We start from the raw sequence: 70,084 nt of genomic DNA on the forward strand, positions 1-70,084 counted from the left end.
AAGAAAGAGGGAGAGAAAAAAGAGGAAAGAGAAAGGGGAGAGAAAAAGTGAAAGAGAAAGAGGGAGAGACAGGAAGGGAAGAAGAGTGAAAGGAGAGAAAGTGAAAAGAAAGAAAAAGAGACAAAAAGGTGGGAAGGAGAAGAGTGAAAGAGAAAGGGGAAAAAAGAAAGGAAGGGAAGAAGAGTGAAAGAAAGAGGGAGAGAAAAAAGAGGAAAGAGAAAGGGGAGAGAAAAAGTGAAAGAGAGAAAGAGGGAGAGACAGGAAGGGAAGAGCGAAAGGAGAGAAAGTGAAAGAATGAAAGAGAGGGAGAGAGGGAGAGACAAAGACAAAGGAGGAGGAAAGGAGAAGAGAGCGAAAGAGAGAGCAAAAGAGAAAAAGAGAGGGAAGGAGAGAAATAGACAGATGACAAAATAATTCTGATACCACCAAGCAAAAGTCAAAAGGATATTTGGGGGGGGGGGAAACCCCACAAAAGAACATCGCAACCCCCAGATGGAGCCCAGCCCGCTCCCTTAAAAAAAAAGAGACAAAACAGCGACTTTTACACATACACAAAAAAAAAAAACACCCCCAAATTGCCAGGTTTTATTATCTTCCCCCCCCCCGCTCCCTGCCCCCCCCAAAAAAAACCCACTTAAAAAGTCCTCGTTTTCTGCCGGAGGAGGTGAAGACGGTTTCAAAACGGAAGGACGCTTTTATTTCGTTCCTGGAGTTTTTGGTCCTTCTCCATCTCCCCCCTCCCAACGGATTTTGGAAAAAAGGGGGGTGGGAGACGAGGAGGAGGAAGGCTGTGAGAGGGGAGGGGGCTGCGATGGGGAGGGAGGGGGCCGGGAAATCACCTGGAATTGGGGGGGGGGGGAACCATTCGGCTGCTGGACCAAGCGAACGCAAGAATAAAATGCTTTTTATTGGAAGCCAACACAAGAGAAAGTCAGGCCTGGGGAGGGCAGTGGGGGGGGGAGAGCTCCCCAGCACTCCTCCTCCCCCTCCCCAAAAATGAAGCCCCCCCCCCTCCCCACTCCAAGTTTTCCTTGGGAGAAGCACCACTTGGAGATCACGGCAGTTCACAGGTTTATTTACATCCCGAAAAAAAATTGCTTGATCTGGTTTGTGGATTTTGGCCTCCTTCCCTTCGTCGCTGCTGGTGCCGCCCCACAGCTTGGGGGGGGGGGGTGAGGGGGCACAGCAATGGTGGAGCAACACCCCCCCACCCCGAGGACCCATCGCTGGGGGGGGGGAACAACATCCCTCCGCAGCCTCGTCCGTCCGTCCTCCGGCGGTTTGTGTTCGCCTGGCCGGATCTGATTCGATCTGGGGGGCCGGGGGGGGGGCGCGTGGCTGGGCAGTCCCTTGCCCCGAAGGGCGGCTTTGAGGGGGTGGGTGAGGAGATGGCGCAGAGGTGGGTCCCCGCCATCGGGACACCCCACCCCCCCCCACGGCCACCGCCCCCCCCCCACCGCTCAGTCGCTGTCTGAGCCGACAGCCGAGGATCCTTTCCGCTTTCGCTTGGTGGGTTTCGGTTTGGCGTCTTCCTCTTCCTGGAGGGAGGGGGAAAGAAAAGGAGAGGGGGGGGAATAAACCTAGATGGAAGGGGAGAGGGTGTCTCTGTGGGCGTGTCACTTTGCAGCCCCCCCCCTCCCCAAAATCTCAGCTTCACAAGGAGAAGAACGACAGGGCAAATTGGATAGGACAATCTCCTCTCCTGCTGTCTTGTCTATTGATTTGTCTTCTAATCCTTCTTTCTTTCTTTCTTCCTTTCCTACCTGCCTACCTTCCCTCCTTCTATCCCTCCATCTCTTCTCTATTCCTTCCTTCCTTCTTTCTTTTCTTCCCTCTCCCTTCCTTTCTTCCTTCCTCCTTCCCTCCCTCTATTCCTTCTTTCCTTTCTTCCTTTCCTACCTACCTCTTCCCTCCTTCTGTCCCTCCATCTCTTCTCTCTTCCTTCCTTCCTTCTTTCCTTTCCCCTCCACTATTTCCTTGCCTCCTTCACTTTCATTATCAACCCTGTTTTCTCCTTCCTTCCTTTCCTTTCTTCCCTCTCCCTTCATTCCTCCTTCCTTCTCTCTTCCTTCCTTCTTTCCTTTCCCCTCCACTACTTCCTTGCCTCCTTCACTTTCATTATCAACCGTTTTCTCCTTCCTTCCTTTCCTTTCTTCCCTCTCCCTTCCTTCCTCCTTCCTTCTCTCTTCCTTCCTTCCTTCTTTCCTTTCCCCTCCACTACTTCCTTGCCTCCTTCACTTTCATTACCAACCCTGTTTTCTCCTTCCTTCCTTTCCTTTCTTCCCTCTCCCTTCCTTCCTTCCTCCTTCCTTCTCTCTTCCTTTCTTCTTTCCTTTCCCCTCCGTTACTTCCTTGCCTCCTTCACTTTCATTACCAACCCTGTTTTCTCCTTCCTTCCTTTCCTTTCTTCCCTCTCCCTTTCTTCCTTCCTCCTTCCTTCTCTCTTCCTTCCTTTCCTTTCCCCTCCGTTACTTCCTTGCCTCCTTCACTTTCATTACCAACCCTGTTTTCTCCTTCCTTCCTTTCCTTTCTTCCCTCTCCCTTCCTTCCTTCCTCCTTCCTTCTGTCCATCTCTTCTCCCTCCCTTCCCTTCCCATCCTTCTATTCCTTCCTTTCCTCCTCCCCCTCTTTTCCAAGGGTCTTTTGAGTTCCCAGCACCAAAGGCTGAAGCCCTTCCCGTTTCCTTCTCCCCCCCCCATCGCCTCCCCACCAGCCCCTCCTCCCTGCTCTCTTCAGGTAGGGGCTGTGCCCCTGCTGCCCCCACCCCACCCCACGTGCCCCCCCCACTCACCGAGGCGCTGCTGGAGGCCGACTCCTCCTCGTTGTTGGGGGGCTGCTGGGCCGCGTTCTTCCGGCTGCGGGGGCTGGAGAGGGCCGCCTTCCGTCGGCTCTTGGGAAGCTTGCTGGACGAGTCTTCGTACTCCTCGGCCAGGGAGAAGAGGTCGCTGAACCTTTTGGGGGTGAAAGGGGGGGGGGAAAGGAGAGAGAAAAGGGTCGTGGGGGTGAGGCCTTCCCCAGAGTTTCTGCCCCCCACCCACCCACCCAAAAAACCCCTCCGGCTCTTACTCACTTCATTTTGTGGGCTTCGTCACAGCTGCACTGGACGTGCTGCAAAGACTGAAGGATTGGGGGCTGGCTGAAAACTGGAAGGAAAAAAGGGGGGGGGTCGTGAGAAGGGAGGGGGGCTTAGAATGTGGTCCTTGGGGGAAAGTTGGGGGGGTCATTAAAAAAAATGGGGGGTTATTGGAAGAGCAACTAGGACGACGGAGGGCCTGGAGACGAAAACAGGCGAAGAAAGAAAAGTTGCAGGATTTGAGTCTAGAGAAGAGAAGGGGATTAAGGGGGGAGGTGATGGGGGGGGGTCCCAATATTTTGGGGTGGGGGGGCTGCCCCAAAGAGGAGTGGGGGGGTGGGGTCAACCTGTCCTCCAAAGAAGAAGAAGAAGAAGAAGGGGGTCAAACTATTATTCTCTCTTGTCTTCTGGTTCTGAAGACGGAAGAAGGAGAAGGAGAAGGAGGAACGGATGGAAACGCATCAAGGAGAGAAAACCGGTTTAGAGAATAAGGAGGAGTTTCCTGACAGGGAGGACGATTTCACCAGTGGAACTGCCCGCCACCGGAAGTTGTGGGCGCTCCATCACTGGAGATTTGGACAAGCCGCTTGTCTGAAACGGTAGAGGGGTCCTTCTGCTTGAGGAGAAGGATGGACTAGAAGACCTCCAAGGTCCCTTCCAACTATGCTTTTTTTTTTTGGTTATTTTATTCTTGTCATTCTGCTATTCCTTTTCTTTCCTTCCTTCCCTTCCAAGCTTCCTTCCTTCCCTCCTTCTTACTTCCTTCCCATCCACCTATTTATCTATTTAGTCTCCTTCCTTCATTCCTTCCTCCCTCCCTCCCTCCCCATCCACCTATTTATCTTATCGAACCATCTTCCTTCCTTCCTTCCCTCCCTTCCTTCCTTCTTCCCTTCCTTCCTTTCCCTCCTTCCTTCTTCCCTCCCTCCCTCTCTTCCTCCTTCCCTCCTTCCCTCCTTTCCCTCCTTCCTTCCTTCCCTCCCTCCCTTCCTTCTTCCCTTCCTTCCTTTCCCTCCTTCCTTCTTCCCTCCCTCCCTCCTTCTCTTCCTCCTTCCCTCCTTCCTTCCTTTCCCTCCTTCCTTCTTCCCTCCCTCCCTCTCTTCCTCCTTCCCTCCTTTCCCTCCTTCCTTCCTTCCCTCCCTCCCTCCTTCCTTTCCCTGCTTTCTTCCTTCCTTCCCTCCTTCCTTCCTTCCTTCCCTCCCTCCTTCTCTTCCTCCTTCCCTCTTCCTTCCTTCTCTTCCTCCTACCCTCCTTCCTTCCTTCCCCTGCTTCCTTCCCTCCCTCCCTCCCTTCCCCATCACTGGAGGCTTTTAAGAGGAGACTGGGCATCCTTTTGTCTGAAATGTTATTGCAGTGGGGTTGGACTAGAAGACCTCCAAGGCCCCTTCCAACTCTATTCTGGTTTGAGTATCGATTGGAGAGGCATTGGGGTGTCCCTGCCATGAACCCCTCTTTTTTCCAGGGGGGGGGAAAGGGTAGGATTGCAGAAACCCCCTCCCCCCCAGAACAGCATCTGCCCCCCCCAAAACCCCAAAGCCTGTACGTGCCCCCCCTCCCCCCCCCAGCCACAACCTACAGCTCTGCTTGGTGTTGGTCAGATTCAGGCGGAGGTTATCCAGATGTTCCAGGATCTGCTCCAAGGTCAGCTGGGCAAGTTTGCTGCTGGAGCTGCGGAGGCTGAGAGCAGAGGGAGAGGAGGGGGGGGTGGTTAGGGGCACCTGGGAAGCGCCTCCCCACCCCCCCACCCCTTTTTAAACTGATCCCTGCCAAGGGTTAAAAAGTTTTGGCATTCCCCCCCCCCTCTTCTTTGCATCCCTCCTCCCCCCCTTCCTGGCTTTCTGGATTCTTGTTTAGAGAGAGAGAGAGATGTGATTTTAGGAAAGAAAAAGAAAAATTGGAAAGGAATAAAAAGCAGGAGAAGTTTGGGGGGGGGAAAAGAAAAAAGAAAAGCAAGGGAACAAAATAGTAAGCAAAAAAGGGGGCAAACCCCCCCCCCAAGATTAAATATACATAGATGATGAGAGGGGCTGGGAGGATAGGTATAGACAGATAAAGATGATCGATGATAGATAACAGATAGAAAGGAAGGTGGAAAGAAAGAAGAAAAAAAGAAGGAAGGAAAGGAAAGGAAAGGAGGGAGGGAGGAAGAAAAAAGAGAAGGAAAAAACAAAAGAAAGAAAGAAAAAGAAAGAGGGAGGGAGGGCGAGAAGGAAGGAAGGAAGGAAGGGGAAGAGGAGGAAAAGGAAAAGGGAAAGGGAAAAAGTTATAAAATTGCTTCTAATAGTAAGTAAGTGACAATACTAGAAAGAAAAAGAGAAGAGAAAAAAAGGCAATTTTTGCCCCACTGGAAAATAAACATTTACCAGTAGAGGTCCCTGCTGCTCTTTAAAAACTTTAAATCTTTAAAAATTAAAAAAAATAGATAGATGATATAGATAGATGACATACATACATACAGAGAGAGATGAGATGAGATAGAGATAGACAGATAGATGATGGTAGATAGAGTGATATAGATATATAAAGATATATAAATAAATTTAAAAATGCCAGATTCTAAGTTTAAAATTTTATTGATAGAGATAGATAGATGATAGAGATCTAGATGGATAGATGATAGATAGAAACGATAGATAGAAATGATAGATAGATAGATAGATGATAGATAGATAGATAGATAGATAGATAGATAGATAGATAGATAGATAGATAGATAGATAGTAGGTAGGTAGATGATAGAGTAATACAGATATATAAAGATATATAAATAAATTTTAAAATGCCAGATTCTAAGTTTAAAATGTTATTAATAGAGATAGATAGCTAAGTAGAAATAATGGATGGATGGATGGATGGATGGATGGATAGAGTGATATAGATATATAAAGATATATAAATAAATTTTAAAATGCCAGATTCTAAGTTTAAAATTTTATTGATAGAGATAGATAGATGATAGAGATCTAGATGGATAGATGATAGATAGAAATGATAGAAATGATAGAAATGATAGATAGATAGATAGATAGATAGATAGATAGATAGATAGATAGATAGATAGATAGATAGATAGATAGTAGGTAGGTAGATGATAGAGTAATATAGATATATAAAGATATATAAATAAATTTAAAAATGCCAGATTCTAATTTAAAATGTTATTAATAGAGATAGATAGCTAAGTAGAAATAATGGATGGATGGATGGATGGATGGATAGAGTGATATAGATATATAAAGATATATAAATAAATTTTAAAATGCCAGATTCTAAGTTTAAAATTTTATTGATAGAGATAGATGATAGAGATCTAGATGGATAGATGATAGATAGAAATGATATAGATAGATAGATAGATAGATAGATAGATAGATAGATAGATAGATAGATAGTAGGTAGGTAGATGATAGAGTAATATAGATATATAAAGATATATAAATAAATTAAAAAATGCCAGATTCTAAGTTTCAAATGTTATTGATAGAGAATGATAAGATGATAGAGAGATATTATAAGATATCTCTATTACAATACTAGAGACAGAGATATATAATTAAATTTTAAACGGCCTCGGCCTCTTCCCCGCCATCTCACCTCTGGCGTTTCCGGGGGAGGCTGTTATTCTTGATCAGGAGGGATTTGATGTGCTCAATCAGGTGATTCTCGTGTTTGATGCACCAGTGCCGGAGGATGCTGGTGGTGAACTGGTCATCCGGGTGACACGGCCGGCTCAGCACCATTTTCACCATTTCTTCCGTCGGCCTGCGGCAAAAGCAAAAGCTTTAATGAGAGTTTCCAGCCCCTCCCCCCCAAGGAGACAAGCAAAGGGGGATGGATTGGTGGTTGGGGGGGGAGAAGGTAAAAAAAAATGTTGGCAATTTGGACTTCAACTCCCAGAATCCCCCCAACCCAGGAAGGGAGGGAGGGGGAGGGAGAGGGAGGGAGGGAGGGAGAGAGAGAGAGAGAGAGAAAGAAAGAAAGAAAAAGAAAGAAAGAAAGAAAGACAGAAAGACAGACGGACTATAGTAAGTCGAACACTAGTTAGACAAGAAAAAAGTCTCAATTCCGCTAGGAAAAAAACAGATTATTTGCCCATTTCTCTCCAGCTGCAGGAAGAAATAGCACCAAACAAATCATTTTAAATACGTACTTTTCCCTTCTCAGTTGCAAAAGTAAGCAGGACAGAGCCTCGGGGTGTTCTGTAAAGGCAAAAAAAAAAAAGCAATTTTTTATTTAGCAAAAAGCAATTTTTTTCCCTTAATTTTTAATCCATGCACAGCCCTATCCAGGCCAAGTCAAAGCCGTGGAAATATTTTTATTTTTTTCTGGCTTCTTGAAAGCGAATGAATAAAAATAAAATAAATAAACCTGCATACAGAAAAAAAAAAAAAACAGGTCAGGAAAGAGAAACTGAATTTAAATCCTCGAGAGGTTCACTTTGTCTACACACACGCAGGAGGTCCTCGCCTTACGACCGTAACCGAGCTTGGGGTGACGGTCGCAAGTCGAGGAAGGAAGGCATCAAACAACTGGATTTTGCAACGTTTTTTAAAAAAATTGCAAACGCCACCATCATTAAGCCAATCCGATTTCCCCCCAATGCGTATTATTATTATTATTATTATTATTATTATTATTATTATTATTATTATTATTTTGGCAGAAATCGGAAGCCAACACTAGAAACTGTCCAAAAAAAAAAGGTTGCAAATTTAAATATATTTTTTCCCCCTCCCCTTTGCTGGGCTGGAGATTGGCGGCCCCCGGGCATCCGTAAGGGAGCTCACCTTTGTATTTGAGGTGCTGAAGGATGGGGATGATGGTTTCTAGGGGAATGTTGTGCGCCAGAAAAAGCTGCCAGGTGCAATATTGCTCAAAGGTTTCCCACTCCAAGCTCTGAACTGGAGGGAGAAAAGGGGGGGGGGAAAAAGAAACAGAAAGGAAGCCGAGTTGATAAAGACACAATTCAACACAAAACACCATAATCCCCACCTCCCGTGTGCTGACCCCGGCACCCGACAGGATCTTGGCCCCACCCTTCCTGGGCCAAGGAAGGACTGCAGAGGATTCTGGGAGTTGAAATCCAAACGGGTGACATCAATCTCATCCTTGGCCGAGATCGCTCCCGCCGGCCACTTGGGAAAAAAAGCCAATGCCGTTCCGGATAGCCGCGATTCAACTCACTCAGAATATTAAGGACCGAATCTTTCCGGAACATCACTAAATTCCCCATCATGACGTGACACACCAGTTCCTGGAGCTGAAAGAAAGAAAGAAAAAGAAAGGAAGGAAGGGGGAGAGAGAGAGAGAGAGAGAGAGAGAGAGAGAGAGAGAGAGAGAAAGAAAGAAAGAAAGAAAGAAAGAAAGAAAGAAAGAAAGAAAGAAAGAAAGAGAAAGAAAAAGAAAGGAAGGAAGGAAGGAAGGAAGGAAGGAAAAAGAAAGGAAGGAAGGAAGGAGAAAGAAAGAAAAGAAAGAAAGGAAGGAAGGAATAGAAAGAAGGAAGGAAAGAACGAAAGGAAGGAAGGAAGGAAGGAAGGAAAGGAGAAAGAAAGAAAGAAAGGAGAAAGAAAGAAAGAAAGAAGAAAGAAAGAGGAAGGAAGGAAGGAAGGAAGGAAGGAAGGAAGGAAGGAAAGGAAGGAAGGAAGGAGAAAGAAAAAGGAAGGAAGGAAAGAAGGAAGGAAGAAGAAAGAAAGAAAGAGAGAAAGAAAGAAAGAAAATGCACCAAGGGTGACAAAGAAGCCAAGCCAGGATGGGTTTTGTAGTGTTTAAATCAACAGCCTGGTTCTCCGCCCCTTGGCTTCGTTGTCCCTGCCCGGTTTGGGATGAAGGTCTCCTCTTTGGGGGAGCAGGGGGTCTCCCTCTCTTCTTTTCTGGTTGTGGGTCTGTGTGGATCTTACCTGCGCCGAGTCGATGACGGCGACAATCATGTTTAACAGCTCCCCACTTCGGAGGGTCTCGTCGGGGAACTGGGAGGGAAGAGAAGGGAAAGGAGGGAGAATGAGAGCGGAGACCACCAAGGCTCTTGATGGGGGGAAGGAAATAAGAAATAAATCTTCCATTGTAGAAAAATTCTGTATTTTGGGGGGCAGGGAGGGAGGGAGGGGGGACAGGGTGCTGTTCCCTGGTTTTGGAGACCAAAGGATGTTTTATTTTCTTAAGAGGAGGAGGAGGAAGAGGAAGGAGGAGATGAAGGAAGAAGAGGAGGAAGGCAAAAAATGGAGGAGGGGGAAGAAGATGGCCAGGGAAAGCAAGAGGAAGGGAGGGAGGGGCAGGAGGACAAGGACTATGAGGAGGAGGAGGAAGGAAAGAAGAAGGAGGAAGAGGAGGAAGAAAGAAGGAAAAGGAGATGGAAGAAGGGAGGAAGGAGGAGGAGAAAAGAAAAGGAGGGAGGAGGAGGAGAAAGGAAAGGAAGGGAGGAAGAGGGAAGAAAGAATGAAAAGAAAGGAGAAGGAAGGAAGGAAGGAAGGAGGAGGAGGAAGAGGGACGGAAGAAGGAAAAGGAGATGGAAGAAGGAAGAAAGAAGGAGGAGGAGAAGAAAAGAAGAAGAAGAAGAGGAGGAGGGGAGGAGGAGGAGGAGAAAAGAAGAAGAAGGAGAAAGGAAAGAAGGGGAAGGAAGAGGGAAGGAAGAAGGAAAAGAAGGAGGAAGAAAGAAAGAAAGAAAGAAAGAAAGAAAGAAAGAAGACCCCCACCCAACAGCCTTCCCCTGCCTCCCTTCCAAAGAAGGGCGTCCCTCTCGCCCTCCTTGGAGTATGTGCGTCTGTGTGTGTACGGGGGGGGGGGGGTGTCCTCACCTCCGTGTAGATGGAAGGCGTGAGGTAGCAGAGGAGCCGGATGTCGTCCTCCTGGCAGGCCTTCATGTCCATCATCAGGCAGGTGTGGAGGTCGCCCAGTTGGGTCGCCTGAGCGAAGGACTCGTACAGGTTCATCTTCCCGGCGGCCGCTTTGCTAAAGTGGGGGGGGGGGGTGGGGAGTGGGAGTTTGACTCGCGGACCCTCGCTCTCCCTTGCTTCGGAGGGCAAGGGTCCCCCCCCCAACCCACCCTTCCCCCCCCCCGTAGCCCCCTCACCTGGCTTTTAAGTAGTAGAGAAGGTGGTACCCAATCTTGGGCTGCTTCTGATACAGCTCCGAGAGGAGATCCAGCAGGACCGAGAAGCTGCTATTGTCCTCCTGCATCTGGCAGAGGTTCCTGAAAACGGGGGACGGGACGGGGGGACGGGGGGGAGAGAGTTAAGCAGCAGGCGCGGGGTCACACACGCGTGGAAACCCCGGGGTCACACGGACGTCCTCCCGCAAGGTTCGGACACGGAAGGGAGGGAGGAGGACGGGAGGAACAGAGAGGGTTCAGGACAGGGAGAGACGCTTTTGGGGTAGGGGTTCAGTGGCCTAGAAACCAGGAGACGGTGAGCTCTAGTTCTGCCTTAGGCGCGAAAAGCTGGCTGGGGGACTCTGGGTCGATCACCAGGAGACGGGGAGCTCTAGTCCCGTCTTAGCCATGAAAGCCAGCAGGGACTCAGAACCAATCACTAGGAGACTGGGAGTTCTAGTCCTGCGTTAGGCATGAAAGCCAGCTGGGTGACTTTGGGCCAATTACTAGGAGACTGGGAGTTCTAGTCCCGCCTTAGCCATGAAAGCCAGCTGGGTGACTTTGGGCCAGTTACTAGGAGACTGGGAATTCTAGTCCTGCGTTAGGCATGAAAGCCAGCTGGGTGACTTTGGGCCAATTACTAGGATACTGGGAGTTCTAGTCCTGCGTTAGGCACGAAAGCCAGCTGGGTGACTTTGGGCCAATCCTTCTCCCTCAGCCCAGCCCAGCCCAGCCCACCTCACAGGGCTGTTGTTGTGGGGAAAATAGGAGGAGGGAGGTGTGTTTGGATCTGTTCACCGCCTTGAGTTACTTATAAAGTACAGGATAACAATGAAGGAAGGAACAGGAGACCTACCTAAATATTAAGTAAAGCGGCTTTCCTACAGATTCTTCCAGAGACCTGTGCAAAAATATATAAAAAAAGAGAGAAACGCTAAATTCGCACATGCCACGGAACCATCTTTCAATCTGTGTGGGGTTTTTGGACTAAACAAGCCAGGTTTCCTCTTGGCTTATTCTCACAAAAATCAACAGCACGAGCGGCAAGACAGAGGATCGATTATCCCGCACGAGCATAGACGGAGGATCGACTGTCCCGTATGAGCAGATAGAGGATCGACTATCCCGTACGAGCAAATAGACGGAGGATCGACTATCCCGTACGAGCAAATAGACGGAGGATCGACTATCCCGTACAAGCAAATAAGACGGAGGATCGACTGTCCCGTATGAGCAGATAGAGGATCTACTGTCCCGTATTAGCAGATAGAGGATCGAATATCCCGTACGAGCAAATAGACGGAGGATCTACTATCCCGTACGAGCAAATAGATGGAGGATCGACTATCCCATACGAGCAAAGACGGAGGATCGACTGTCCCGTATGAGCAGATAGAGGATCGAATATCCCGTACAAGCAAATAGACGGAGGATCGACTATCCCGTACGAGCAAATAGATGGAGGATCGACTATCCCGTACGAGCAAATAGACGGAGGATCGACTGTCCCGTATGAGCAAATAGACGGAGAATCGACTATCCCGTACGAGCAAATAGATTGGAGGATCGACTGTCCCTTATGAGAAGACAGAAGATCGACTATTCCATACAAACAGTTAGACGGAGGATCAACTATTCCGTTCCCCGTGCGCTTACTCTTCTGTGATTTCTTCGGGCAAAACCTCCCCGCGGAAATGAGCTTTGAACAGCTCCTGTAAGCAGGACGCCAGAACCGAGAGCTGCTCCTGATCAAAATCCTCCTGGAAAAGAGAGTGTGACAACGACAGTGAGCGTGCGAAGAGATTCAAGAATCCGGGACGGGAGGGAAGAACGGTGTCGCATGATTGGGAAACGCACCACGAAAGGAACATCCTAGGCCATAAGGCAGGGAGATTTACTTCGAGGTCGGCTTGCGCTGCGTTTCTCTAAGGCTGGGGCTGATGCGGGGGCCTCCGGCCTCAAATTCACACCCACACACAAAATCCATGCAAATCCAGAAACCAGCTGTTTACCTCCAAGACTTGATCCACAATTTCCTGCATGGCTTCACACTGCGCTTCGGTATCGCTGCAGCCCGAGGGGGGGGGGGGGAGAAAAGAAGGAAATTCAAATTAAAGAGAGGAAAAGACATAGGTTGTGTGGCTGTTTGTGTGTGAGTGTGTGTGTGTGTGTGAGTGAGAGACAGTGTTATATATAAGGTATGAAAAAAGCATTTATTACAAGTCTCTTAACTAGGGAAAATTACAGCCAGCAGCTTGGCGATCCAAGGGCCAGCCATAGCAGGAATCCTGGTTTCACGGCAGGAATCTTGGTTTCATAGCAGGAATCCTGATTTCTCAGCAGGAATCCTGGTTTCCACTGCAGGAATCCTGGTTTCTCGGCAGGAAACCTGATTTCACTGCAGGAATCCTGGTTTCCACACCAAGAATCCTGGTTTCCACTGCAGGAATCCTGATTTCACTGCAGGAATCCTGGTTTCCACAACAAGAATCCTGGTTTCCACTGCAGGAATCCTGATTTCACTGCAGGAATCCTGATTTCACTGCAGGAATCCTGGTTTCCACAACAAGAATCCTGGTTTCACTGCAGGAATCCTGGTTTCCACAGCAGGAATCCTGGTTTCTCAGCAGGAATCCTGGTTTCACTGCAGGAATCCTGGTTTCCACTGCAGGAATCCTGATTTTACTGCAGGCATCCTAGTTTCACGGCAGGAATCCTGGTTTCCACAACAGGAATCCTGGTTTCCACTGCAGGAATCCTGATTTCACTGCAGGAATCCTGGTTTCCACTGCAGGAATCCTGATTTCACTGCAGGAATCCTGGTTTCTACAGCAGGAATCCTGGTTTCCACAGCAGGAATCCTGATTTCACTGCAGGAATCCTGATTTCACTGCAGGAATCCTGGTTTCCACAACAAGAATCCTGGTTTCCACTGCAGGAATCCTGGTTTCACTTCAGGAATCCTGGTTTCCACAGCAGGAATCCTGGTTTCTCGGCAGGAATCCTGGTTTCTCAGCAGGAATCCTGGTTTCCACAGCAGGAATCCTGGTTTAATCAAGCTTCCCCTGTCTCCCCCCCTTCCCCAGATTCTCATTCTGCAGAGCCTTTGCAAAACAAGTCTATTAAACCGTTCTTAGTCATGACAAGCTGAATTAATGGAGGCGCTGGGTCAAAAGGCCCCCACATACCCCCACCCTTCCAAAAACAGGGAAAGTTGCAAAACTCCAGGCTGGATTCCAGAGAGAGAGAGAGGTGGGGGGGGGGGAAATTGAGGTTTGCAAGGAATTGTGCGTAGGATGAGACCAGAGGCCAGCCTGTGGGAGGTAGGGGGGGACAACAGACCCCTTGCAACGCCCCCCCCCCCCATTACAGCCCTTCCAGCGCGGTGGTGAAATCCAGAGGGACTGACAAAAGGGTGTGTAAAAGGAATCTCAGCCTTGGCCCGTGGCTGGATGGGCTGTAAATCCAGTTGTTAAAAAAGACGCAAGTTTTGTGTGTCTCCCAAGGGGGCTTGGAATGGAGACTCCCGCCTCGTGCTGGCTTGGCTCAGCTCTGCGGCCCAGTGTGGTTATCTCCCCCCCACTCCCTTTTCCCCTTTTGCAAAAGGTTTCGCAACACACCCACGCAAACGCAACCGAGTCTCTTCCCAAGAGGCCTCCAACCGATCGGTTGCAAGCGCTAAGCTAAAGGTTGGTCCTGAAAAGCATCCGGAGAAGAACTCGGGAAGAACCAGAGTGGGGGAGGGACCCGAGAGGTCCTCTAGTCCAACCCCCTGCTCAAACAGCTGTACCCTTTCAGACAAATGGAGGAATTGGGGGGAGGGGGGAGGAGGGATACCCACCTCCCCTTCTGTAAGAGCAGGATTTTATCTTTGAGGGACTCGTCCAGCTGCTCCAGGAAAGGGGTGATGTCCACCACGGCTTCTTTGATGGGGTGGAAACGGAATTCCCTCTTCTTTCCTGCGAGGGAAAACGGTCTGCGGTCAACGCTCGGGCAAAAACCTGCTTTGGCTGATAAAACCATGATTTGCAAAAGATCCTTCCTGCCCTGCCACCGCCAGGAACCTCCCTGAGTGATTCTTTCTTTCTTTCTTTCTTTCTTTCTTTCTTTCTTTCTTTCTTTCTTTCTTTCTTTCTTTTTCTTTCTTTTTCTTTTCTTTCTTTCTTTTTTTTCCTTTGTTTTCTTCCATCCTCCCTTCCTTCCTTCCATCAGCCATCTCTATCTATCCTCTCTGTATATCTATCTATCATATATTTCTATCTCTATCTGTCTATCCATTATTTATCTACCTATTTTCTATCTATATCTATCTTCTCTATCTCTCATCTCTATCCATTATCTATCCTCTCATCTATCTCTATCTCTCTATCTCTCTCTCTATCTTTCTCTCCTATCTATCTATCTATCTATCTATCTATCTATCTATCTATCTATCTATCTATCTATCTATCTATCCTCTCTCATCTATCTATATCTAGCTATCAAGCTATCATATATCTCTATCCATTATCTATCTATCTATCTATCTATCTATCTATCTATCTATCTATCTATCTATCTATCTATCTATCTATCCTCTCTCATCTATCTATATCTAGCTATCAAGCTATCATATATCTCTATCCATTATCTATCTATCTATCTATCTATCTATCTATCTATCTATCTATCTATCTTCATCTATCTTTCTCTGTTTATCTATCATTATCTATCTCTATCTATCCATATCTATCTTCTCTATCTCTCTCATCTATCTATCCATTATCTATCGTCTCTCATCTATCTCTTTCTCATCTATCTACCTACCTACATACATACATACATACCTTCTATATATCTATCTTCTCTCTCTCATCTATCTATCCATTATCTCTATATCTTCTCTCTCATCTATCTTCTCTCTCTCTCTCATCTATCTACAGTATCTATCTTCTCTCTCTTATCTATCTACTCTCTCATCTGTCTCTGTCTATCTATCTATCTATGTATCTCTCTCTCTCTCTCTCTCTCTCTCTCTCCACCCATCTGTTGTCTATCTTACCTCTCATTCTTCTCTATCATCTCTCTCTATCATCTGTCTCTGTCTGTCTGTCTTATCTCTCTCTAATATTTCTCTATTCTCTACCTTCTCTCTCTCTCTCTCTCATTCATTCACACACACATACAACCATGATCTATTGGGCAAGCTGGAGAAAACCCGCCCGCCCCCATCTACCCCACCTTTGCTGTTGACATCTTCCTCATCGTCGCTGAAGGCAGCTTCGGCGTGGTCGTAGCAGCCGTCGTCTCGGTCGGACATGTGGTTGTCCATCTCTGCGGCCGTTGGTTCCTCGACTTTGACTGGGGGTGGGGGGGTGGGAGAGGGGGCACAAGAGAGAAGCAGATGGGCGGAAGGGAAGCAAACGGTTCCAGCAGGAACTTCATTTCCCATGATCCCCTGAGAGCCGTGGTGGCCAGCCTGATACTGACGGTCCTTGATTCGGATTGATTTGAATAAGGAGAATGAAAGCCAGAGGCCGAGGGATGAGCTCCCCGAAAGATCTCCTGCTGGGATTATCTGGACGGCGATGAGTACCCCTCCCCACTGCTCCGTCCATCTTACCTTCGACCGGCGGGGAAGGAGAACTGCAAAATTCTGGAAACTTCTCTCTAAGCATAGCCCGGAGTTCCCGGTCCAGCTTCGGATTATCGAAAAGGGGAGCCAAGTGTCTGTGGGGGAAGGAAGTGGAGGGGACATTGACATCTCGAAGAATCAAAAAAAACCAATGTTTTCATTGACCCTCAACGTGTTTGTGGCAGGAGGTTCTGAGGGCCAGGAGATCTCGATATAACCCAGCTGGTGTCTCCTCTTGGGACTCCGCTTCCCATCCTCCACAGCCAGGGATGGATGGCAGCTTTAGAGGGCACCGCTGGGCGAAACCGGTCTCAAAATTGCGTTTTCAGTCCATGCTGCAATTCTCGCTCTCTCTCTTTTTTGGGGAGGGGGGAAGGTTGTCTGTTTATTTGGGGAGGCCGAGAAGGGTCTCCAGCCACGAGGGTGGGGTCTTTCCAACCTCGAGGGGGAAAGTGTGCAGGCCCAACTCACCACCGCCCAGTGGTGAAATCCTCCGGGGTGGAGCGCATGAATGCACATGGGCAGCGCGCATCAAATGCACGCTTCACATGGAGAAAGGAGTTGTTTGAAGGTAAGTAGAAGAGCTGTGCCGCATGATTTAGATTCGCTAAAAAAAACAGGATTTCCTGCTTTTTAGCGAATACAAACCGCGCAGCACAGCTGATCTTTGGAAATCCGAACCGGTAGCTTTTTTTTTTTTTTTTTTTTTTAAACTACAGGTTTGGCCGAACTGGTAGCTTTTATTACAAGCGGTTCGCTCAAACCGGTGCGAACCGGTAGCATTTCACCACCCACCAAAACCAAGGGTCTTACGCCAAGACTCGCTTCTCCACGATGTGGGTGAGGGAGTTGAAGACGCCTTGACGGACGTGAGCCTCCAAAGCAGGGTAAAAATTCGGAATGATCTGGATAAAGAATAAATGGGGAGGGGGGCGGCTACGGGTGAGAAAAGGGGCCGCGGGCTGCCCAGCACACGGAGCCATCTTGGAGGGGGTGGGGGGGGGGGATGAGAAGGTCTTACCCGACACATGAAGTCCAGTAGGGTAGCCGTGATGGCCGGATGGGGTTTCATGGAATGATACATGACGAAGATGGCAGGCTCTGTTAATTCAAGCAAAAAAAAAAAAAAATTGTGGGGAATTGAGCAAGAAACCACAACTTTGCACACGGCCTGTTCGAATCCCTTCAGGCCCACCCAACTGTGGCTTAGACCTCCAGTTACGACCTCCGCGGAGCCCCCAAATTCCTGCAGGCTAAGTGAGACATGGGTTCAGGGAGCTCTGCCCCGTTTTACAACGTTTCTGGGCCACCGTGGTTGAGTCGATCCCCCGCGGCGGTTAAAAGTCAAGAATCGCAGCCGTTAAGTCAATCCGGCTTCCCGCCACTGGGTTGGCTCGCCAGAACGGTCGCAAAAGGGGGAGCCCGGGACCGTCGTTAAATGGGAGTTCAGCCGCCAAGCATATCCGAATTTTGATCAGGGGACCGCAACGGTCGTTAAGGGTGAACATTTTAATCGGCTTTTTTTTTTTTCCTCCCAGTGCCATTGTAACTTCCAAACGGTCACTAAACGGACAGTCGTAAGTCAAGGACTAGCTTGTAAACTCCGCTGAGGAACCGGAGACCGGAATAAGGGATGTTAAGGCCGACGTTTCTTTGTCTAAAGTCTTGGACGAATCCCCAATTTAGAAGAAGGCAAGACCCCTCCCCTCCCCCAAGTACCAGAAAAGATGGTCCCCCCTACCGATATTCATGATGCTGTCCTTATCGGGGTTGAAGAACAGCCAGTCGTAAAACAGGGCGAGTTTGGCGTTGGAAGCGGCCACGTTGGACTGGAAGAGAAGAAAAGGAGGAAGGATTTGAAGCTATTCCCCAATGCAGGGAGGTTCCCTGTTATGCCTCTGTGTGAGTCCTTGTTCTGGCTCTTTTCCAATCCGTTTTTGACCTGGGCAAGCCCATCCCTGCTCTCCCCTCTTTTGGGGTCGGGCCGGACTGGGCCCCGAATTGCCAAACAAGCCTCCCCTCCCCAGAACACAAGACTCATACAGAACCTCCCAGGGTGGATAAAAATCCAAGGAGAGGAGCAACCTGGAACTGAGGAGGAATTAATGTCCTGATGGTGAAGACAATTAACCAGTGGAACTGCCCGCCACCGGAAGTTTGGGGGGGGGGCTTTACCGTGCAGGTGGTGAGCAGCCAGCCGATGATGGCCCACCGTGGGAGGATGTCGGAGCTGAGCACCTCGTTGGACGGGTGGACCACCCCGCAGATGTAACGGATGAGGTCGCAACGCAAGGATTGGCTGTCCGGGGTAGAGAGATACTGGCGCTGGAACCAGTCTTGGTACCGCTTCTGCTGACCCAAACGCACCTGGGGGTGGGGAGGAGAAGAGCTGCCTCGGATCGGAACCTGGCTTGACGGAAGACCCAGGAACCTCTTGCGGGAAGACGGGTAGTCCTCCACTTATGACCAGATAGATAGATGAGAGAGAGAGAGATGACAGACAGACAGATATATAAAGAGAAACGATACAGAGAGAGAGAGACGGTATATATAGATGAAAAATAAGTAGATAGATAGATGAGAGAGAGAGAGAGAGATGATAGATAGATAAAGGTTATATATATATATAGATGATACCTATATCTATAGAGATAGATAGATAGATAGATAGATAGATAGATAGATAGATAGATAGATAGATAGATAGATAGATAGATAGATGGATGATAAATAGATATTTTATTTCAAATTTATATACCGCACCTTCTCCCGAGGGACTCAGGGCAGTGTACAGCCAGATAAAAACATACAATACAAACATTAAAAACACTTAAAAAGATAAATATTAATTTGGCCCCAATTTAAAATAACAAGCCAATTAAAAATATTTAAAAAATATGTTAGATAGATAGAGATAGAGATAGAGATAGATAGAGATATATAGATATATATAGAGAGATACATAGAGAGAGAGAGAGACAGGAGGAGAGAGATGATAAATAGATAAATAGAAGTTATATACTGTAGATAGATGATAGATGATACATATATAAATAGATATAGCTACAGTTAGCTACAGTAGATGATAGATAGAGATGATAAATAGATAAATATATATATATATGATACCTAGAGAGAGAGAGAGAGAGAGATAATAGAGGTAGATATATATATATATATAGAGAGAGAGAGAGAGAGAGAGAGAGAGAGAGAGATGATAGATAAATAGAAGTTATATAGATAGATGATGATAGATGATATAGATATAGCTACAGATAGATACAGTAGATAGAGAGAGAGATGATAAATAGAGATGATATATATAGATGATAGATGATACATACATATAGATTGAGAGATAAGATGAGAGAGCGAGGATAGATTTTTTCTCCTTCTCCCTCTCCCCTCCCCCCCCCCAACGGTTCTTAAGTGAATCCCTGCAAATAAACCCAGAAAAAAATAAAAATAAAAACCAGACATGATACCCGGGAGGTCATGAAAAGCAACTTGGTCTCCATATCCGGGGTGAGGCGACAAGCCAGAAATTTCCGGGACGTCCTGGACTGCAGAAGCTGCAACATCCCTGGGGGGCGAGGGGGGGGGAGTTAAAAAAATAAAAAAAAAAAACACGACAAAGAGAAGTGAAAATTGGACAAGGAAGGACCCCCAAATCTTAAGACCACCGCTAAGGGGAATGGCTGGGCTTCCCTATCCAATTTTCAAAAATTACAGAAGAACGCGGGTGATCCTCGACTTACGACCGCAACGGAGCCCCAAATTTCTGTTCGTTAAGCGAGACATTTCAATAAGAGAAATTTAGAACCTTTCTTGCCATGGTTGATAACAATTCTTTTTTTTTCAGTGCCGTCGTAACTTCGGGCGGTTGCTAAACGAACGGGGAGAGGCCGAGACCGAACTAAGCATTCTGGGAGTTGCAGTTCCATTCCCGCCGGAAAGACGGAACTGAGAGGTTATGCCCCACCCATCCCTTAGTTTAGGATCTCCTGCCTATGCGGGGGGCTGGACTAGAAGACCTCCGAGATCCCTTCCGACTCTTTGTTATTATTTTATTCTATTTTTTTTCCCGACCCCGTGGTTCAAGATAAGAATTCAAGAAATGAGGGCTGCAAGACTCCGACCCCCACCGCGGAAACAACCGGGACGTCACCAGCTCTGTCGTTAACTTGGAACGGTCCCTAAGCGAGGAACTGAACTCGGAAAAGGGCGAGAGCCCACTCCTGGTGACTTCACCTACCTGTGAATTGAGGACTCAAGGCCTGGGGATTATGGATTATGTCCTTCCAAAGCTGCTCGAATTCCGGAATCCGTGCAACGCTTTGCAAGAGCCGCACCAGATCTCGGCCGACCATGAAGCAATCCATAAACTTGGCAGGGAGGAAGAGAAAATGCCAAAACCAAACATATAAAATCAAATTTCCTTTTCTGGCCCGTCCAAAGATCAATCCCGCGTGCCAAGCCTGGCGCTTCTCCTCTCCCCACCGCCGCAATGCCCTCCCTCCCGTTGGCATGCCAAGCCTCCCTTTGAAGATCAAAAGCCCCCCCCCTCCCGAAGGCCAACGGGGGTCCCTCGGGGCAGCTCAGTCGATAAACAAGACATCAATTCTGAGGTGCCAGTGGGGGGGGGAGGGAGGGAGGGAGGGGGGAGAGGTTCAAGGCTCTGGGCTTGGTTTCGGCCACGGCCGCCTGCTCCAGCTGAAAATTTCATCCTTCTGGGGGTTTGCTCTGTCTCTCCGCCGCCCCCCCCCCAAAGTGATTGGATGCCCCTGAATGAGAGACAGTAAAGGAGAGAGGCTCCCAGGCTGGGAGAGAGGGGGTGTGGGGGGGGGAAGAGAACCCCCAGAATTCCCCAGCCAGCAGTGCATGCCCTTCTTTCCTTCCTTCTTCCCTCCTCTCCCCTCTCCCTTCCCTTTCTTCCTTCCTTCCCTCCCTCCTTTCCTTCTTTCCTCCCTCTCTTCCCCCTTCCCCTTCCCTCTGCTCCTTCATTCTTTTGCTTCCCGTCACGTCCCTTCATTTTGTCTGTCTGTATATCTCTCTGCCTATCATCCACCCACCCACCCAACATCCATCCATCCACCTGCCTGCCTATCATCCATCCATCATCTATCTATCTATCTATCTATCTATCTATCTATCTATCTATCTATCTACCTACCTACCTACCTACCTACCTACCTACCTACCTACCTACCTACCATCTATCTGTGTCTGTCTGCCTGCCTGCCTGCCTATCATCCATCCATCTATCTATCTATCCATCTATCTATCTATTCATCTATCTGCCTATCATCTACCTACCTATCATCCATCCATCCATCCATCCATCTACCTATCTACCTACCTACCATCCATCTATCTGTGTCTGTCTGCCTATCATCCATCCATCTATCCATCTATCTGCCTATCATCTATCTACCTACCTATCATCTACCTATCTATCATCCATCTATCCATCCACCTGCCTGCCTATCATCCATTCATCTATCTATCTATCTATCATCCATCTATCCATCCACCTGCCTGCCTATCATCCATTCATCTATCTATCTATCTATCTATACATCCATCCATCCATCCACCTGCCTATCATCCATCCATCCATCCATCCATCATCTATTCTCTCTCAATCAATCAATCAAATTTATTGGCTGCCCATCTTACTGCAGGGCAACGCTGGGCAGCTTATAAAATTAAAAAATAAAACTATATAAATAAGACTACCCCACGATTATAAAAAGACCCTTCCTTCCCTCCCTTCCTTCCTTTCCTTCCTTCCTTCCTTCTCTATTCCTTCCTTCCTCTCTCTCTCTCTCCCTTCCTTCTTCCCTTCCCTTCCCTTCCCATTTCTGATCTTCAGAATGGGCCCTTGGCCTCTTTCCACCCAATTTCTGGAGCTTAAGGCCAAAAGTCCCAACTGAAAGATGGAAGCCACCCAAGCTGGGACTGCTTCCTTGTGGAAGGGGAGCGGATTTGGGAAGAAGAAGAAGAAGGGGAGGGGGGCCACCGGATTCGGCTTCTCAACCAGCCAGTCCCAAGATGGCAAGCAGGCGTCCCTGGATCTCCTCACCCGGTCTCGGAGCAACGAAACGCAGAAGTCCACCTCTTTCTGACGGAGGGCCTGCAGGGAAGGCGAGCCGTGGTGGTCGACGATGAGACGGAGATAGGTGTACACCGACATGGCGATCAGCAACGCATTTTTGAGCACCCACTCCCTAGAGGGAAGGACCGAGAGGGGGTTGGCCTGATGACCACACAGGACCCCAAACATCCTTGCCGGGGAAAGCTGGGACTTCATCCCTAGTAACTCCCTCCCTCCCTCCCTCCCTTCCATCCATTCATATCTCTCTCTATTTCCTTCCTTCCTTCCTTCCCGTCCCTCCCATCCTGCCTTCCATTTTTATCTCTATTATCTCTCTATCCATCTCTCTATCAACTATCCTAACTTTTCTTTACTTGCATACTTCTCTCCTTCCCTTTCTTCCTTTACTTGTCTCTTCCCTTCTTCCTTTCCCTGTAGCTCCCTCCCTCCCTTCCATCCATCCATTCTATATCTATCTATCTACCTACCTATCTATCTACCTATCTTGTTTTCCTTACTTACATACTTCCCTTTCTTCCTTTCGTTGTTCTTCCTTTCCTTTCCTTTTTCCCTTCCCTTCCCTTCTTCATCCATTTACCTTTCCTTTCTGCTCATCCATTTACCTTTCCTTTCTTCCTTTCCTTTCCTAACCCTTCCCTTCCTTTTTCCTTTCCTTTCCTTCCCTTCCCTTTCTCTCTCTTCCTTTCCTTTCCTTTCTTTTCCTTTCCTTTCCTAACCCTTCCCTTTTTTCCTTTCTTTCCCTTCCCTTTCTCTCTCTTCCTTTCCTTTCCTTTCCTCCTTTCCTTTCATTTCCCTTCCCTTCCCTTCTTCATCCATTTACCTTCCCTTCCCTTCCTCTACCACATTTTCCAAAGAAGTGTTCACTTTGTTTTCCTAAGAGAAAATTTCCAGGGTACCTTTTACATCCCACACTAAAATTAGCCAATGGAAACAGCCATCCTCCTGATAAAAAAAATTTTTTTTTTTGCAGCTGCTCATCAGTCGAAATGCCCTCCTTCTGCCAGCTGGCACTAGATGGCATCGTGGGCTTATAGCTGGGGAACCTAGCTTATCCTCGGGGGGGGGGGAGTAAACAGCGGAAGGATCTTAACGGCCCCCCCTCCCTCACTGCTTAAATCACCAGATTGCATTGCCCCAGCAACAAACCATTTCCCAAACAGAAATGGCTTCTACAGGTTAAAAAAAAATAAAAAATAAATTCTAAACAGCCTTTAGAGCACCAGTTTCCAGGAAAAGGGTTTCAAGGACAGACCCACAGTTTAAATTTTAGCTCTTTCTCTCCGCTATACGGGCAGAGAATTAAAAAATTACACACAGGTATCCATCCTGGGCTGGAACCGATCCCAGCCGCAGGTTATCGCGGGGTTAATTTGGAAAAAAAGGATCTCTGCTAATGAGGAGATCCAGGCAGGATAAGGACAGGTCAAAAAACTAGAAAAATAAAAACACGTCAGGAAACGAAGGATTTGAGCCGGTTAAAACCGGGCAGGAGGAAACAAAATTGAAAAAAACACACACACAACTGATCACGCCAGGAAAACAAGATTTGGCCAGTTCCAAGTCTTTGGAAAATCTTGGTGGGTTTTTGTGAGGCTGGTTATTCTGACCAGGTGACCGAGCCTCACCTCTGTTCCGTCAATATGTCGAGGATGTTTTCCGCCAGCCAGATGTTCTTGGAGGTGACGTCTCCCCCTGCCAGCAGAGGGGGGGAAAGAAAAAAGGTGAGAAAGCTTTGGCCGCTAAACGAATCTTTGTTAAGTCAAGGACTTACAGGAAAATCGGATTTCAAAGCCGCCCCAGGTGGGGATGTTTGAGAAGAAGCAAGGCGAACAGGCAAGGATCAAGTCAGTTTCACCTCTTTGCTGAGTGAATCCGACAGCTGGCCAATCATTGCTTGTTGGATTAAAACTTTCTGGTCAGACTATCTGGAAACGGGGCAGCGTATAAACTGAATAAAATATTATTATTTTCTCTGGCTTTGGCTGTATTTGAAAATCTCCCAGTGTGCCCAGTTCATTATTTCTCTTTAGTTTAGTTAAGAGAAATAATTTCCCCGCCGCTATCGAAGGGAGTCCAGCTTTGAGAAGAAGCAAGTCGAACAGGCAAGGATCAAGTCAGTTTCACCTCTTTGCTGGGTGAATCCGACAGCAGCCAATCATTGCTCGCTTGATTTTTTTAAAGAAAAGTTTGGACAGCCTTGCTGAGAACTTCGCAGCACATAAACTGAATAAAATATTATTATTTTCTCTGGGCTTTTGCTGTGGCTTTTGAAAATCTCCCAGTGTGCCCAGTTTATCATTTCTCTTTAGTTAGTTAAGGGAAATAATTTCCCCACCGCTGCCAACAGGAAATCCGGATTTCACGCAGCTTTGAGAAGAAGCAAGGCGAACAGGCAAGGATCAAGTCAGTTTCACCTCTCTAGGGCGACATTTCAGGACAAAAGTTTCCCCTCAAGACACCCACCTGCAATCTGTTTCATGAACGTCATGCAATTCCCGTCGATGCCGATAACCCCATTCCTCACCATCTCGCGCAGCAGCCAAACCAGCTAAAGGAAAGAGAAATCACTCGACCGTCTGGCTCTCTGGACAGACTGCGTGCCTAGTTACAGCACCGTGTCGACGCCCGGTCGCACCTCCAGAGACCTTGGCCAAAACTAGACCATGTTCTGAAACTAAAACCGCAGCGCAGAAAAGATATATATATATATATATTTTAAGTTGGGTTTTGGGTCACAAAAGCGGGGGTGGGAATCGTCTCGCGGGACCGCGCTAGAGATCCCAAACGCCTGGTTCTCCTTTCCCAATTTTGCCAGGCCCGTTTGCAATCTCCTTCCTTAAACCTGAGCCCGTTCTTTCCCACGATTAACGCCAGTTGTTGGTGGAAAGTGAGGGACGTCACAAAAAAGGGACATCCTGTTGTGGCCCGCCAAAGGATCTGGCAGCAGATTCGGACAGTGAGGAGGTTGGTGGGGAACATGGGCCAGCCCTGGAGCCTGGGGAGGGCTCTGAGGAGGGCTCTGCGTCAGAGGCAGAGAGGGGGCCAGGGCCGTCTGACAGTTATCCGCTGCCTTCGGAGTCAGACATCAGTGAGGCTGAAGAACAGCCTGTTCCCAGAGCTGCCAGGAGAAGGGAACAGCTAAAGAACAAGGGGCGACTCAGGAGTAAAGCCACAAGCGGACAGTGAATGGCCCCTCCCAGAGGGAATAAAAGAGGAGCGAAAGAGGAGTGGAGTTTGCAGGAGAAATTTAGTTCATTCCTGCATTCTTGTCAAGTATTGTGGAGTCTGAAAAAGATATCGGCCTGGCCACTCGCCAAGCCTGATAAAGGTCGGTAATGGTGAACTATCTTGAAAGACTGTGGGAGAGGAAGGACTTTGCTGGAGAGGAATTCACCGTCAATTAAATAAAAGGGGTTTATTGGGACGAGGACTCGGTTTCGTGCTGCTGGGGGGAAGCCTAGCTCAGAAGACATCGACCGAAGGCCGTTCTTTTGTTAGCACCTGGGTTCAGATGACCACAAGGGCCTCTGAGCTGTTCCTGGGGTCCAAAAAAAAATCACTTCTGGGCTTAATTTTCCCCCCACCCCTTCACACACAGAGAGAGAAACACCCAGCTTTTAAGGGCACAGAGAAACGCGCAACCCCGCTTCCCACCTGGGTGCGACAGGCGTCTTGCAGTTTGAGGTATTTCTCCATGAGGATCTGGTTCATCTTGCTCAGTATGCTGGTCAACCCGTCTCGGCTCACCAAGGCCAGGTCTCGGTAACACTGCGGCACGCGGGGAGACGGGGGAGAGAGAAAAACGAAAGGGGAGAAACGTTGTTCCAGCAGCCGAACGCAAAGGAGCAAGTGGGGTCTTTTGAGACGGCTCAACAGTGGTGAGGATTAGCAGGAAGGGGGATGGAGAGGAGGAGAGGGAGGAGGAAGGGGAAAGGGAGAGGAAGAGGAGGAAGAGGGGGAGAAGAGGAAGAGGAGGAGGAGGAGGAGGAGGAAGAGGGAGAGGAGGAGGAAGAGAGGGAGAGGAAGAAGAGGAAGAGAGGAAGAAGAATGGGAGAAGAGGAGGAGGAGGAGAGGGAGAGGAGGAGGAGGAGGAGGAAGAGGAGGAGAAGAGGAAGAGGAGGAGGAAGAGGAGGAAGAAAGGGAGAGGGAGAGGAGGAAGAGAGGGAGAGGAAGAAGAGGAAGAGGAAGAGGAGGAAGAGAGGGAGAGGAGGAAGAGGGGGAGAAGAGGAAGAGGAGGAGGGGAAGAGGAGGGGGAAGGGAGGAAGAGGGGGAGGAGAGGGAGGAGGAAGAGAGGGAGAGGGAGAGGGAGAGGAGGAAGAGGGGAGGAGAAGAGGAAGAGGAGGAGGTGTCATAACTTTAAACAATCACTAAATAAATGGTTATAAATCCAGGATTACGTATTGGTTGGGAAAGGGGGAGGGAGAGGAGGGAGGGATGGCTGGAGAGATGGAGGGAGGGATACTTAAGCGCTTTTATATTAGTATAGAAGATGACAGATTGACAGCTGTCAATATGCAGGAGACAGGACGGGTATGCCTCCTTAAAGCTGTACATAAACTGATAAGATTGACAGCTGTCAATATCCAGGAAGACAGAGCCTGAAAATTTGGGGCCTGAGGGCGTAGAAGTGAGTGACAGCCCTTGCTTTGGCTCTGACGCCAGCGAAATATTAGCATGCAGAAAAGAAAGAATATATATATATATATATATATATATATATATATATATATATATATATATATATATATATTCTTTCTTTTCTGCATGCTAATATTTCGCTGGCGTCAGAGCCAGCGAAATATGAAATATATATATATATATATATATATATAAAAACCCGGCTGGCTGGCTTGCGTCTCCATAAATGCTAATTTGTGTCACTAAATGTCACTCCACGCCGGAAAAAAAAACGCCAGGTTGAGCCATCCGCCTTCCCTTTCAAGAGGTTAACGAGCTTCTGGAAGAAGCTTTTGATTAAATTCCTGCCCTGCAGAGCTCCGGTGGCCACCAGGAAAGAGCCGAGCCTCGGCCTCCGGAAATGTTAAAAGCCCAGCTTCGAATTTTAAACCGGTCCAGCAGAGCAAGGCGCTCGTCCCTTTGAACTGCCGAAGGTTCAAGCGGCTTCTTTGACCGCTGAAAGAAGGCGGGAAAAAATGGGGGGAGGCAGAGGATAGACAGATAGGGAGAAGGGGGGGGGGGAGAAGCCCTATGCCCCATCCCAGACTTGTTGGTCTGAGATATAATGGTGATGGGAAACTTGTAATGCTCCCAAAGGAGGAACAGAGAAACGGGTGTTATTCCTAGACAAATTTGTAATGGTTCCAAAGGAGGAACAGAGAAACGGGTGTTACTCCTAGACAAACTTGCAATTCTCCCAAAAAAGAAATGGAGAAATGTGTGTCAATCCTAGACAAATTTGCAATTCCCCCAAAGGAGGAATGGAGAAACGGGTGTTACTCCTAGACAAACTTGCAATCCTTCCAAAGGAGGAATGGAGAAACAGGTGTCAATCCTAGACAAATTTGCAATGCTTCCAAAGGAGAAACGGAGAAACGTGTGTCAATCCTAGACAAATTTGCAATTCTCCCAAAGGAGGAATGGAGAAACGGGTGTTACTCCTAGACAAAATTTGCAATTCTCCCAAAAGAGAAACGGAGAAACGTGTGTCAATCCTAGACAAATTTGCAATTCTCCCAAAGGAGGAATGGAGAAACGGGTGTTATTCCTAGACAAACCAGAACGAAAGTTCTTGTTACCTTCTGGGCTTGAGCGGGCTCCGTCAGGATCATGGTGAAAAGACCCAGGCAGACTTCCTCGTGCTGGGGGGCACCTTTGCACACCTGGCGGAGCAAGAAAGGAAGGTATCACCAGTTGCTACGGGGTGGGAGGGAAGGAGGAAAAAGGCACAGAAACTCCGTTCCCACCAGTTTCATTTCTGGTGAAATCCTGGACCTCCAGAGAAGACCCAGGTTGGAGGAAGGAGATCCGAAGCGAAGGAGCTTAAAGAAACTCACGTGGGCGTTTAAGGCGTCGTTGGCTTCCCTCTCCGAGAGCCCACCGGTCAGAGAGGTCACCGTCCCCATGCATCTTTCCAGCTTCTGAAAGGGAAAGAAGGAAAACATGGGGCCAAAGCTCCTGAAGATGTTCGTCTCATGGACCAAGAAGTCAAGGCCCCAACAGCTCCTCTGGGGGAGGAGGAGATCAGGAACCCGGTGATGTGGGGGTGGGGGGAGGTCGGTCAGTCCAGGAGGGCTTGCCAGGTCAAAGAGGAGATGCTTGGGGCTGTTGAGAAGGTAAAGGCTTCCCTGGTGACATCTCAAGGCTTCCGCCCTTCAGAAGCTCCAACAGCCTTGAGAAAGAAAGACGAGCTGGATGCCAAGGGAAAGCTCCATCTCCGGGAGACTCCAAGGCCTAGTCAACATCGAGAAGAATTTCAGGGGCAGCAAAATAAACCTTTTGGGGTTGGTTGGTTTTTTTTCTTTTCTGCCTTACCCCTTTCTTGGTTTTCTGTCTTTCTTTCCTTCCTTTCGCTATCTTTCTCACTTCCCATCCTTCTTTTTTCTTTCATTCTTTCTTTCTCCCTCCCACCCTTTCTTCTTTTGTTCTATCTTTCTCACTTCCGATCCGATATCTATCTATCTCAGATCTATTTATATCTATCGCTATCTATCTCCCTCTCTGTATCTCTCTTCATCATTATCTATCTATCTATCTATCTATCTATCTATCTATCTATCTATCTATCTATCTATCTATCTAATCTATATTGATCTATCTTCTCTATCATTATCTGTATCTATCATCTATATCTATCACTGATCTATTTATAGCTATCTCTGATCTATTTATAGCTATCTATCGCTATCTATCTCCTCTCTATGTCTCTCTCTTCTCTATCATTATCTATCTATCTATCTATCTATCTATCTATCTATCTATCTATCTATCTATCTATCTATCTATCTAATCATCTATATTGATCTATCTATCTATTGATCAAGGTTGACTCAGCCTTCCATCCTTCTGAGGTGGGTAAAATGAGGACCCAAAATTGTTCGGGGCAAGAGGCTGACTCTGTAAACTGCTTAGAGAGGGCCGTAAAGCACTGCGAAGTGAATAGAATAGAACAGAATAATTGAGAATAGAATAGCATAGAATAGAATAGAATAGAATAGAATAGAATAGAATAGAATAGAATAGAATAGAATAGAATAGAATAGAAAACAGAGTAGAGTAGAGTAGAGTAGAGTAGAGTAGAGTAGAATAGAATAGAATAGAATAGAATAGAATAGAATAGAATAGAATAGAATAGAATAGAATAGAATAGAATAGAATAGAATAGAATAGAATAGAATAGAATAGAATAGAATAGAATAGAATAGAATAGAATAGAATAGAATAGAATTCTTTCTTGGCCAAGTGTGATTGGACACACAAGGAATTTGTCTTTGGTGCATACGCTCTCCGTATACATAAAAAGACAAGATACAGTCGTCAGGAATCACAAGGCACAACACTTAATGATAGTCGTAGGGAACAAATAAGCAATCAAATCATATTAGGAAACAGTCAATATAAATCGTAAGGATACCAGCAACAAGGTTACAGTCATACAGTCCTAAGTGGGAGGAGATGGGTGATAGGAACGATGAGATGATTAATAGTAGTGCAGACTTAGTGAATAGTTTGACAGTGTTGTGGGAATTATTTGTTTAGCAACTGTCCTTGTGTCTCGTTGTTCTGGTGTGCAGTGCTCCATAGCCTCGTTTTGAGGGTAGGAGTTGAAACAGTTTATGTCCAGGATGCAAGGAGTCTGTAGATATTTTCCCAGCCCTCATTTTGACTTGTGCAGGATACAGGTCCTCCGTGGAAGGCAGGATGGTGGCCTTCAAAGCGCTATTAAGTATTAAGTACTTCTAAGTCTGAGTGCTATTGCTCAAAATGTCTCACTTAGCAACATCAATTTGGGGCTCCGTTGTGATAAGTGGAGGACTAGCTGCCTAGTATCGTAGATATATTCAAAAAATAAATTTCCTCTGTGGATTAAGAGGAAGATTTATTTTTTATTTTTTTTTGGCAAAGAAAGGTTTTTTTTTTAAGACAGGCTCATAAAAATCAGCATCGGCTTTCCAGGTTTCCAAAGCAGGATCAAAACAACACCCCCAGGGACACTGACACACACACACAATGCGTGACACAAACACAATCACAGCCACAAGTGAAGGGAGGGGCTGGCAACAGCTGCTCCTTTCCTCCTGCCAAAAGAGGCTTTCTTTGGTGGCTCATCAGCAGACAGACCATCGCTCAATGGGGGGTGTGTGTGTGTGTGTGTAAGGGTGTGTTTGCGTGTTTTGTGTGTGTAGGAGGAGGTGGAGGTGGAGGCAGCCCTTCAAAACCCCAGGCAAACTTCTGGAGGAAGTTTCTGAGCCTCTTTCAACCATCACCTTCATCGGACAAGGAAAGGAAGGAGGAGGAGGAGGAGGAGGAGGAGGGGAAGAAAAGGAAGGGAGGAAGGGAGGAAAGAAAGAAACAGAAGAGGAAAATGGAGGGGAGAAGGAGATGAATGAGATGATGGTGAGAGCAGGAGGGAGAAGGGAGGAGAGGGGGAAGAAGGGAGGGGGAAGAGGAAAGAGGAGGAAGAGGAAGAAGAGAAAGAAAAGGAGGAGGAAAAAGAGGAGGAGGAGGAGGAGGAGGAGGAGGAGGAGGAGGAGGAGGAGGAGGAGGAGGAGGAGGAGGAGAAGAAGAAGAAGAAGAAGAAGATAATGATGAAGATTTCAGAGGATATTTCCAACTGCTTGGCCAGTTGGTTGGTTGGTTGGCAGGCAGGCAGACACTGACAGAATCACGGAAGGGACCCTGGAGGCCATCTAGTCCAGCCCCCTGCTCGAGCAGGAGTAGCCCCCCCCATCCCGGGCCAGGGGCTGTCCAGCCTCTTCTGAAAGGCCTCCAGGGATGGAGCAGCCCACAAGAAGAGGAGGAAGAGGAGGAGGAGGAGAAGAAGAGGAGAAGAAAAAGAGGAGAAGAAGAGGAGGAGGATGGAGAAGGAATAACCACCATGGCAAACCAAAGCCCCCCCCCCTGCAGACCCGGCTCCAAAACCCTGGAGGAGGCCAAGCAGAAGCCCCTTCCTCATTGCTCCCCCCCACCCCACCCCCCAAAAGAAACACCCACCTCTTCCAACTCATCCTTGGCATCCAGGCTGGTGTAGATCAGCAGCTTCCCTCCTCCTCCTCCTCCTCCTCCTCCTCCTCCTGCAGCCCCCCCAGCTGCAGTCGCCGGGACCCCTTTGCCCTTCTCCATTTTTTTTCAAGGGGAGGGGGCTTAGAGAGGGTGGGCGACCCCCCCCTTCCTGCCCCTCAGCAAGCCTGCCTCTGCCCTCTCCCCCCCAAAAAAGGAGGGAGGGGGGAGGGCTAGGAAGGGGAGGGGGGGTCCAAGAAACAGGGGAGCCCCCCCCACTCACACACACCCCAGCCTTTTTTGGGTGGGTGGGGGACAAAAAGCACCCCCTGGAGGGGGGGGTCAATGGGGGGGTGCAGAGAAGAGGGGGGGCTACCCTAATCCCCCCTCCCCATATGGACACTCCTATTGGGGAGGGGGGGCTTCAGCCTGGGAGGGGGGGCAATAAGAGAGGGCTCCCTATTTGGGGAGGGGGCTCCAGCTATTATGGGGAGGGGGGGTCTCTCTATATTGTGTTTAACCACTGAATATTATTGTTATTATTTTGGGAGGGAGGGGGGGGTCTTTCCAGCAGGGTCTGATGGGGCAAGGAGGGGGGAGGGGCTGTCCTGCTCCTAAGGGGCGGGGCTTAAGGGCTGGGGGCTCCAGGGGCGGGGCTTCCGCCCCAGGGGGCGGGGCTTGAGAGGCGAGGAGCCTCTCTAGGGAGGCGCTGCTCCCCTTTTTCTCGAGGGGGGGATTGAAAAGGCTGGGGGGGGCTGCAGGAAAGAAGGGGGGGCTCTACGCCTGTGGGGGGGGGCTAGAAGGGAGGTGGGAGCGTGCGCCGCCTCGCCCCCCACCCAGCGGCACAAGACCGGAAGTCGGAGCTGGGGGACGAGCGAGTGTGTGAGGGAGCGGGCGAAAGGAAACAGCCCGGCCGGAAGTGCCCGCCTTTCTTTTTTCTCCTCCCCCCCCTCCTCCCATGCGCCTAACTCCTCCGGCCTATCGCCGCTGGAGGACGGCGGTGAGTGACAGGCGGCCTCCCGGCGGGCCAATGAGGGAAAGGCGGGGCGGGGCCAAAAAAAAAAAAAAAGGGGGAAGGGATGTGAAATTCCTCCCTCGGAGGAGGACGTTAGACTTAGGAAACGTGAAGAGGGACAGCCCTCCTTGTCGGGAAGTCGCTTCCGGGTTCAGTTTTTTTTTTTGGCTCTCTCTATACCATTTCATTCTTGAAGTCGACTTTATACTGGAATAGATCAGACTGCCTTGTGAGGGTGGTATGCGGTATCCACCACGGATAACAATATAGTAACAAGAATAACAATAGTGAAACCCGTCCCCTAGCTGGCCTACGAACGAGCATGGAGTTTTTCTTCACTTTTCGTAGCTCTGTGGAGCCTCCCCACTTTTTTCTCTCGCGCGCATGCGCCTTAGACCCCATGTTTCTCGGGGTTTTTTTTATTTGCGCTCGCCTCACCAGAGCTCACCCAACCGCGCATGCGCTGTTCTTTCCTTTACAGTTCCCATCCTCTGAGGCGCAGTTATTCCGCAATAAGAACCCCGCATTTGAATTGCCCCGCCTTCTGCACCTCTGCCCCCCCTCCCTTCCCCTAAAAACCCTGCCCTGGTGGCCTCAGACTAGGTGCACGTTCCCACGACCCCAATGAAAGCTGCAAGCAGAACACGTGTTCTTGCCATTGATGCAGAGGAAGGGAGGCAAATATTTAATAATAATTCCCGATATTAATGATTAATCCAGTTCATACTCTGCTCACTGCATCAATGACGCTGAGGGGTTTGCAATAAAATTTATCAATATTGGATATGTGTGTGTATGTATATATGCAAATGTATGTATGTATATGTACCTATACATACATACACACATACATATATACACATACATGTGTGTGTATATATGTAGATACATTGATATATATGTATATGTATGTGTGCGTGTAATATATGTATACATATGTGTGTATACATATATACATTGTGTGTATATGTATTTATTTATTATTGAATTTCTATACCGCCCTATGTATGTATATATAGATCGATTGATATATGTATATATGTATATACACACATACATAGATCGATTGATATATGTATATATGTATATACACACATACATATATACACATATACGTGTATATATGTAGATACATTGATGTATATGTATATGTATGTGTGCGTGTAATATATGTATACATATGTGTGTATACATATATACATTGTGTGTATATGTATGTGTATATATAGATCGATTGATATATGTATATATGTATATACACACATACATATATACACATATACATTGTGTACATATGTAGATACATTGATATATAAGTATATGTATGTGTGCGTGTAATATATGTATACATATGTGTGTATACATATATACATTGTGTGTATATGTATGTGTATATATAGATCGATTGATATATGTATATATGTATTAATGCAAATATGTATATATACCATATATACACACACACATACACATGTATACATATGTGTGTATATATACTTGTATAGATGTATAGATCAGTTCACACCCCCACTGGCAGTTAAAAAGAAGAAACAGCTGCGATCACACATTGCTCCTAGAAGCACGAAGCCGAAGACACCAGCCTGAAGATGACGAATGAGACTTCGTCGAAACGTCGCCAAGACACTTCCAATTTTACGCGGGAGAAAACCCGAATAACCAAAGACCTACATATATGTAAGTATATATAGATTTATACACACATACATACACATACACATGTGTGTGTGTATATATATATATATTTATATATATATATACACACAGAGAGAGATAAGGAGAATCCAAGACCTCGGTGCCTTCCGCTGTGCCCTTAAAACTTTCTTTTTTCAGCAAGCCGGGCTGGCTTAACAAATTTTTTAAATAATTTTAAATTGGTTTGTCATTTTAAATTTGGGGCCAAACAGATATATATTCTTTTAACTGTTTTTCATGTTTGTATTGTATTGTATGTTTTTATTTGGCTGTACACCGCCCTGAGTCCCCAGGGAGAAGGGCCGTCTATAAATTCAAAATAAAATAAATAAAATAAAATAAATATATGTAGATTGATATATATGTATATGTATGTATACATGTAATATATGTTTGTGTGTATATACATGTATACATTGTATAGAAGTATATGTATGTATATGTATAGATCAATTGATGTATATATATATATATATGCATGTATGCATGTAATATATGTATGTGTGTGTATATACATATATACAATGGGGACTCGTATTTACGACGGTCGCTGTGTCCCCCCCGGGAGTCACGATATTCCTCTTTCGCAATGTTCCGACAAGCCCAGTCAATGGGGAAGCTGGATTCGCTTAACGACCAGTGTGTTAAGTGTGACTAACTTAATAACGGCAGCGATTCGCTTCCCAACTGTGGCAAACAAGATCGTTAAATGGGGCGAAACTCACTTAACGGTCTCGCTTAACAACCGAAATTTTGGGCTCCGTTGTGGTCGTAACTTGGAGGGCCATCCGTATTATTACTCTTGCTATTTTTTTAGCTTTTTTTTTTTAAGTAATTTTAAAGTATTAAACTTTTGACTTTTAAAAACAAAATAAAGAAAAATACAACAAAAACAGAAACTCATTAAAAACCCAGAACAAACATAACATTACATCATATATTATTTTACAGCTTTCTGTAATTGCTGTTTTCTTAGCTTTTAATCTTCCTTTTTTTTTTTTTTTCCTGCTGTCTGTTTTATCTCTGATAGCCTTGGAAGTCAGTTTTTTTAAAAAAAAGAACATTTATTTTCTTGAAAAGGGCATTTAGATTTATGTTTTCAAATGAGCAAACGTGTTTTAGGAAATGCTTGAAGAAGAACAAAAAAAAAGAAAAAAGAAACTTGAAAGTAATTATTCCCACCGAGAAATGAAACCAAGTCAAAACAGGCTGTTTTTGGGCTGAAAAATATATATTATATTCCTGAAAAACAAATAATTTCAAAACATTTCCAGAAGGGATACTATGTCCTTTTAATTCCAGCCAAACCAAAGTATCTCGTGACGATTTGAAGGCTCGTAAAATTATGGTGCCTTCAGAGAATATGTCAGAAGACAATGATTAACCTTTGTCGCCTAAAAATAAAGCCACAAATATCTATCCTAGCTTCTTTTTGTCTTTTTCTTTTAAGCGTGATTTGTAGCCATTCAAAAATACTGCGGAAGGTTTGCATACACCAGGGAAATAAATTTTCTTCTCGGAGAGGCTAAAGTAATGCAATTGTGAACAGTCCGGAGGAAATGAAAAAAAAAAAAAAAAAAGAACATTTAATTATCCTTTTTTCTCGGGTGCAAAACAGCCATCCTTCTTTTTTTTTTAACAAAAACAAAACAGGACACTGTAAATGTATTTTTTAAAAAAGCAAAGGACATTTTTTTTCTGCCTTTTTCTCAAGCTGAATTCTCGCTTTTTCAAACACTCGGATCAGAGGTGGTATTTTGCCGGTTCGTACCGGTTCGGTACGAACCGGCAAATACCGGTATCAGTAGCCCTCCCGGATATAATGCCGTCCTATTTAACCATGTTTTTGAGGACAGGCGTATGCACGGAAGACCCCATGTGTGAGCAAAGTGCATGTATGGAAGCCCGGGTGCATACATGGAACAGTGGTGAGTTGTTCCTGGTTTGGTCCGGTTCTATAGAACCGGTAATAAAAACCAATGGGAGACTCCGCCCACCCGCCCCAACGTCATCATGGATGATCTGCGCGCTCCCGTTGCGAACCGGTAGTAAAGGTAAGTGGAATCCACTCCGGCGCGGAAGGAATGCGCACGCACGCACGAATCAAGTGTGCGTGGCGAACCAGTGGTTCAGATCCCAACATGATTTGCACATGCAGTGCTCACGGACAAATTAGGTCTGAGACGGTGGATTTGGGACTTCGTGTAGTGGCCCGTCAGTGGCCTGTGCGGATTGTAGCTGATTCCGACAGCGAGGAGGCTGGTGTGGTGCTGCGCCAGCAGCCTGTGCAGCTGGCACTCGAGTCGGACAGTGAGGAGGCTGGAGAAGATGTGGTGCCAGAGGCGGGGATTCAGCCAGGGCCTTCAGAAGCTCCCATAAGTGAAGAGGAAGAAGAGGAGGAGCCTCTTCTCGATGCACGGGCGCGCAGAGCTGCCAAAAGGCAGGAATGGCTCCTTAGAGGAGGTCTCTTCGAGAGTAAGGCTTGGGGCTAATTGGCCACTCCCTTAGCCTATTTAAGGAGGAACACCGACTGAAGCAATTTGCAGGAAACAACTTCGTTCACTCTCCTTCGCGTCTTGATCTTAGTTCTCTGCAAATTGCTTCTGGGCTTTCTGCCAACCCTAGTAAGATTACGATTATTTATTCTTTGGAGTCTTGTAGGCTGTTAAGAAAATTAATTAACAGCCTTTGTTTGAAAAAGACTGATTTAATTTAGTAAACTAAGGTTTGTACAGACTTCGTGTGTGCTGCGTTCTTTGGGTCCGTACCTGGGACAGAACACTTCCCTTCCAGATTTGTGATATGTTGGTTTAAAGAAAAGAAAGAATGAACCAAGTTTTAAAATCAGCTGAATTAGAGGTGTGTCTCAGCGGGGAGGGATTTTTAAGGGAGCCCAGAAGGCACCGCCGTGAAACAGGAGGGAGGGACGGAAGGATGGACGGAAAGATGGACACACAAAGCTGTGTCCGAAGCTTAACACGAGAAAAAGATCCTCTGTGACCCTCTTCTTAGAGCTTCACAGCCAACCAAAAATGAAAGAGGGAGTTGACTTAATACATTCCGTTTATTGTAAAATCTGCAGCTTCCGGGAACCCGCAACAGGGTTGTGTCTCCGTGTAGAGCTCGACTGTCACAAGAGTTGTGTAGGGTCCGGGCCTCCCTTAATTGCCACGCCGACTCAACCACAGAAGTTCCAATTGTCCAACATCCCCAGAAAAGATGAGGAGGTGGCCTGTAAAAGTGATGGAGCTTAAGCCAACTTCTCCAGAACTTCCCATCATGAAGGTAGAGAAGATGGTGTCTTCCTGATCATCATCTTCTGATCTACCCAACCTTAGGACCCTGGGGACCAGATTTGCGGGGTGATGAAGAAGCGAAAGGAAATGGGGCAGGGGAGCAAGGATAGTCCTCTGACGTCCATTGGTGGTGCCCTTAACTCCAAGCCAATAGGTTCTTCGAAGACAGTCTCGGTTGGGTGCCTCAGCTAAGATATCCTTGAAGGAAGCAGGAGTAAGCGTCTTCTCCATCTTCTCATCATCCTCGGGTACTGCTGACCCTTTCGCCCATCAACCAGTACGTCCGGAGTTTCCCCTTGCCCTGTGAGTAGGAACGAGATGGAGGACAGAAGGTCAAACAGAGTTCAGGAAGAAGGTGCCTCCAGAGCCATCGGCCACCCAGTGACTCAAGAACCCAGATGCAGGGAGGACCTTCAACCCAACACACGTCCCCCTCACCTTCATCTCTATGTCTCCTCGGAGGTCCAGTTCGAAGCACCCAAACTCCTCAAGGATGGTTTTGGTGGCCGCCGATAAGTGGATCTTCAATGCTGGAATGACCAGAGGAGGTGCATTAGAACATCTGTACAGAACATCTGGATTTAGAAAGACTGAACTGGAGAAAGGGAGCTGAGATGGAGACTAGGAAGCCTTCCCAGCAAGACTGGGAAGTTGAAGAAGTCCTGAAGGATCACTCTTGTGCTACATGGATGCAACCACAAAGGAGATGGCCTCAATTGGTTCTTCTCAAGATGTTCTCGCTTCACATGGTCCTTGTAGAAGCACCGTGCTTCAACAGGCTCGGTAGAAATTGTCTTCAACCAAGTAGCCTCAAAGTCTTCTCCTAGGTCAGTTATTCTACCATCTCTTTAACCTCACCTTCTTCGTTCTTCTCCCAAAATCACTTACCTTCACCGTTGGATTCCATGCGTGAAGCCGTGTTGACAGTGTCTCCAAAGAGACAGTAACGAGGCATCTTCAAGCCTACAACTCCTGCGCAGACTGGACCTTGAGGGAGAAAATACGATGGGTCAGCAAGGTCAACGAGATGGCTTCTAACCACTATTCCTTGACCTGATTATAAGGACCGATCTTGAAACTACAATATTCAGATCTAACCAGGAATAATAGGGGATTTTTTTTTCTTCCTATCTTGGCTTGTGAAGGATCTGATTCTAAATGTCGCTTTCAGAGGTGAACCGAATGAGAGCTTGAGAGAATTCAAGTGCTGATTCTTCTAGACCATGATTTAGATCTCCGGGGAGCCATCAAACCCTGATTGGTGGCTAGTTCTCCTTTTCGCCTCCCTTCCCTGAGAATCCTAGAACATGTTTTGGAGAACCGCCGTTCAAAGTCACATCCCCAAGGTCTCCTTTGTCAATGCCGGAGAAACCACAACATGCAAACCATGGTTCCCGGTTATTTCATGGTTCAACCTCCATGGTTCGTCAAAAGCTCATCAACATTTGGACCACTGCAAGAAACTGGGTTAACGTCTTGACCGTATATGTCAGATCTACTGACTTCAGAAGCACCATAACTGCAGGATCTATCTTCCTGTCTCTTACACACTCCTTTCCACACCAACCCGTCTTTGTGATAGACACACAAGAAGCTCCTCACCGCTATGGATGCCAATCCGCAGTTTGAGTTGTTCTTCAGGCCGGTGGTGAATTTTGAAGTTGCGAACGGCTTCCAGGAGGGCCAGGGACATGCGGGAAATCTCGCGGGCGTGCAATCGGCCGTTGCGAACCGGTAATCCGGACACCACCATGTAGGCGTCCCCGATTGTCTCCACCTAGAAAAAGAATAGAGCAACGGTTCTTCTCAGCCTGGGTGGCTTGTAAGGGTTTGTGGACTTCAACTCCCAGAATTCCAGAGTTGTGGGCGTTGAACTCCACGCGTTGGGACTGGGGAATTCTGGGAGTTGAAGTCCACAATTCTTACATTTATTGGTGAGTACACCAACCAGAAGATAGGATGAGGTTCAACCATCAATACAAAAGAGAGGAAGATGAACAGACAGACAGGCATTATGGAAGTATGGAGATAGGTAGATAGATACTGGTAGATTAGATAGAGAGAGAGAGAGAGAGAGAAAGAGAGATGATGGAAGGGAGGGAGGGAAGAAACATAGATAAGAGATAAGAGACTGGGTGGATGAATGGATGGATGGATGGATGGATGAAGATTGTGATTTACAGATAAGGAGAAAAATGGATGGATGGGTAGATGATAGACAGAAAGAGATAGACAGGGAAGGAAGGAAGGAAGGAAAGGAGGGAGAGAGGGAGGGAGGAAACATAGATAAGAGATAAGAGACAGGATGGATGGATGGATGGATGGATGGATGGATGGATGGATGGATGGAGATTGTGACTGATAGATATTTATTTTATTATTTATTAATTTTATTTTTAAAATAAAAGAGATAAGGAGAAAAATAGATGGATGGGTAGATGATAGACAGAAAGAGATAGACAGGGAGGGAAGGAAGGAAGGAAGGAAGGAAGGAAGGAAAGGAGGGAGAGAGAGGGAGGAAACATAGATAAGAGACTGGATGGATGGATGGATGGAGATTGTGACTGATAGATAAGGAGAAAAATGGATCGATGGGTAGATGATAGGCAGACGGAGATAGACAGGGAGGGAAGGAAGGAAGGAAAGGAGGGAGAGAGGGAGGGAGGAAACATAGATAAGAGACTGGATGGATGGATGGATGGATGGATGGATGGAGATTGTGATTGATAGATAAGGAGAAAAATGGATGGATGGGTAGATGTTAGACAGAGATAGACAGGGAAGGAAGGAAAGAAGGGAGGGATGGAGGGAGGAAGGAAAGAAGAAAGGAAGGAAAACATAAATAATCGATAAGATAGACAGGATGGATGGAGATTATGATTGATAGGGGAGAGAGAGAGAGAGAGAGAGAGAAAGAGAGAGGGAAATGACAACCTTACCTTGTAGACATCAAAGTTATCAATGATTGCATCAAAACAGGTGTATAAGTCATTCAGCAAAGCCACCACCTGGGAAAATAAAACAGGGGGGAAAAAAACAGAGAGTGACCAACTGGTGGAACAAATCCAGGGGTCTCTTCAAGGGGACAACGTCATCACCTTCCCAAAGGAAGAAACCAGAGGCACCCAAGATTTGCGGGATGGTTTCAAGCCGACTTGAGGCCGGACGGACACTTGACCAGCTCCTGTGAGCCTTCCCTGCCACCCCACCCCATCTCCGCGCTTACCTGCATGGGGGTACTCTCTGCCGACAAGGCGGTGAACCCCACAATGTCGCTGAAGTAGATGGTGACGCTGTCGAAGGCCTCCGCCTGCACCGTCTCCCCCCGTTTCAGCTGCTCGGCCACCGAGCTGGACGGGAAAGGGTACAACGTCACACCCACGAGTTAATTCGGACAGGATGAAATCAGAAGGGGGTAACATCCTGGCTCGGCTGGGGCTGACCGAGGTCCGGCTTCTGGGGACAGGGTTTGGGGGCGTAAGGGGTAGCGTGGACCAATCGTTGCCCCCCGCCAAGCCACTCTGTCCCTCCGTCTTGGCATCGCTGGGCATTTCCCCCTCCGTATTCCTCCCCTCCCATTCCAAATGTTGGGTGTTTTTCCACGGCTGGGCGTGAAAAATAAAGGAAGTGTGGAGAGAGAGGGTACCTTCCTCGTGAGATGGTTGGCATATACATTTTCATAAAACAAACAAATTAATCTTAATTCATTAATCAGCAGAACAACTTGCCTCCAGAAGTTGTAAATGCTCCAACACTGGAAGTTTTTAAAGAAGAGATTGGATACCATTTGCCTGAAGTGGTTTGTAGGGTTTCCTGCCTAAGCAGGGGGTTGGACTAGAAGACCTCCGAGGTCCCTTCCAACTCTGTCTATTCTATTCTATTCTATTCTATTCTATTCTATTCTATTCTATTCTATTCTATTCTATTCTATTCTATTCTATTCTGTATCTTTTAGGCTTCGTTGGGCGAATCAAAGCTGGCAGGCTGAGAAGAAAAGAAGTTTATTCAATCTAAGAACGTCTTCCCTTGAACTCTCTTTTCCAAAAAAAAAAACCGTCAAAGGAATGGAGGTCTCATCCCACCCACCTCAAACTGAAAATTTGTCCAGCTAAAATATGTCTGTCTTGTTGCAGAGCTCGGTTGCAAAGTGGGAATAAATAGCCCCAACCTCTGTCATGCAAAGATAGACTACTCCTGTCCAGGAAGGCTCTACTGTGCGATGACAGCTAAGATCGCGGGGAAGAAGCGGACTTACTGAGGTAAAATCTGGTACAGGAGGGCCTCGGCTTTGCGCTTCTCCTCCAGGTAGGCCTGTGTCCGTTCCTCTACCAGTTCTTCCAAATTGTTGGCGTACTGCTCCATCCGCGACAGCAGCGTATCCAAAAGGTTGCAGCTGTTTTCCCTGCCATCGACATTCAGAGGCTGAAGCCACCCAGTCTGCTTCCTGGGCCCTTTCCAGCTTTCGTTTGAAAACCAAACTAAGTTTCTAGTCCTCTCTGTTCCAGAATCTGGAAGTTTGGGCCAACTCCGCCTCTCGCCTCACCAGATCTCCTCGGATGACTTCTTGATCTTCAAAACCTGCCAGAAAATCCAGCCCAGCCCAGCCCAGCCAGTCCTGTCCCCACCCACCCCCACACCGCGCTCTACCTGTTGAACTTCCGCAGCATGCCTTTGATGTGTTGAAAATCAGGCCGCTCCTGTGGGTCCTCAGCCCAGCACCTCTGCATGAGATGGACCACCTCCTCCAGATTGGAGGGCAGATTGGTCGAGGGGCGAAAGGGAGGTTGTTCGCCGCTCGCGACGCGCTTGATAATCTCTGGAAAAGGGCCAAAAAATGGGGGGGGGAGAAATGTGGAGCGTTAGGAGATGCCCGGGAGGGCGCCCACGAGGAGGAGAAAAAGAATGCAGGGACATTGCCCCATATTTTTTAAAAAAATTGCATGGGTTTTGTCCACCGCCAGGAATTCCAAAGCAGATGTTGCTTCCTGTTAAAAAACGAGGGCAGATTACATGGACAAATTTTAGATTTCCTGCGAGAAACGAGGCTAGAAACAAGGATAAATTATACAGACAGATTTTAGATTTCCTGCAAGAAAAGAGACTAGAAACAAGGATAAATTATACAGACAGATTTTAGATTTCCTGCGAGAAACAAGGCTAGAAACAAGGATAAATTATACAGACAGATGTTAGATTTCCTGCAAGAAAAGAGACTAGAAACAAGGATGAATTATATGGACAGATTTTAGATTTCTTGCGAGAAACGAGGCTAGAAACAAGGATAAATTATACGGACAGATTTTAGATTTCTTGTGAGAAACAAGGCTAGAAACAAGGATAAATTATACAGACAGATTTTAGATTTCCTGCGAGAAATGAGGCTAGAAACAAGGATAAATTATACAGACAGATTTTAGATTTCCTGCAAGAAACGAGGCTAGAAACAAGGATGAATTAAATAGACAGATTTTAGATTTCCTGCAAGAAAAGAGACTAGAAACAAGGATAAATTATACAGACAGATTTTAGATTTCCTGCAAGAAATGAGGCTAGAAACAAGGATAAATTAAATAGACAGATTTTAGATTTCCTGCAAGAAACAAGGCTAGAAACAAAGATGAATTAAATAGACAGATTTTAGATTTCCTGCAAGAAAAGAGACTAGAAACAAGGATGAATTATATGGACAGATTTTAGATTTCTTGTGAGAAACGAGGCTAGAAACAAGGATAAATTATACGGACAAATTTTAGATTTCTTGCGAGAAATAAGGCTAGAAACAAGGATGAATTATATGGACAGATTTTAGATTTCCTGCGAGAAACAAGGCTAGAAATAAGGATATACGGACAGATTTTAGATTTCTTGCAAGAAACGAGGACAGATTACATTAATGAGATCAAAATCATCAAATTCCATCCAAGGAAATTGGCTATTTTATTTTTTCCTTCTCACCTTTGGGACTCAGATCCACCCCTTCCACATAGAAGACGCTGTTGCGTAGGGCAATTTCTTGCAAAATGATGCCAAAGCTGTAGACGTCTCCTTTTTGAGTACCCGGACAGGCATTGGTGCCCAACCTCAAGAGTTCGGGAGCCGTCCAGAGTCTCTCTAAAGAAACGGGGAACTGGGATCAGACGGGGCTAAAGACCTTCCGATCTAGCAGGCAAGAAGGAAGATAATCTACAGGAAGTCCTCGATTTACGAGCACTTGTTAGCGACTGTCTGAAGTCACAACAAAAAGTGACTTACAGCCGGTTGGTCCACATACGGCCATCGCAGCATCCCCACGGGGGTCAAAATTTTGGCCTTTGGCAAGCCTTGCGCCCACCGAGGGCAACTCACTGGCAAAGAGGGCGTGTGAATCGTCCGTCTCGGGCGCCTGGCGGAAGCTCTCCAGCCCGTAATCGGTGATCTTCAGCACAAAACGGCTGTCGACCACGCAGTTGGACGACTTCAGGTTGCCGTGGTAGGCGATCACGCTGTGGTGCAGGAAAAGCATCCCCTTGAAGCCGAGAGAAGACGGAGAGGAGCAAGAGAGGAGAGGAGAGGAGAGACCGTCAGGGTGGGCGAGACTCCCCGCTCCATCATCCTGAGCCAAATCCCCAGGTCAGTTCACGAATCCTAGACGACTCCTCCTGCAGTTGTGTTGGGTGCTCTCTCAGGTGGGTGGTTTTCTTGCAGACATTTCATGACCCAATTAGGTAACCGCATCAGCGCTAGTGGGGTTTGCTGCAAATGCTCCTTCTAGTACTGATGAGATTACCTAGTTGGGTCATGAAACATCTACAAGAAAACAATCAAGCTTAGAGAGCACCAATGACCCAACAGTCATCTTCCTCCTCCTCCTCCTCCTCCTCCCACTCCCTTCTAGCACTGATGAGGTTACCTACTTGGGTCAAAAAACGTCTGGAAGAATACCACCAAGCTCAGAGAGCACCAAAGACCCCTCACTTCAACCCCAAGCTGCAAAAATTGCCCTTTAAATCAAGGTTTATTCTCCGGCTGAGTCCCAGATCCAACTTTCAAACTCTCCCAGCCTTTTCCTGGCTGCCATTTTGACTCTTTTGACCGAAAATCCCCACCGCCACCTCACAAACGCCCTTCGGTCCACCTTATTCCCAAACTCCATCCCCCTACAGATCAAACTCTCGGCAAAACTGCGGTCCGGCCATTGAAAATATCATTCTTGTCTTAATTTTGGGGTGGGGGGATGTTTCTGGAATTCAGCTGGACATCAGAGGACAGAAGGAGGAATGGTGCGGTGGCCTAGAGGTGGAGCTCTCGCCTCACAATCAGGAGGCTGCGAGTTCGATACTAGGTAGAGGCAGATATTTCTTTCTCTCGGCACACGGAGAATATTATCTGCCGAACAAAACTCCGCTCTGGCAACAGGAAAGGCATCCGGCCAGTAAAACACTCTACTAGCTCCATTCAGTTGCCCAGACTCCACCTTGCAAGGGATTATGGGGTCGTTCAATGATGTTGATGATGATCAGAGGACAGAAGAAGAGTTGGACGGATGGCTTTCTGTCTTAAGTCTAAAAATCTCTTTTTACTCTTCGCTTACCTTGATGATGTCGTTGGTGAGCGAATAGCGGAACATCCAGTCCAAGGTAATGTTGTCATTCTCCAGGATGTCCTAAACGGATGGGGAGCGGGGGGGAGCAACATGGGTTTACAAGTCATTTCAAAGCAGTTCTCCCCTTCCTTTTGACCCATTTCGAGGCAGCCCTCGACTTACGACCATTTTTTTAGCATTTTACATTGCTTTCTTTTCCTTTATCTCTGATTTTAGTCTCTATCTCCTTTTGGTATGGTGCAATTCTTCCCTAAATATATGTATTTATCCCCATTGCATATGTATATATATATCTTTGGAAGAGGCAATTTGCTTATAACTCTCTACTGAAGTTGCTTGGATAGATGGATGGATGGATGGATGGATGGATGGATGGATGGATGGATGGATGGATGGATGGATGGATGGATGGATGGATGGATGGATGGAAGGAAGGAAGGAAGGAAGGAAGGATAGATAGATAGATAGATAGATAGATAGATAGATAGATAGATAGATAGATAGATAGATAGATAGATATGCAGGTAGGTAGGTAGGTAGGTCAGTCGGTCAGTTGATACATACATACATAGGTAGATATGCAGATAGGTAGATAGGTAGTTAGGTGGATAGATATATAGATAAATACACAGGTAGGTAGGTAGATAATGATAGACAGACAGACAGGTAGATAGATACGCAGGTAGGTAGGTAGGTAGATAAGTAGGTAGGTAGGTAAGTAGGTAGATAGGTAGATAAGATAGATAGATAAATAGATCGATAAAGATAGATCGATAGTTTGATAAAGATAGATAGATCGATCGATAAAGATAGATAGATAGATAGATAGATCGATAAAGATAGATAGATAGATAGATAGATAAATAGATAGATAGATTGATTGATTGATAAAGATAGATAGATAGATAAAGATAGATAGATAAGATAGATAGATAGATCGATAAAGATAGATAGATAGATTGATATAGATCGATCGATCGATAAAGATAGATAGATAGATTGATTGATAAAGATAGATAGATAGATTGATTGATTGATAAAGATAGAGAGAGAGAGAGAGAGACACACACACAGACACATAGATGATATATATTCATATATATATATATATATATATATATATATATATATATATATATATATATATATATATATAACTTTACATTGCTTTTTTCCCCGTTTATCTCCTACACACAGTAAAATTGGAGCCAAACAGAGAAAAAGAGGCTTTTTATGATCCTTCCAGCTCCTGCGTTTGGGCCTGGGGGAAAAAACAATTTAAAAAATCCAATGTTCTCTTTTCTCTGACACCCACCCACCCCCGCAACCCCCCCGCCTCCACCGTCCCGGTTAGTTGTGTGTCCTTTTCTCCGCTTGCTTTGTTATTTCTTCTCTGCCTTTCTTTTGCCCAATTTATCTGCAGCAGCCAGCCGGAAACCTCGGCATGTAGAAACCGCTGTTCTTTGACACACAAATGCAAGTCGTCTCACGTGCCATAAATCACCTCTCTGGAATTGGCTTCTTCTCTACCAGGCGGGGGGGGGGAGAAATTGTTGTGGTTTTTTTTTGTTTGAAAGCTTCCCCCGGGTCCTTTTTTAATTAAAAATTCTCGCCTGCCCACCCCTCTGCCTGCCCGCCCTCGCCTTGGCCCCGTGCCCAGCCGGACTCGAGATGGCACGGCCCATTCCTTGGCAGAGGAAAGACGCTGCTGGAGGCTGGCACCTAAATCCAGAGACTAAAATCAGAGATAAAATGGGGGAAAAAAAGCAACATGAAATGCTCCATCATTGGAAGTTTTGACTGGACAGCCATGTGTCTAAAATCATCTTTCTTCTTGGGTCAGAATAGAAGACCTCCAAGGCCCCTTTCATTATTCTACATTCTGAGCAACGGGTCAGAGTAGAAGACCTCCGAGGTCCCTTCCGACTCTGTGATTCTGTTATTATTATTATTTTTTTTAATTTGATTTATATGCCGCCCTTCTCCGGAGACTCAGGGCGGCTTACAGTGCGTTAAGCAATCGCCTTCATCCTTTTGTATATTTTTATACAAAGTCAGCTTATTGCCCCCACAAACCGGGTCCTCAATTTACCTACCTTAGAAAGGATGGAAGGCTGAGTTCAACCTTGAGCCTTGGCGAGGTTCGAACTTACTTTAAATTGCAGACAGCTGGTGTTAAATTATAGCGCCTTGTCTGCAGAGCTATCCAGGCTCTAGTCTTTCAAGCCAGAGAGATAAAACCGCCCTTCCCAAAAATAATAATAATAATAATAAATTGCTAGAGTCTAGGGTTTTTTTTTGATGAATTCCTCCTGACCTTTCGTTTACCTCTTTCCTGGAATGAAAATAATTTTTAAAAAGGGCGGACAAGGGAGAGGAGGAAGAGAAAAATGCCAGAAGGTTTCGCCTGGGTCCCTCCCTCCCTTCCCCTCCTCCTTTTTCCTTTTTTCCTTCGCCCTTCCTCTTTTTCTGATCCCCAGCTACCTAGCCTCTCCTGGGGTACCTGCAGGCTCCCCCGAGTGCAATACTCCGTCAAGACGCAGATATTCGGGGGGTCAATGCAGGCGCCGATGAAACGAGTCAGATGCTTGTTCTGGACGTCTCTCATCTGGAGAGGAAGAGGAGGAAGAAGAGGGAAGAGGGGGGAAAAAAGTCGCTTGGTCTTGGTAGTGTACATATACACACACAAGGGACTTTGCAAATCCCTCTCTGGAACATTGCGAGTCCGGTTAGAACTTAGAACAACTTAACAAATGTATGCTCCGCTTAAAAAAATGGGGTTTGCACTCTGTACGTGGGCAGAGGCCTTCTGCTCAGCCCAACAAGCGAGAAGACGAAGGAAGGAAGACAACAAATTGGAAAGCTCTACCGAAAGGGGGATGTCACTGAATCAAAGAACGTGTATCCTACCACCACCACCATCGGATAGTTAGTAGAATCATAAACTTGGAATGGAAGGGACATTAAGGGGTCATCTAGTCCAACCCGCCCTCCTCCTCCGATCGCCAGCCTATTTCTCCAGGGGAGGGCACCGAAGCAAAAGATGGGGATAAATGACCTCTAAGGTCCTCCCATCCACCTTCTCAGCCCCCCCCCACCCCCGGATGTCTACAAATGTGGATGGTCGGGAATCGAATTCGAGCCCTACGCCAAGCCTCGAAGGCCAACCTGGGAATCCAAAATGTAAAGATTGTGTCTCCGGTGAATCAAATCAAATCTTTATTACAGTCACAGACCAGCATTCGCCGGGTGAAAAAAAGTGAGGCTGTTTGCACGTTGCCTGGAGGAAACCTAGTTTATAAACCCAGCTTTGCTTGTCGCCTGGAGGGAAATCTAGTTTTCAAACCCAGCTTTGCATATTGCCTGGAGGAAAATCTAGTTTTCAAACCTAGCTTTCGCCTGGAGGAAACTCAGTTTATAAACCCAGTTTTACACGTCGCCTGGAGGAAACCTAGTTTTCAAACCCAGCTTTGCATGTCGCCTGGAGGAAAATCTAGTTTTCAAACCTAGCTTTCGCCTGGAAGAAACTCAGTTTATAAACCCAGCTTTGCACGTCGCCTGGAGGAAACCTAGTTTTCAAACCCAGCTTTGCATGTCGCCTGGAGGAAAATCTAGTTTTCAAACCTAGCTTTCACCTGGAGGAAACTCAGTTTATAAACCCAGTTTTACACGTCGCCTGGGGGGAAACCTAGTTCTCAAACCCAGCTTTGCATGTCGCCTGGAGGGAAATCTAGTTTTCAAACCCAGCTTTCGCCTGGAGGAAACTCAGTTTATAAACCCAGTTTTACACGTCGCCTGGGGGGAAACCTAGTAGTCAAACCCAGCTTTGCACCTCGCCTGGAGGAAGCTGAGCCCTTTTTCTTTTGGTGTTCATGCTGGCTTGTTTGTGGCATGCTGGCTTGTTCGCGGCATGTTGGATCCGGAGATGGTTTCGTAGCAGGGTTGCAAGAACGGGCAAACACGTCCCGGGCACCTTCGCCACCGACGCACAGATGGGCTTTGGACGCCCTCCAAGCGACGCCCTTGGCACCCTCCCTCTCGAAGGCCACCGGTCTGACCGGGGTAGGGCTGGACTCCTTCTCCCACACGTCACCGGTGGGCCCCGGGTCACCCCCAAGCCAGCCGGTGCAAGACTCCGCTTCCCCTTCCGCCCGGCTGCTAATCCCCAGCCATTGTGTCTGTCCAGGTCTCATCCTGGCTTATCTCCTTCCTTGCGGACGGCTGACTGAGCAACTCGGCTTCTCCAGCGTAGACACCCCACGGCTCATTAAGGGGGGAGCAGATGGCTATCGGCCTCCTGCTTCCTCGCTAATGAGTCAGGCGCCCTGGTGCAGAGGGGGGGGGGTCCGGGTGCCAGGCTGCCCCCCCTCCTCTTCGGCCCCCTCCCCCCTCCCGGCTCTTTCCTTCCTGCTAAGGAGCCGGTTGAGGCTGCCCAGCTGCCTCCTGTATGATCCTTGGGAAGGGAGAGGAGGAAAGGAGGAGAGAAAAAGGGAGAGGGGAAGAAGGAAGGAGGGAAGAAGGAAAGGGGGGAAGGAGGGAGGAAAAATAGAAAGAAGAAGAAGGGAAAAGAAGGAAAGAAAAAGGGAAGGGAAGGGAAGGGAAAAGAAGAAAGAAGGAAGGAAGAGAGAGTGATAGAGACAGGAAGGGAGGGAGGGAGGAGCTAGAGAGAGAGAGGAGATATAGCAATAGAGGAAGGAAGGAGATAGATAGATATAGATAGATAGATAGATAGATAGATAGATAGATAGATAGATAGATAGATAGATAGATAGATAGATGGATAGATAGAGCTAGAGGAGATATAGCAATAGAGACAAGAAGGAAGGAAAAGGTAGATGACAGAAAGATAAATAGAGAAAGAGATAAGGAAGGAACAGGCGGGATAGAAGGATAATTTGAAAAAGAGAGAGGGAAAGAGAGAGACAGAGAGAGAGAGACAGAGACAGAGACAGAGAAAGAGAGAGACAGAGAGAGAGAGAAAGAGACAGAAACAGAGAGAGACAGAGTGAGAAAGAGGCAGAGAAAGAGAGAGACAGAGAGACAGAATGAGACAGAGAGAAAGACAGAGGGAGACACAGAGACAGAGAGACAGAGAAAGAGAGACAGAGAGAGACAGAGAAAGAGAGACAGAGATAGAGAGAGAGACAAAGACAGAGAAAGATAGAGACAGAGAGAGAAATAAAGAGACAGAGAGACAGAGACAGAAACAGAGACAGAAACAGAGAAAGACAGAGAGAGACAGTGAGAAAGAGGCAGAGAAAGAGAGAGACAGAGAGACAGAATGAGACAGAGAGAAAGACAGAGGGAGACACAGAGAGAGACAGAGAGACAGAGAGAGAGACAGAAAGAGACAGAGAAAGAGAGACAGAGATAGAGAGAGAGAAAGAGAGAGACAGAGAGACAGAATGAGACAGAGAGAAAGACAGAGGGAGACACAGAAAGAGACAGAGAAAGAGAGAGAGAGAGAGAGAGAGAGAAAGACAGAGAGAGAGAGAGAGACAGAGAGAGAAAGAAAGAGAGAGAGAGAGACAGAGAGACAGAGAGAGAGACAGAGATAGAGAGAGAGACAGAGAGAGACAGAGAGAGAGAGCAGGGAGAGAGACGGCAGGTGGATAGAGAAAAAGAGAGAGAGAAGGAAGAATAAAATATAATTACGTGTTTCAGCTCAAACAAAACATCTCGGGTTAGATCGATGCGCTTCCGGTTCATGTGCTTCACGGCCACAAGGTTCCCCTGGGGAAAAAAAGAGGAGGGTGACCCAGTGTTGGGGAGACCCTCCCCCCAAGATCCCCCCCCCATGTAGGAGTAGCCCTCAAACCCAGAGCCTTCCCCATTTCTGACAACAACGATCCCAGATGAAGCTTACTTTGTAATAAGCGGTCTTGGCGTAAACCTGGAATTGTCCTTCGGTGGTTAGCAAAGATCCGTAATTTGAACCTCTCTACAGAAAAGACGGGGGGGGGAAAGCGGTGAGGACAAACCCCTTTTTGCAGGAGACCCTCCCTCAAAAACAAATAATCAAGCTTTTGCTTCTTTCTGAGCTTTTGAGAAGAGATTCCAGCCTCTGAATTTGGCGGGGGGGGAGGTTTGATTTGTGGGGCTTTGGCCACAAATCAAACCTGTTTTGCAATCGACCAGGGACGTGGTGGCCTACCTCAAAGGGGTGGCGTATGCACTGCACCAAGGGAATCCATGTGGAAAAGAGCTATCCAGCCAGGCAGGGGAGGCCCAGTATGGAGTCAAAAAAAATCACATTCTAAAAGAAATCTGAAATCCGCAAAGAAAATCCGCGGTCCTATTTGGAGACCGACAAAAGCGGGTACGCACCAGCGAGAGCGTGACTTTGCTCCCCATGCTGCGTAAGTTTTTCTCCAGGTTGCTCGACTGCACGTCCTCCCAGCTGACACGCCAAAATTCGGAAGCCAACTCCTTTTCCAACTTCATTTTCCTATAACGGCGTGGGGAAAACACACCGAGGCAGAAGGTATGGTTGGCCCGTCCCTCAATTTTCTTCCTTTTTTTATTTTGCAAACAGGCGATCCCGCCACAACCAGTTCATATGGTGAAAAGCAAAACAGCCCTCGCCATTTCCCCCATCGCTACCCAACCCATCTCATAAAATCTTCCCGTTAATTAGCAGCTCGGGACTGGCTTCGTTTTAAATGCATCGCTCAGAATTGGCTTTGCTTTAAACTGCATGAATCAGAATTGGCTTTGTTTTAAATGCTTCACTCGGAATTGACTTGACTTTAAACTGCATTGCTCAGAATTGGCTTTGTTTTAAATGTTTCACTCAGAATTGATTTTACTTTAAAACTGCACTGCTCAGAATTGGCTTCGTTTTAAATGCTCCACTTGGAATTGACTTTAAACTGCATTAATCAGAATTGGCTTCGTTTTAAATGCATCGCTCAGAATTGGCTTTGCTTTAAACTGCATTAATCAGAATTGGCTTCATTTTAAATGCTTCACTTGGAATTGACTTTAAACTGGATTAATCAGAATTGGCTTCGTTTTAAATGCATCGCTCAGAATTGGCTTTGCTTTAAACTGCATTAATCAGAATTGGCTTCGTTTTAAATGCTTCACTTGGAATCGACTTTAAACTGCATTAATCAGAATTGGCTTCGTTTTCAATGCATCACTCGGAATTGACTTTGATTTAAACTGCATTAATCAGAATTGGCTTCATTTTAAAGGCTTCATTCGGAATTGGCTTTGCTTTAAACTGCATTGCTCAGAATTGGCTTCGTTTTAAATGCTTCACTTGGAATTGACTTTAAACTGCATTAATCAGAATTGGCTTCATTTTAAAGGCTTCATTCGGAATTGGCTTTGCTTTAAACTGCATTGATCAGAATTGATTTTGCTTTAATCTTCATGGCTCAGAATTGGCTTCATTTTAAATGCATTAATCAGAATTGGCTTTGCTTTAAATTGCATCGATCAAAATTGATTTTGCTTTAATCTGCATCGCTCAGAATTGGCTTCGGTTTAAATAGCATCGCTCAGAATTAGCTTTGCATAAACAAACATTGGGGGGAGCCGAGGAAGGCCCATTGGGGATCAACCAGTCATGAATATCCTGCCTGAAAATCAAGTGGATCCCAGACCCGAAGCATAAAAATCGATTTTTCTGCCGGGTGGGATCAACTCTGCAAACTCACCGGTAGGCAAAGAAAGCCGTGACGATGATGCCGAAGAGGAGCAAAGTCATCACAAGCGACAAGATCTCCAGCAAGGAGAAAGAAGCTGGGAGGGAGAAGGAAAAAAAATAAAAATAAAAGCAGAGGAAGGAGATTCCTCTGACGAAGCCGATCCCAATTTGGCGGCGTCCGTGATCAACATTTAAACCAATGAAAAACAAACCCCAAATCTTCTAAACCAGCTCAGTCAAGGTGGTTTAAATCCCACCTGAATATATGCATCTATATTGGATATATTTTGGTGGTCCCTTGCCCCAGTCCACAATTCAAGTGGAAGGGAGTTCCGCAGTCAAACCCATTTCGGGCATGTTTCTTTCCACCCAAAGCTGCACCTTTCTGACAAAGAGGATTGTCATTCTCAAATCCGCAAAAGGGCACGTCTCTCGGTATGGTGTTGCCTGGCCAGTGGATCCTTTTCCCAGGGATCATTTCGATCTTTTTGGTGGTCCCGTTGTAATTGGCCACGAGCTGCAGAGAGAGAAAGAGAGAGAGACAGAGAAAGAAAGAGAGAGAGAAAGAGAGACAGAGAGAGAGAGAGAGAGAGAGAGAGAGAGAGAGAGAGAGAGAGAAACCAGAAGGGAAAAGAGGATTTAAATATATATATATATTATTTGGGAGTGGGTAACCTTAACTCAGTGATTTTAAGAGGGATGGACTTCAACTCCCAGAATTCCCCAGCCAGTCATTTGACTGGGGAATTCTGGGACCTGAAGTTCACCCGTTTTAAAGCATGCTGGCTGGGGGATTCTGGGAGTTGAAGTTCACCCGTTTTAAAGCATGCTGGCTGGGGGATTCTGGGAGTCGAAAGATTCTTCTAGAACAGCGTAGAAATTTCTTTGATCGGATCCAAATCACGGGTGGGTCTCTACAACTCCAAGCCAAGTTTTTTTTTTCCGCCATTCCACTAACCTCAAACTCTCCCCTGGCCGGATCTAAATCCCAGAGGGAGTGATCCATTTCCCGGTCCCCATTCTGGTCGATCCGCATGGCCCCCGTGATTCCTGCAAGGCAGAAGGATTTTTTTAAAAAATAAAATAAAATAAAATAACCCCAAACCTTCAAATGTCCGAAATTTCCACCCGCAAGGAGACACCCCCCCCGGAGGGTCTTCGGCCTTAAATTAAACCTTTTAAAACATCTCCATTTTTATTTTATGAGGTAAAATACTGATCGATTTAAGAACGTCAAGCGGCCCAAACGAGAATCACCATTCTAAGGGGGGGGGTCGCACCATCGGCGGAGGGTCAGGCTGGATGACCTCTTGAGGTCCCCTCCTGATGGATTCTAAGCCTGTCTGCCATTGGAGACCTCACCCCAGGGATGTTTCGACCCCTAAATTAGTATCTGCAGGGATACCGACCGTATAAAGTCCGGTTACGCATTTGGAGTGTGATGGCCGTGCCATTGGCGGGAAAGCCGCCCTGCGCCAACGTCTCGTTTACCGCCTGGGCGTAAAGCATCACCCCGTCGTGAAAAGCCCCCGCGATGAAATTTTCCTGGAAAATTTAGAGATTTTTTTCAGGATCCAGGGATGGATAAAGCTGGAGAAGTGGGGAGGATCAAACCCACTGCTTCGAGAGCCAGGCAGGCGGGGGGGGTGGGCACTGAGTCAGGCGTGCGAAGGATTCGATTCCAAGACCCAAATCCACTCGCGAGGGTGCCGAAGGAGCAATCGCGGCTTTGCGGCCGGCCCCAAGATTGTGCCGGGAAGTCACGACGCGCACCTGGCCCGCTTGCGAACCTGGCTGGGTTCCCTTCTTCGCGCTCCTCTCGAAAGAGATGGATCGCTGGGTGGCCTCATTTCCACGCGGGATGCGCGGCCGAGACAAGGGGAACAAGCCAGCATGGCTTCTTCCACCGATGGTGGTTAAACCTGCCTGGAGATTCAACAGCAAGTGGGAACCAGGCTGGAATTCGAGCCCGGCGTTGGGTGCCGAGTTCGAGGATTGCCACTTTTCAGCCCCAAATATGGGGGGGGGAAATGGGGGGCTGGACTAGAAGACCTCTAAGGTTCCTTCCAAGCCTATTATTCTACGTTTTGCCTCGACTTCGTCTCCTCCTTACCAGTCCGTCTTCCACGGTGAAGTTAAACTGCTCCTGGGAGGTACGTTTGATGTACTGGAGAAACTGACGGTATTCAGGATTTTGGGGTTCGGCGTAAGTGAGGAGCATGACAGCCTGGGGAGGGGGGTCAAGAAGGACAAAATGACTTTACCCCAATATTGGGGGCGGGAGGCAGATTATCTAGCATCATTAACTTGAGCCCACCAGCCTGTTTCGAGACACTTCCGGGAGATGGACTACAACTCCCATCCTCCCTGCCCGACAGCCGAGCCAGCGGGAGTTTCGAAACCCCAAAAACCTTTGGCACAACCGCCCGATTCTGAATTTATGTCACTCGGCGACTTTTTTTTCAAAGCTTTCCGCCCATCATCGTTCCATGGGGTCAGGTAGACTTCCCCCACCCATGGAGGCTCCACGGAGCCATTTTGCAGACGAGATCCTCCGTCGAATTGTAGAAAGAAAGATTAGGTAAATCATCTGATCCAACCCTGTGCCTGGGCCAGAAACCCCTCACTGTGGGTAGTCCTCAACTTATAACTGTTCAGGTAGACTTTCCCCACCCATGGAGGCTCCACGGAGCCGTTTTGCAGACGAGATCCTCCCTACAATCATAGAAAGCAGGGAAATTAAAGAGATATCATCCGATATCCAACCCCCGTTGCCTGGGCCAGAAACCCCTCGCTGTGGGCAGTCCTCAACGTATAACTCTTCAGGTAGACTTCCCTCACCCATGGAGGCTCCACGGAGCCGTGTTTTGCGGATGAGATCCTCCGCCGAATCGTAGAAAGCAAGAAGCTTAGGGAAATCACCCGATCCAACCCCCGTTGCCTGGGCCAGAAACCCCTCGCTGTGGGTAGTCCTCGACTTATAACCTCGGTCGTTTAGCGACCAAGAGAGCAAACACAGGATGATAACTTCGTGATGGCCGAGAAAAATCATCCAAATTTAAGGCTTTTCCCCCTGGTGGGATCTTATTTTCTTTGAGGTTTTTCTGGGCCTTCGTTTATCGCTGGCAAAAATTCAGCCTGATATACTGCCCCTGAAGCTGGAGGTTCTACGGAACGAGGAACGGAAAAACGACCACGGATCGGCTTTTCCGGGAACGGCCTGCTCCCTTTTTAATCTCTTTTCAGCTTCTCAAACTGCCTCCCCCTACCCCAAAACGATCCCCTTTTTTAAGTTGAAAAGAGCAACTTTTAGCTCAACGGGGGTTTATTAATAGCTGCAACCTGCCGGCTTCAACATCCGGGCAATTTATCTCACTTCCTTCCTTTCTTTCAAACAAGGCCGGAGGAGAGAAAAGCAGGCCGGGCTGGCGATAGGCGAGCCCCTTCCGGTCACTCCACAACCCCTCATCCCCGGCCTGGGGGCCTCCTTTCCAAAGCAAGAATCCGAATTCAAGACCTCCGCTCAATTGCATCAAAGTTTTCTTGCAGGGTTTGTTTTTTTTGGGGGGGTGGGAGCTCCAGAATCTTTAGAATAGAATTGAGCTGGAAGGGACCTTGGAGGTCTTCTAGTCCAGCCCCCTGGTAAAGGAGCAGAATTTAGAGCGTTGAAGACAAATGGATGTGCAGTCTCTTCTTGAAAACCTCTAGTGATGGAAAGACGGAAAGGAAAGGAAAGGAAAGGAAAGGAAAGGAAAGGAAAGGAAAGGAAAGGAAAGGAAAAAAGAAAAAGAAAGGAAAGGAAAGAAGGAAAGGAAAGGAAAGAAGGAAAGAAAGGAAAGGAAAGAAGAAAAAGAAAGGAAAAGAAAGAAGGAAAGGAAAGGAAAGAAGGAAAGAAAGGAAAGGAAAGGAAAGGAGGAAAGGAAAGAAGAAAAAGAAAGGAAAGGAAAGAAGAAAAAGAAAGGAAAGGAAAGAAGGAAAGAAAGGAAAGGAAAGGAGGAAAGGAAAAGGAAAAGAAAGGAAAGAAAAAGAAAGGAAAGGAAAGGAAAGGAAAGAAGGAAAGGAAAGAAGAAAAAGAAAGGAAAAGAGAAGGAAAGGAAAGGAAAGGAAAGGAAAAAAGAAAAGGAATGGAAAGGAAAGGAAAAGGAAAGGAAAGAAGGAAAAGAAAGGGAAAGAAAGAAGGAAAGGAAAGGAAAGAAGGAAAGAAAGGAAAGGAAAGAAGGAAAGGAAAGAAGAAAAAGAAAGGAAAGGAAAGGGAAGGAAAAAAGAAAAGGAATGGAAAGGAAAGGAAAGGAAAGGAAAGAAGGAAAGGAAAGGAGGAAAAGAAAGGAAAGGAAAGGAGGAAAGGAAAGAAGGAAAAGAAAGGAAAAGAAAGAAGGAAAGGAAATAAGAAAAAGAAAGGAAAGGAAAGAAGGAAAGGAAAGGAAAAAAGAAAAGGAATGGAAAGGAAAGGAAAGAAGGAAAGGAAAGGAAAGAAGAAAAAGGAAAGGAAAGGAAAGGGGGAAAAAGGAAAGGAAAGGAGAATAACAGAATGAAAGTGATGGAAGGGACCATGAAGATCTTCTAGTCCAGCCCGCTGCTCAGGCAGGAGTCCGGCCTCTACCCTTTTAGATAAGGGACCGTCCCGTCTCTTCTTAAACACATGAAGTGGGGGAACCTTCAACCTGAGCCTCCCCCTCCCCTCCCTGAGCTATTTTTGCCCCCCCCCCACCCTTCCCCAAGGGCTGCTTCCAATCTCCCCTTGCAGCTAGTCCTCGGTCGTAAAACGGGTCGTAAAACTCCCTTCCCAAACATCTCAGTGAACAACCGAAAATTCAGGGGTTCCATTTGCGGTCATAAATCGAGGACTACCTGCCCCACGGACTGTGAAAGGAGCCGAAAGGGATGCCCTAACCTGGTTAGCAACAATCCCCGAATCTAACCCAAAGTTTTGGCTTGTTCAAAACTCAACCCCTGGCCGGCACCAAAATTACGCCTGGAAACGAAATTCTCCCATCTCCTGGCGCATTCGGACACGCGGTCCTTCTGACCCCGGACGGGGTCAAGGAAGCTTGGCTGCCCCGCACTCACCTTGTAGGCCTCGCGGGCCGCCCCGTCGTTCCCATCTCCGCGTCGCCAAGGAAGTGTCCCGTCGGGAAATCGGGAGCTCCGGAGGGTGGTACCGAAGAGATCGATGTAGAAGAAGGCGTATTCGCCGGCGGTCAGGCCTTCGCGGTGCGCCTGGAGCATCAGCCCGCGGAAGATGTCGGGCGCGCAACAGACGTACACAACTGCGGAGGAAGCAGCACAACGACTCACACGTCGGCACAAGGGGAGACCCCGGGATGGAAGAGCCAAGGGGCTGGACGGTGGGGGGAGGATGCTTTCCCCGCCACCCCCACCCACCCCCAACGGTGTCAGAGATCGGACGATAAAGCCCATCGTCCCCAGCCCTTCCAGTATGTCATTAAAGAGTTGGGAGGTTTGGATCGGATCTGGTTTCGGGACTCCCTGCCCAGTTCACAATCTTTGGTCCCTGCTCTGTCAGCTGTAAAAAAAAAGATAGATAGATAGATAGATAGATAGATAGAGAGAGAGAGAGAGAGAGAGAGAGAGAGAGAGAGAGATGAGAGAGAGATGAGAGAGAGAGAGAGAGAGATGATAGATAGATAGATAGATAGATAGATAGATAGATAGATAGATAGATGAGAGAGAGATGAGATGATAGATAGATAGATAGATAGATAGATAGATAGATAGATAGATGAGAGAAATGAGAGAGAGAGACAGAGATGATAGATAGAGATAGATAGTTGATAGATGAGAGATAGATGAGAGAAAGATGAGAGACAGAGAGATGATAGATAGATATAGATAGTTGATAGATGATATATAGATGAGAGATAATTGATAGATATAGATAGATAGATAGATAGATAGATAGATAGATAGATAGATAGATAGATAGATGAGAGAGATGAGAGAGAGATGAGAGAGAGAGACAGAGATGATAGAGATAGATAGAGATAGATAGTTGATAGATAGATGAGAGAGAGATGAGAGAGAGATGATAGAGATAGATAGATGAGAGAGATATGAGAGAGGATAGATGATAGATAGATAGATAGATAGATAGATAGATAGATAGATAGATAGATAGATAGATAGATAGATAATAGATGGATGGAGACAGACAGACACTTAGACAAAGACAGATAAATGCATAGATGATAGAGTTTGATAGAGATGATAGAGATGGAGGGACAGAAAGACCCTCTTTTCTCTTTTCTCCTTTCCACTTTCCTCCTTCCTCTTTTCTCCTTTCTCCTTTCCACCTTCCTCCTTTCCTCCTTTCCTCCTCCCTCTTTTCTCTTTCCTCCTTTCTCCTTCCTCCTTTCCACCTTCCTCCTTCCTCTTTTCTCCTTTCTCCTTTCCTCCTTCCTCTTTCCTCTTTTCTCCTCTCTCCTTTCTTTCTCCTTTCCCTGGGCTCGTCAGCTTTGACAAATGCCTCTGGATGACTCTTTGCAAGGAAGCAGCCAATGCTTCCAGCCGAGCTGCCGGGCACGATAAAAACCTAGCAACCTGCCCTCCTCGCCCGGGCAGAGCCTGACCCCCTGCTTGGCAAAACCCTGGGCAGCAAGGAGGAAAAAATTCAGCTGGGGCGGAGGAGGAGAAAACGGTGCCAAAAAGGACATTCGAACGAGCTCCGTTTTGCTTCGACAAGCAAGGTTACTGCTGCGAGTCCAAAAAAAAGAAAAAGAGAAACCCCACCCCAAAATGAAATTAAATTCCCTTTTTTTCTGCAAAAGGAGACCCTCGCCTTTCCCCAGGGGTAGCTTTCACCCTGGAGACCCGGGAAGAAACCACCATTAAGGGTTTGTCCACCGCTTACTCCTTGTTTAGGCCAGCGGAAAAGTAGCCTTTTTCATCTTACAAAAATAACCACGATTCGGAGTTTGTGGGAGTGGGAACCAGTCTGAGCTCTCTGAAGCTACTGGAGTTTAATGGAACGGACCCCAAGAAGGAACCGGGGGCGGGGGGGGGGCTCAAAGCTTCTTTGGACAATGTCCAATTTTCCTCCGGAACTCCCTGCCACAAGATCCCCTTGGGAGTAAGAATCTCCGCTCTCTCTCTCTCTCTCGAATGCAGAAGCTTCCACAGTGGAAACAGCAGGAAAAACAACCACGAGCATCGAATGCATCTGAGGCTGGCACCCCCAGACGTAACCAACTAACCATGATTGGGGACCATGTTGGTTTGATGCATCCTTGCAAGCCCGGGGCTGCTCCCAAACCCTGCTGGCATTGCTACCGTTCACATAAAGAGAGGAAAAGGTGCCAGCCCAGGTGGGCATCCCTTTATACCCATTGCACACCTGGCAAAAGGAGGGAGGCTGGACTTTCGCTCTTTTGCAGTCGCTCGCTGGGCCTCGGGCCGAGAGACATCCTGTTATTTTCCTGCCGAGCGTCCTTCCCGCCACCGGCAACCAAGGTCAAGGGACACGCTCTGTCCCCCGGGTGGGGTCCCAGCACACGCCAGCAGCCCCCTGCCCGAGCCAGCTTTTTCCTGTTTTGCTGACTTGCAAGAGAGGGGGAAAGCAACTTTCAGCCCTTCTCCCAACCTGCGTTGGGGGCTCAGCTATTTCCAAGCGGGGCTGCCCATTCCAAGCCTTTCACACGCTACAATCCTTTGAGAGAGAGAGAGAGAGAGAGAGAGGTGAGAGAGATAAAGATGATTGAGAGAGAGAGAGAGAGAGAGAGATAAAGATGTTTGAGAGAGAGAGAGAGATAAAGATGATAGAGAGAGAGAGAGAGAGATAAAGATGATAGAGAGAGAGATAAAGATGATAGAGGAGAGGTGAGAGAGAGATAAAGATGATTGAGCGAGAGAGAGAGAGAGATAAAGATGATTGAGAGAGAGAGAGATAAAGATGATAGAGGAGAGGTGAGAGAGAGATAAAGATGATTGAGCGAGAGAGAGAGAGAGATAAAGATGATTGAGAGAGAGAGAGAGATAAAGATGATTGAGAGAGAGAGAGAGAGAGAGATAAAGATGATAGAGAGAGAGGTGAGAGAGATAAAGATGATTGAGAGAGAGAGAGAGATAAAGATGTTTGAGAGAGAGAGAGATAAAGATGATAGAGAGAGAGAGAGAGAGATAAAGATGATAGAGAGGTGAGAGAGAGATAAAGATGATTGAGAGGGAGAGATAAAGATGATTGAGAGAGAGAGGTGAGAGAGAGATAAAGATGATTGAGAGAGAGAGAGATAAAGATGATAGAGAGAGAGATAAAGATGATAGAGAGAGAGGTGAGAGAGATAAAGATGATTGAGAGAGAGAGAGAGAGATAAAGATGATTGAGAGAGAGAGAGGTGAGAGAGATAAAGATGATTGAGCGAGAGAGAGAGAGAGATAAAGATGATTGAGAGAGAGAGAGAGATAAAGATGATTGAGAGAGAGGTGAGAGAAAGATAAAGATGATAGAGAGATGAGAGAGAGATAAAGATGATTGAGAGGGAGAGAAAGAGAGAGATAAAGATGATTGAGAGAGAGGTGAGAGAGAGAGAAAGATGATTGAGAGAGAGAGAGATGAGAGAGAGATGAGAGATAGATATGAGAGAGACAGACAGACGAGAGACTGATCGACAGATAGATAGAGATGAGAGAGATAGACAGATATGAGAGAGAGAATGAGAGAGAGATAGACAGACAGAGATGAGAGAGATGAGAGAGAGAGATGAGAGAGATGATAGAGATATATGAGAGACAGACAGATATGAGAGAGATGAGAGATACAGACCAACAGAGAGAGATGAGAGAGATAGATAGATATGAGAGATGATAGAGAGAGAGAGAGAGATGAGAAAGAGATGAGAGTGATGATAGCGATATATGAGACAGACAGATATGAGAGAGAGAGAGATGAGAGATACAGACCAACAGAGAGAGATAGACAGATAGATATGAGAGATGTTAGAGAGAAAGAGATGATAAATAAATAGATAAATTGATAGAGATATGAGAGAGAGAGAGATGATAGACAGAGGAGAGAGAGGAGAGAGAGATGATAGACAGACAAATAGATATGAGAGAGATGATAGAGATATATGAGAGACAGATATGAGAGAGAGACATGAGAGAGATATTATTATTGTTATTATTATAGTTATATTATTATGTTATTATCCATCCTTGGAAATCCGGAAACGGAGGCTACGTAACTCGGTCAGGAAACCGAGGCGAGAAGTCCTCGGCCAGGACCTCTCGCCTTGAATCGAACAGGGATGGGACAGATGACCTCAAAGGAGCCTCCCTTCCTTAAGATCCTGCTAGCAAACAATCCGTTATCGGGGAAGCTTTTAAAATCAGCAGGAAACAGCCGAAAGCGAAGGGCAGGAGTTGGAGAACGGGAGGGGACCTTTGGCTACGCAGGGACATGCCTGCCAGTGCACACAAACACAATTCTCTCCCATACACACACACACACACACACATATATACACACACAATTGTGCAACGGTGCAAGGAAGCCAGAATTCCTCAATTGGGGAGCCGCCTTTGCAAGCAAGCTGCCCTCGGCTCAGGTAACCTGTGCAGAAGTCCAAGTGGGCAGGTTAACATACAGAGTCCGGATTCAGCTGCAAAATCGATTTTTTTTTAAAAAAAGTCGATTTTTCTCCCCCCAAAAGAGATATATTTCTTTTTGAAATGGCCTGGCCTAAATCTTCTCCCCTTTTGAAATGTAAATTTTAATTTGTTTTTAAATTACGGGGGTATTTTAAATTTGTTCAGCCAAATTATTTAATTCGCTTTTATTCTATTTTAAATTTTTGTATTTACGTGTTTTATCCTGTGGCTGTTCACCGCCCTGAGTCCTTCGGGAGTAGGGCGGTATAGAAATTTAATAAAATAAAATAAATAAATGAAATAACTTTTCAGTTCTCAGCTGGGATGATTCCCCATCCCAAGGCCTTCCCGGAGTCTTCGGATCGACCCGTGCAGATGGAGAGACCGTATATATACGCCTCGGGGTCCAATTCTGACAAGGGCTGATAAATTGATTTATATTTATTTCCTGACTTTCTTCTGCCAGGAGGATCAACCAGCCAGCTGTTCAGGCTGCGAGGGAGGATATCGGAATGGCAATATATCTATTTTGCAAGACAAAAAATAAGTAAAAACTCAGCGTAACGGCGGAGCTCTGGATATTAATTCCTCGAGTTAAGATTTACGGGTTTTGCAAGCTCCTTTTTTGGGGAGGGGGCCTTGGAGCGTCTGGGAACATTCCTGAGAAAAGAAGCCAGATCCTGAAATAACAACTTTGCAGATGACAACCGCAACTCACCCCAGGCGAAAGAGAGGAAGTTTGAGGAGTTTGAGGGGATGATGCGTGCCACGGGAAATTTAGCTGGCCCGCACGGATTTTTTTAGCTCAGTCCTCCCTGATACAGGTACTCCTCGACTTACAGCCACAACAGAGACCAGAATTTTTGTTGCTAAGCGAGTCATTCCAAATTTGCATCGCTAAGCAAGGAGATTGTTAAGCGAGTCATGCAGAATTTCCGTCCTAAGCAAGGAGATTGTTAAGCGAGTCGCACAACATCCATCAGCTCCGCGGTGAACAGAAGCTTTCTGGCCATGCTCAGAGGCAACTCTTTGGACCCTCCCGAGCTTGGAAAACAGGCTCGTGGGCCCAAGGAAGACCCCGAAGGCAGGCCCTCCGAGGTCCCACCTGACAGAGCTGACCTTCTGCAGGACAAGGAGTTCCTTCTCTAGATGCCAACCAAACTTCGGCAAGAATCCCTCCGAGAACCCACCAAGTGTTTTCCCTGCTCCCCAGCCCCCTTAAAAGAGAAGAGAAGGGGGGTCCCCATTGCTCCTCCTCCTCCTCCTTCTTCTTCCCAAGGTCAACAACGGAAGGATGCCCTAAAGTCGGCGGGGAACTTACTCCGAGCTTTCTCCTTGATCTCCTGGATGAGGTCGGTGTAATTGGTGTCCATGAAAGTGACGTCTTTGATCGTCATGTTGTGGAAGGATGGCAGTTGGAGGTAGAGACCCTCGACGGCGAAGTAACACGGACGGTCGTCCTTATTGTTCTCCCAGTAGAGCAACATAGCCCGGCTACTCCAGTTGAAATGCTGGCTGAGGCTGACTCCGAACTCGCCCAGCTTGCTGTGGCTGGCTCCCGTGCGGGTCACCAAAGCATACTGGTCTTCCTTGAGGTTGAAGCCGACGGCCTCGGCCGCCGCCGTCACCACGGGCAGGCCCCAATGTCTGGCGTAGCGGGCCACGGGCGCCGTGGTGTAGACGCAGCCCGGTCCCACGAAGACGTGAGGGGGGTTGTTGGCCATCTTCAGGTCCACGGCGGCCAGCGGGGCCGTAATGTCCGAACAAATCCCTTGACTGTCTTCGCTGCTGGAGAAAACCAGCTGCACTGTGTAGCCCGGCAAGAGGTCAGGCTGGGCGTTCACCTTCTGGATGGCCAGCTCGATGGCCGGGCCGACCCGTGGCCAGGCCCACGGGTAGGTGGTGTTGTGGTGTGGCAGGATGACAGCCAGAATGAGGTTGGCGCCGTCGGCCCGATCCCACTGAGTCAAGACGGCCAGCAGCGCCCACGCCAGCATCACACCCTCCATGGGGCACCAACTGGGCCCCTGCGGCCCACCCACACTCCTTCCTTTATCTGACTCTAGAGACCTCCCCAGATTCCTAGTTCTTGCAAGGGGTACAGAGAGAGACCCCCAACTCTTTAATTCCTCCCCTTCCCCAAATTCCTTCCTAGGCAGCGACCCACCGAGTGGTGGCATGCAGCCGGCGGGGCTCACACACAAGCTGGGCACCCCATGTTTATCCAGAGCCGCTGTCCAAACTTGCCCACTCCCCTGCTTTGGGGGTAGGACCCCCCCTACTCACTCCCCTTCTGGATCTGCCTCTCGGGCAAAGGCAGGGATCACTCCCAAGTTGCTTTCTCCAGCTCTCTGGCGGGCACGCCTGGCGTCTCCTGGGGTCCCCAGCCCAGCAAATCCTGCGGTGCCCGCCTCTCCTTCCTTCCCGAAGCTCAGACGGGGCAGGAATGAGTGAAACCTCCAGATTGTGGGAGTCTTTTCTTTCCCTTTTCCCTCCTCCTGGTTGAACAGAGCAAAGGGCTTTGCTATCACCAGCCAAGCAGCTTAAGCTTAACCCCTTCCTGCCCAGGCAGCCCCACCTCCTCCTCCTCCTCCCCACCCTGGCAGGGAAAAAAGGGGGTAATTTGTGGGCAAGGCTTATCCCCAGATAACATCTACCTCCCCCTGCCTTTAAAAAAAAAAACCCCTAAATTAAGTTCAATTTCTTTCCTCTACAATCACGGGCACGGATTAAAAACTCATTTTGCGGCTCTTTGGGAAGAGGCATGGCACAGCGCCCGGCGAAAGGTTTCCCAGGTACCAAGAGGGTTCTAACTTTTTTGGGGGGGAGGGGAAACAATGTTAATTCCTTCCTCGCCCCTCCCCCCCCCCACCTCCCAATTCATTTCGTTTGCAAGCAACTTGGCTTTTTTGTGAAAAAATAAGCAATGTTAAGGTTACCGAGGCAATGAATTGATTCATTCTGTGACAGGCCCCCATTTTCAAAGCTATCGGTTGCAAAAAATAGATAGATGGATAGATATGAGAGAGAGAGAGAGAGAGGGAGGGGAGAGAGATGGAGGGGAGAGAGAGAGAAAGAGAGGGAGAGAGAAAGAGAGAGATGATAGAGATTGAACAGAACAGAATAACAAAAGTTGGAAGGGACCTTGTAGGTCATTTAGTCCAACCCCCCATCATAGTTGATAAATGATAGATGATAGATAAATGATGATAGATAGACAGCCAGATAGAGAGAGATATAGACGATAGATGATAAATAAATTATGATAGATAATAGATTGATAAATGATGATAGATAGAAAATAGGTGGGTGGATGGATAGATAGATGAGATAGAAAGATATGCAGACAGATAGATGATAGATAGATAGATAGATAGATAGATAGATAGATAGATAGATAGATAGATAGATAGATAGATTTTGTGTGTGAGAGAAGATATAGATAGATTGACAGATGACAGATAGATGATAGATAAAAAGAGAGGGGGTGACAGAGGATTGGTGGCTGGACGGATAGATGGATAGATAGATAAAGACAGAGATGAAGAAAAGAGATAATGTGACACAGAGAGATAATAGGTAGATAAATAGATAGATAGATAGATAGATAGATAGATAGATAGATAGATAGATAGATAGATAGATAGATGATAGATAATAGAGGTGAAGAAAAGAGAGAGATAATGTGACACAGAGAGATGATAGATAGATAGATAGATAGATAATGAAGAAAAGAGAGAGATAGTGTGACACAGAGAGATGATAGGTAGCTGGGTAGGTAGGTAGATAGATAGATAAATGATAGATAGATGTAATTGATAATATAAATGAGAAAATATAATAGAGATGATAGATAGATAGATAGATAGATAGATAGATAGATAGATAGATAGATAATAGAGATGAAGAAAAGAGATAGTGTGACACAGAGAGATGATAGATAGATAGATAGATAGATAGATAGATAGATAGATGATAGATAGATAGATAGATAGATAGATAGATAGATAGGATGGATGGATGGATGGATGTTAGATAGATAAATAAGACAGACAGACAAACCAAACAGGCAGAAACATATCCCAAGACTTTCACATATCTTGAAATTTTAAAAACGGCATTTTATTCCAGAATGTTCTTCCTTCACAGAGATGGATGGATGACAATTTTCCATTTCCGGAGACGTTTGAAGACTCTTGCCAGCTACTTCTTCCAGAGTGTTGAAACCGGTTTTCCTTCCCCTTGCAGAAAGGGCGGACTAGATGCCCTTTAAAAGGTTTCCTTCCCACTTGATACAATTCTCTAATTCTCTTTTTTTCCCCCGGTTTGTTTGTTTGTTTGTTTGTTGGGTTTCCACATTCTCTCATAAAAAGCCACAGGCAGGAAATTGATTTTTCTCTTCCTCTGCAACCAACGTGGAAACGAAGGCGATAAAATCCTCAGCCAGCAGGTTAATTTACGTAGGTTTCTTTTCTTTTTTAAGAGTTTGCTCATATTGGGGATTATGGTTGATCATTAATCCAGCATCCTGCTGAGTTTTGTTTTTTTCTGTTTTTGTTTTTAACGAGACTTCTTTGAAAAGGTAAAAAAAGAATCGAAGCACCAAAGCAGATTCATTTTTTCCCCCAGGATTTTAAAGGCTTCCCAAATTGGATCAACGCTTATTCTGCAAGGGAAGCTTTGCATCATTTTAATTCCTGCAGGCTGCTTACAAGCGCAGGTCGTTTAGTGACCATTCACAATTACAACGGAACGGGAAAAAAAAAAGAGTGGTGGGGTGGCCTAGGGGTGGAGCCTCTCGCCTCACAACCAGGAGGCTGTGAGTTCGATCCTAGTTAGAGGCTCCTATTTCTCTCTCTGGGCACAATGAGAGTATATTTGCCGAACAAAACTCTGCCCTGGCGTCGGGAAAGGCATCCGGCCATTAAAACACTCAGCTCCATTCAGTCGCCCAGACTCCACCCCGCAAGGGATTATGGGGGTCGTTAAAAGAAGAGGAGGCTGCTTACAAGCACAGTTCGTTTAGCGACCGTTCAAAATTACCACGGCGCTGAAAAAAAGGACCGTTTTTCAAACTTACGACCGTTGCAGCCTCCCCGGGGCCCCCCAACCCCAAATTCGGACCCTTGCAACCAACTCATATTTATAACGGACACTTTCTCCCAGGGGAGAGGTCACACAATCCTCTTTTGCAACCTTCTGACCAGCCAAGTCAACGGGGAGGGGGGAGCCAGATTCACTTAACGATGACGTTACTAACTTAACCCCTGCAGGGATTCGCTTAACAACGGTGGCAAGGAAGGTTGTAAAACGGAGCGAAATTCTCTTGGTAAAAGTCCCCACTTAGCAACAGAAATTCTGGGCTCAATTGTGGCGGTAAATTGAGGATTACCTGCACACCATAAGTTTTTCCACCTTATTTTGCCATAAATCTTCACTTCAAATTTCAGCTGCAGCTCAAATGGGATTCTAAGTACCCTTAGTCAGAAATGAAGGTGGTGAATAATTTACTTCTGAGTAAATACGCACAGCAGCCTCCGGGGCACTTCCATGGACTCAGATGGGTGGCAGACGCATTTCCCAAGAGTTGCCACTTGTTCCAAGCAAACGTGTCCAATTTTTTTTTTTTTTTAAACGCCGCAAAGTTGGAATAAGGGAATTTAGGAATTCTCTGTTGGTGTTTTGCGGAGGGATTGATTAATCCTATCAGGTACATCACATTTAAACCACCGGTTCTTAACTTTGATGCTTTGAAGATGTTTTGGACTTTAACTCTCGGAATTCCCTAGCCAGAATTTTGAGAGTTGAAGTCCATCCGTGCTGGCTGGGGAATTCTGGGAGCTGAAGTTCCTTCACATTGCCAAGACTGAAAAACCCTGATTTTATGCTATCAGAAGCCATCCGCCCTCGTTGGATACAAGATGAGGGGTAAATAAATTTAATAAATAAATAAGTTGGTAGATGGGTAGGTGATAGATAGGTATGATAGACAGATAAGATAGAAGATGGATGGTTGGGTGAGATAGATGGATAAATCGATAAATAGTTTGGAGAGACAGACAGAGGACAAGGAAAATTAGGTAGATTGATTATAGAGATAGATAGACACAGATAGATGATAGATATAAAGATAGAAGATGGGTGAGTAGATAGATAAAAAGATGGATAGAAATAGTTGGATAGATGATAGAAATATAGATGGATAGCTAGATGATAGATAGATAGATAGATAGATAGATAGATAGATAGATAGATAGATAGATAGATAGATAAGATAGATAGATAGATAGATAGAAAGATAGATGATAGATAGGTATGATAGATAGATAGATGAGAGAAATATAGATAGGTGGATAGATAGATAGATAGATAGATAGATAGATAGATAGAAAGATAGATGATAGATAGGTATGATAGATAGATAGATGAGAGAAATATAGATAGGTGGATAGATAGGAAGATAGATAGATAGATAGATAGATAGATAGATAGATAGATAGATAGATAGATGATAGATAGATAGTTAGAGATAGATAGATATAGATAGATAGATGAGAGAGAGAAATATAGATAGGTGGATAGATAGGTAGGTAGATAGATAGATGATAGATGATGGATGATGGATGGATGGATGGATAGATAGATGAGAGAGAGAAATATAGAAATATAGATAGGTGGATAGATAGGAAGATAGATAGATAGATAGATAGATAGATAGATAGATAGATAGATAGATAATAGATAGATAGATAGATGAGAGAGATATAGATAGGTGGATAGATAGATAGATGATAGATAGATAGATGATGGATGGATAAATAGATGAGAGAGAGAAATATAGATAGGTGGATAGATAGGAAGATAGATAGATAGATGAGAGAGAGAGAGAGAAACATAGCTAGCTAGATGGATGGATGGATAGATGAATGGATGGTAGTAATATAGAAATATAGATAGGTAGATGGTAGACAAGATTGACAGATAAGAGAGACAGAGAGAGAAGCAAGGAGAGGCTGCAGGTTTAGCTAGCAAAGACAATTTTCCATTTGGGCATCCAGTTTCTGCAAAACTGCCAAAGAAATCCTCCTAAAACAAGTTTTCCCAGAGTTTTGACAGGGAAAAATCTAGGTGATATATTTGCCCTGTCAAAACCCTGGGAAAACCATGTTTTAGGAGGATTTCTTTGGCCTTTCTTTGGCCCAGTTTAGGGAAGGGGGAATCATCCATCCCAGCCACAGTTCATCCTGCCATGCATAGCAAAAGGTGGGAGCAAATCAGAAGGGGGTTAAAAGAGACGATTGGAAGGACAAGCGCGCCCTCTCGCGGCCGGCCTTTGGCTCTGCAACTAATTTTAACCCAGAGGGAGGAAAAAAAATAAATTAAATTAAACAGGAATTGAGTTTTTTTAGATCAGGGATCCAGGCACCAACAGGCGATCCTGCAAAGAGAAGCAGCCCATCTTGAATGGATCAAGTGAGCCAGCTTCTGGATTCAGCTGGATTCTTCCTCCAGCTATGATAGAAAGCAGAGTTTTCTTTTTTTAAAAAAAGAAAAAATCAATAATATAAACCAGGATTCTGCACAATTAAATTACCAGATAACACACACACACACATCAGCTTTTAAACTCTTTATTTACCCCTTGAATTGCATACCATATAATGCAATGTAGAGGGAAAACTGAAAAAATTTAAAATTTAAAATAAAAAAAAGAACCCCCGATAGGGGAGGAAAAAGGCAGAGCTGGTGGAAAGACCCAAGAAAACAAACCCAGATGCAGAAGGGGTGGGGGGAAAAGGAAAGGGATCCCCGTTTTTTTTTTTTTTTTTTTAAAAGGGAAAATTTTGGGGATGCAGTTTTCCCACTCTGGCTGTATCAATCATCCTTAGGGATGCCCAGAATGCAAAAGTGAAAGCCTTAAACGCAGGAATGATAAGCCAAGCGTCCAACTGAAGGGCTAAAAAAAAATGTGCATCGGGTTTTCTGAGTTTATTTTAAATTATTTTGGACAGTTTAAGGGGGGGGAGGGGAAAAAAATTAAGGTTAGCAGAGGATGGTTTCGATCCATCGACCTCTGGGTTATGGGCCCAGCACGCTTCCGCTGCGCCACTCTGCTTCTCGGAAAACCTGCTGTCTTTCGACCGACTATGAA

General features: G+C 46.5%; 2 protein-coding genes, 1 long non-coding RNA gene and 1 other non-coding gene across 4 annotated transcripts; 1 reads left to right on the plus strand and 3 right to left on the minus strand.

Annotated features, from left to right (window-relative positions):
* Positions 1 to 1,059: 1,059 nt before the first annotated feature.
* INTS3 (integrator complex subunit 3) lies at positions 1,060 to 32,005 on the minus strand. The gene is made up of 30 exons (XM_060694279.2): positions 31,061 to 32,005; positions 27,904 to 27,987; positions 27,646 to 27,729; positions 25,544 to 25,657; positions 24,353 to 24,437; positions 23,515 to 23,581; positions 21,857 to 22,001; positions 20,027 to 20,156; positions 19,257 to 19,354; positions 17,947 to 18,138; positions 17,513 to 17,600; positions 16,793 to 16,872; positions 16,585 to 16,676; positions 15,760 to 15,866; positions 15,378 to 15,497; positions 13,999 to 14,116; positions 12,170 to 12,224; positions 11,814 to 11,917; positions 11,014 to 11,058; positions 10,140 to 10,259; positions 9,865 to 10,018; positions 8,971 to 9,039; positions 8,258 to 8,333; positions 7,861 to 7,974; positions 7,224 to 7,272; positions 6,668 to 6,835; positions 4,650 to 4,750; positions 3,071 to 3,143; positions 2,792 to 2,951; positions 1,060 to 1,538 (listed from the first exon to the last, which is right to left on the minus strand). The coding sequence occupies exons 1-30, from the start codon at positions 31,187 to 31,189 to the stop codon at positions 1,461 to 1,463; spliced, it is 3,099 nt and encodes a 1,032-aa protein (XP_060550262.2). The 5' UTR covers positions 31,190 to 32,005; the 3' UTR covers positions 1,060 to 1,460.
* Positions 32,006 to 36,839: 4,834 nt separating this feature from the next.
* On the minus strand, positions 36,840 to 64,499 carry NPR1 (natriuretic peptide receptor 1). Its single transcript, XM_060694280.2, has 22 exons — positions 63,254 to 64,499; positions 57,397 to 57,596; positions 54,443 to 54,556; positions 53,739 to 53,874; positions 53,288 to 53,379; positions 52,711 to 52,846; positions 52,340 to 52,424; positions 51,000 to 51,120; positions 50,539 to 50,613; positions 50,328 to 50,405; positions 47,176 to 47,280; positions 44,661 to 44,732; positions 43,436 to 43,595; positions 43,046 to 43,201; positions 41,738 to 41,906; positions 41,346 to 41,492; positions 40,317 to 40,440; positions 40,030 to 40,098; positions 38,693 to 38,867; positions 37,979 to 38,077; positions 37,529 to 37,620; positions 36,840 to 37,391 (listed from the first exon to the last, which is right to left on the minus strand). Exons 1-22 carry the CDS (start codon positions 64,110 to 64,112, stop codon positions 37,329 to 37,331), a joined length of 3,327 nt encoding a protein of 1,108 aa, XP_060550263.1. The 5' UTR covers positions 64,113 to 64,499; the 3' UTR covers positions 36,840 to 37,328.
* Positions 64,443 to 66,255, plus strand: LOC132712542 (uncharacterized). Its single transcript, XR_009623184.2, has 2 exons — positions 64,443 to 64,727; positions 66,082 to 66,255. It is a non-coding gene; the product is annotated as an uncharacterized LOC132712542 (long non-coding RNA).
* A 3,721-nt stretch (positions 66,256 to 69,976) lies between these two features.
* On the minus strand, positions 69,977 to 70,048 carry TRNAM-CAU (transfer RNA methionine (anticodon CAU)). The gene has a single exon. It is a non-coding gene; the product is annotated as a tRNA-Met (tRNA).
* Positions 70,049 to 70,084: the final 36 nt, after the last annotated feature.

This window comes from Pantherophis guttatus, chromosome 18, assembly GCF_059756535.1.
Source record: "Pantherophis guttatus breed Tessera chromosome 18, ASM5975653v1, whole genome shotgun sequence".
In the NCBI taxonomy this organism is placed as follows: Eukaryota; Metazoa; Chordata; class Lepidosauria; order Squamata; family Colubridae; genus Pantherophis; species Pantherophis guttatus.

Coding starts and splice junctions, on each gene's coding strand:
- INTS3 (XM_060694279.2), bottom strand. CDS start 31,189: ATGGAGAAGGGCAAAGGGGTCCCGGCGACTGCAGCTGGGGGGGCTGCA. Junction 15,867..16,584: donor GTGGAGAAGCGAGTCTTGGC/GTAAGACCCTTG, acceptor CTTCCCCCACAG/ACACTTGGCTCCCCTTTTCG. Junction 3,144..4,649: donor GACCAACACCAAGCAGAGCT/GTAGGTTGTGGC, acceptor TTTTCCTTCCAG/TTTTCAGCCAGCCCCCAATC.
- NPR1 (XM_060694280.2), bottom strand. CDS start 64,112: ATGCCACCACTCGGTGGGTCGCTGCCTAGGAAGGAATTTGGGGAAGGG. Junction 52,847..53,287: donor CGGCCAGGGGAGAGTTTGAG/GTTAGTGGAATG, acceptor CTCTCTCTGCAG/CTCGTGGCCAATTACAACGG. Junction 43,596..44,660: donor TCACCAACGACATCATCAAG/GTAAGCGAAGAG, acceptor CTCGGCTTCAAG/GGGATGCTTTTCCTGCACCA.